This window comes from Phocoena sinus, chromosome 9 (genome assembly GCF_008692025.1).
Source record: "Phocoena sinus isolate mPhoSin1 chromosome 9, mPhoSin1.pri, whole genome shotgun sequence".
NCBI lineage: Eukaryota > Metazoa > Chordata > Mammalia > Artiodactyla > Phocoenidae > Phocoena > Phocoena sinus.
The window spans coordinates 26,725,834-26,797,922 of NC_045771.1; the positions used below are offsets into that span (position 1 = coordinate 26,725,834).

At 39.1% G+C, this 72,089-nt stretch overlaps 1 protein-coding gene across 1 annotated transcript; it reads left to right on the forward strand.

Annotated features, from left to right (window-relative positions):
* The first annotated feature begins 15,219 nt into the window (after positions 1 to 15,219).
* On the forward strand, positions 15,220 to 31,885 carry GPR37 (G protein-coupled receptor 37). The gene is made up of 2 exons (XM_032642186.1): positions 15,220 to 17,151; positions 30,552 to 31,885. Exons 1-2 carry the CDS (start codon positions 16,129 to 16,131, stop codon positions 31,368 to 31,370), a joined length of 1,842 nt encoding a protein of 613 aa, XP_032498077.1. The 5' UTR covers positions 15,220 to 16,128; the 3' UTR covers positions 31,371 to 31,885.
* Positions 31,886 to 72,089: the final 40,204 nt, after the last annotated feature.

The window sequence follows — 72,089 nt, forward strand, 5'->3', positions numbered from 1 at the left end:
CTAATAGATGTTCTGCTGGAGTACATGAGGGAGCAGACACGAGCACACTTATTAGCTACCAGCATGGTCCGCCAGTTGGAGCTGAAGTCTGCAGCGAAATTCCCTCTTGCTTGGGGGAGGTCCGTCTTTGGTTCTATTCAGGCCTTAAGCTGATTGGATGAGGCCCAACCAGTGCATGGAGGACAGTGCTTTACTCAAAGTTCACCAATTTACGTGGAAATCTCATCCAAAATCACCCACACAGAAACATCACATTTAACATATCCTCCAAATGACAAACTACATCTTTACACCTGAATTAAATAATGAAATATTTGAGATCAAATACATTTTGAAAATTTAAGAATTTAAGTACATATTACATGACTATGACGTGCCTGGCTCTTTGCTTGATACTGGCCTCACACAGATGAATGACATAGACAGATTTCCCATATTCACAGAACTTAGTTTGATGGTAAAATAAACATATTCATGAGATCATATGGTTTTTATATGCAACATGAAAAGAAACAATTGAAATTTTCTCCACTCAGTGTCACAGGTACACATTTATGAAACTGATTTCTTCTTTTATTCACAATGCTTATCCTATAACTGTTCCATCAGCTTCCCTGACCTTTTTTAACAGATATATCTGCAAAGACCACAGCTGTGTCATCAGGACCTCAACACTGTCGCTCGTTAATTTGGATGAGTTACTGTAATGCTCAGAGCCTCTGTGTCTTCATTTCTAAAGTGAGTATGAAAATTGCTGTGTTGTCACAATGGAATGGTAATGTGATTGACAGAGAGACACAAGGTTTTAGTGGCAAATGGAAAGGAAATTTACAGCAACGGGAAAAACAGAATAGTTACAGAAAGCAAGGGTTTACACAGTGAGGTTTCAGAGACCAGGATGGCTTCTCGTATTGCCCCACATTCCAATGAGATTATGCAGCTTTGGGTGTGCTGCCTGAGTGACGTGAGGATCCTGCTAGCTGGGAGAAACTTGCTTTGCCGTTTTCAAGAGTGTTTTAATACCCTATTACTGGTATCAGTCAGGCTGTCCTGGGGACTCTGGCTATATGCCTGCCTCCTGACTAGGTGCAAATAACTAGCACAAAACAAAATTAGCACCTTCCTGAGTGTTTACATGGAGGTGGGATGAAGCGAGGTTCTATTACCCATGATCAGGCTTCAGCAGGCCTGGGCTTCAAGCTCTAGGAGGGTCCCTACTGCAAACAACTAGCTCACAAAGATTCGATACAGAGACGTTTAAAGCACCCGGCCCATGATGGGCACCCAATCAATTAAAAACTAGAATTCCGTGACATGAATAATATTGGTCATATTACTATATTACTAAAACGACAAGAAAAGATAATATTCTATGAGCTGGGTTCTCTTTATTGCTAAAGTCACTCCTAACAGCAAGTTATTATTGTTATTTTCATCATTATTTGTTATTCGGTATATTATTATTTAATATACTACACTTAGAGTTTATTCGGATTTTTCATATTCCCAACCTCATACATTTTACTATATCCCAAGTTTCCTAAAAAAGCAATACTTCATCTGTGAATGTAACTAATACTGGTGGTTACATAATATTTTATTCATTATTTTTCTCAGGAACAACAGTGTGTATGCTTAAAGATGATTATTCAAATATTTAATTGGTTTTAGTCAGAATGAGCTTTCTCTTGATTTTCTTCATGTTAAGAATAGCAAACTATACTATTTTTGAATGCAAATCATATGCTTTAAAATGCCATTCAGTTGCCTTACATTACAAATGAAAACATGCAAAACTTGTGATTGTGTTTTTATATATACAATTTTAATACTTTTTTAAAAATAAATTTATTTTATTTATTTTCTTTTTTGGCTGCATGGGGTCTTCGTTGCTGTGTGCGGGCTCTCTCTAGTTGTGGTGAGCGGGGGCCACTCTTCTTTGCAGTGCACAGGCTTCTCATTGCGGTGGCTTCTCTTGTTGCAGAGCACAGGCTTCAGGTGCACAGGCTTCAGTAGTTGTGGCTTGCAGGTTCCAGAGCGCAGTCCAGTAGTTGTGGCACATGGGCCCAGCGGCTCCGTGGCATGTGGGATCCTCCCAGACCAGGGCTCAGAACCCGTGTCCTCTGCATTGGCAGGTGGACTCCCAACCACTGCGCCACCAGGGAAGCCCAATACTTTCTTTATATAGGATGCCATACTTATGTTTTCCACAATCTAGATATAAAACCACTTTACATTCAACTCCAATTATTCTTACAACATGAAGAAACTGTTAATAAGGACTGCTGTCTGTCAGTAAAATTAAGAAATGATTAAAGTATAGAGTATGAATGCAAACTTCATCATGCCACACCACTCAAATAGCATGACACCTCACGCAAACACATACCATCATGTACACACACACACACCTGAAATACTCCGTTGACTTTATATATGTGTCGAGATAGAGTCAAAACCCTTTACCATGCCTATGAGGTCTTTCATGATCTGGCTCCATCCCTGCTCTTTAGCTCCACTGCATTCTGCAATTCCTTGACACTCTCTGCTTTAGCCACAGTGACCTCCTTTCAGTCTCTCAACCGATCATACCCTCTCCTGCCACCATACCTTTAAGACATGGATGTTCTTCTACCTGGTGCATCCTCCCTTCCCCTGTTGAGTAGTTAACTTCTAAGAATTCTTCAGAACCTCTTTATAGAAGTTCTCTTTGACCTTCAGGATTTCATAGAGTCTAAGCATCACATAGCTCACCATCAAATTTGTCTCCACTGCAATTTCACATTTGCTTGTGCAAGCACTTTCTGTGCCAGCTTCCCCATCCCCATTAGACCCTGGGGTTTGTAGGGGAGAGTCCTTGTCAGTTTCTGCTCACCATTACATTCCCCCAGAGCCCAGCACTGTGCTTTGGAGAAGCTTGATAAATATTTGTAGAAAGGGTGAAAGGTGAATATGAGCCGTGTGTGAAAGCATGTAATGTTGGCCAAATTTCCAGCTGATATATTAGTGCAACTGAACATCAGAAGATATAATAGATGGTTTAATTTATCTGTTTGGAGTATTGAAATGTAAAGATTTCAGCGAATGAAGTGTGATTCGTTCCTGCCCCTGCTTTTGATTCCTTAGGGAATCATTTGCCGAGTGCCTTTGATGAAAATATTTGCATTTTGCTTAATTTTTGTTTGTTTTCTTGTTGTCCTCGGGGAGCGGAATGCCTGTCTGACTCCCCCTGACAGATCAGCTATGGCAGGTCTGCTGTTATAGAAAATTCCCCACCCCAAAGGCTGTAGATCTCCTGCAGGGAAGACTGAGCAAATGCTGTCATTAGCAGCCATGCAGTGCTGAATACATGCAGTGAGAAAATATGTCAGGCATTGTTTCAACAACGTACAGGTTTTAGCGGAAAACCATGAAGAATTTTCAGGATATTGATTACAGATGAAAACAACAATAACCTTTAACTTAAATCCTGAGAGTTCCTCTTGTCATTTTTATTTTCTTATTTTTCTTGTCAGTTAAAAAAAATTCATGCATTTGCCCCCATATTTTTTAGGGAAAGATGCTTTCATCAGAGAATATTTTAGCTCTACTATTTCACTTCACTTTTTACATAGTCTATTTCATATTTCTTGTTTTAAAATCATCAAAAGAAACCTTCCCTAAAGCTAGGACAATAGGCATATAGAGCTTCCTGAGATAAGATCTTTTTCTTTTTTTTTTTAAATGTACGTGTAAGCACACTGCGCTGTTTTGTGCGTAACTGTCAGTGAATATTTGTTGAATTAGTAAGCACTTAAAATAGTGACATAATCTGTACACTTCTCCTCTAATAAATCATTCTGAGAAACAGTAACATTTCATTTACTTTGGTCAAGACAGAAATGTCTTTTACTATTCAAAACTATCAACTAGAGTAATAATCCTTTGCTCTGTATGGGGCAACAAAGTTGGGTGAATGGACTGATTTGACCAAGAATGAATTCCCTTGAAAATAACAGTAATGAGAATAATAGTCAAGATTAAAAGCAGATTGTTGATGGGGTACTTCTGAGATAATTGTCTTCAAGATCTTTTCTTTCAGGTTGTTATACTTCAGGGTGTATCTATGCTTCATTGATAATTAAAGAAGGACTTGAAAGGAATTAAAACATTAGAGGTTCAAGTGTAAGACACAGTAAGAAAGGAGCCACAGAATGGTTACTGAATACACTGGCATCTAAATAAATAGTTATAATAGAAATTCTCTTATCTGATGAGTAGAACCTGTTGTTGGTTACATCACTGAAAAGCAGTGAATGTGAGGAAGCATTAAAAAGTGATTAATACATACCTTAAATATTGTATTTTAATCTAAAACATACAAATTTATTGTTTAGTCACCAATCTTTTGAGATGAGGCCAAGAATTTGAGTGGTGTCTTCTGATTGAAGGTCCTCATCTTCTTTTTTACACAAACCACACCCATAATGCATCATTCACATTTCCAGTTTGAGTTTCATCATAGTAGAAAAAGAAGTTAACCCTTGTAAAGCAATCTAAAAGTGTAAGCATTTTAAGTTTTTATCATAATATTTTACAGTTGTCTCACTCGCACTTAATTTAACAGCATTTTAATCAATTCTTTATAAAATATTCAAAGAAACATCCTTATTTCATAGAAACATCTCATCAATTTTTATATAATGTTAATTTATGTAATTACAGTGACAAGAACAACTGGCTTTCACAGGGAAAGAAACAAGCACAACTGATTTTGACTTTGGTAAGCAACATAGGTCAAGGAGCAAGAAGAGAACAGGGCTTCCCTGGTGGCGCAGTGGTTGAGAGTCCACTTGCCGATGCAGGGGACACGGGTTCATGCCCTGGTCTGGGAAGATCCCACATGCCGTGGAGCAGCTAGGCCCGTGAGCCATGGCCGCTGAGCCTGCGCATCCGGAGCCTGTGCTCCGCAACAGGGAGAAGCCACAACAGTGAGAGGCCCGCATACCAAAAAAAAAAGAAGAGAGCAGAAGAGCCCAGGTTACCTAGAGGATAGTCTATCAGCGATTGGACAGGTCATCTGCAGCCTGTGTTTTACAGGTGGAATGAAGAGCATTAGTGAATCCAACTTTGGTTAATTCTAATCAAACAATTTTCTTTTAAAAAATTACTTTTCCTTACTTTAAAGATAACATTAATTATAGAAATTTTTTAAAATATGAAAATAAAACCCACACAAAGACAATGCACCACTTGGAAAATCACTATAAATATTTTCCATCATTTCTTCCGTCATTCTAAATCCATAAAGTTCTTTTATGCGTGGATCACATACAATACATTAGGTTTTAAAAATAGTCCATGTTTTTAGCTAATAGTTCATGTATGAATATACCCTAAGATATAACAATATGTACTTATAATGAGCCTGTCATAACTCATAAATATTAGTAGTGATGTTGGACCTAAAATCAGAGTTTCTAGATTTCCTTCTCTTCCATAAACACCCTATACAAAAGAAAGATTTTTCATAAACAGTATAAAGGATGTGAATCACTAATATGAAAATTATATAAACATTTAAAACACATTACTTTTTTGAGTATTATATTCTTTAAACAGTGCCTTAGCCATTTACAAATGAAGATACATGGGTAACATTAGAGACACTCCCAAGATTACCCTGCTAGGTAATTAATGGTAGAGTCAGAATTAAAACCCAGATCTCTTCTCCATATTGTAATATCTATTGGTACCTGTGAAAAGTCTAGTCTTCATGATCTAGGTGAACAGTATGCTGTAATGGTCTGAGGGTATTTATTTTCCTAAATGTACTTTCCTCCAATAAAATGGCAGATTTCTAATACCTTTAACTATATTTTCCATTAATAATTAAAAATTATAGCAATTTTATAAACAGTTACAGAACAGCAATAAAATATCTTCAAAAAACAAAACTCTGAACTGCTTTTTCAAAACGGTACCTGAAATTAAAAGAATTTCAAACTTGTTAGAAGTAAAAGCACCCTGTGTTATTGGCTCCAAAGTCTGGTACGTAATTCTGAAACCCAGTTTTAGACTGCAGACAACTCCAAATTAAGAACTACCTCGGCTCAGCTCACTTCATCACGCACCTAGCACAGCGCCACATAAAATGGTGCATACTTGTTGGTTGACTGACTGCCTCCAGTCATTTTCTTTCTTTAATAGAATCTCCAAGTCTTTTTAAAATGTTGTATGTATTTTATTTCTCTTCATCTTGAGCCTGGAAAGAAGAAATGCTTTCTCCACACACCTTCCGTATTCGGTGCCAGAGTCAGGTAGAACTGTTGTCCTGAGCTAAGGACCTGGGACAATTAAATCGTGTGGTTGTATTTCCTGCAAAAGTGTGTGTAACTGGTGGTGAGACAAACAAGTGGCCCTTGTAAGAACTTCAATCTCTTCATTGATACTCAAGCAACTAAAACAACTCGGTCCAACAGTTACCGAGGACCTGCTGCAGGTCAAGGTGTGCTTTGAATTTACATACATTCCCTTTTCAATCATTACAGCAACCTTGCAAGTCAACGGAGTGATCACCCCTGACTTTTCCTGGTCAGAACCCCTTCTCATATCGGGAAATGCCCCCATAATTCTTCTGTGAACTCCCTTCTCTGCCTAACATAACTTGCAGGTGTCTGTGGAAGCTGTTCATTTCAGTTTTGTGCATGCTCTCTGACCACATCTGAGAGATCCAGGTATGATTATCCAACCATGTTGGGTTCTTTCCTCAGATATTGGAACTAGAAAAAGGAAGTTAATATCTTTCTCCCTCTAATGATTGAACTCTTTAATGTGTAAATGTGTAAGGTGTTGGCAGGTGTATTTTATCTATGTTTGAGGTGACAAAAGAGCTGGAATGCTGGAAGAAAGAAAAAATGGCAACCGGCAGACAGAAGCAGGGACAAAGGATGGATCAAGATTCAGATTAGTTCCCTGTGCCTCCATTCACTCCCATCCCGTCCTCAGGGCATTCTGTAAGCCCTCCTTGCAGGGATGTGCCCTTTGAAAATGTCTGGTTCTCAAGTCCATTCATAATACCTCCCTTTATTGCCTCTCTGACCTGTCTCTGCCCATTTCTACCTTCAACTCAATTCCCAGCCACACTGTACTACTGACAATATTTTAAGTCTATCACGTTGAGTTTTAGTTCTGCCCTAGTTTTCCCTGGATGTCCAACCCTCCCCTTCTCCCCTGCCTTCCCTACCTCTCCAACATTCATCTGCAGGTTTACAACTTTCTTCTTCAAGGGCATCAACTTTGACCCCTCCTCCAGTCAGAGTAAAACACCTTTTTATGTTTTCCTAAGCAACCCTCACTTTGCCTGTTTTAGAGCTAACTTTGTCATCGTATACTCTAATTAAATGCTAACGTACTTGACTGGATTCTCTGTTACAGTGTCAGCTCCTCGAAGATACAGATCATAACTGTTTTTGTTTTTCTCACCGCTATACATCTAGCACACATAGCACTGTTCCCGGCACAGAGCAGGTAAGCAAAAAGTATCTTTGAATAAATAAAAGATTAATATATATTTTAATATCACAGAGTAAAGAGATCTCTAAGTCAAATATTCCTAAGTATTGTGATTGAGCACTCTTTAAAAACTAAAATTGGTGTTAAGCTCTTTTTTTTTTTATGCGGTACGTGGGCCTCTCACTGTTGTGGCCTCTCCTGTTGCGGAGCACAGGCTCCGGACGCGCAGGCTCAGCGGCCATGGCTCACGGGCCCAGCCGCTCCGCGGCATGTGGGATCTTCCCGGACCGGGGCACGAACCCGCGTCCCCTGCATCAGCAGGCGGACTCTCAACCACTGCACCACCAGGGAAGCCCTTAAGCTCTTTTTTAAGAACTAAAATTCTCATACGCTTTTCCTAGCAACACTGAAACACTTGTTCTATACACTTCCTTCTTTTTCTCTTCTCCCCATCTTGGCTGGAGTCAGTCCCTCTGCTTACAACATGGTTTCTTCCTCCTACACTTCAGTAACTAACACCCACCCTCCTGCCCTATTACCTTCCATCTCCTTCAGGAAGCCTCTCCGAACCACTGACTGGTGGAACTTCCTCTTCACTCTCAAAGAACTTGGTTTTTAGTTCAAATTCGATTTCTACCGCAGTGCATGACATAGGGCAAGTAACTCACACACTTCGGTCTGTTTCCTTATTTCTAAAATGAAGGGGTTGAACTTGATTAATCATCTTTAATTTCTTTTTTAGCAGCCAAATTCTCTTAGTTTATACATGAAATTCCTTTATGAAGTCCAATCTATCCATTAATGGAAGTCTTGTCAGAGAGTGAATGTATCTTCTCTCCAGTGAGCTAAGAATCATCTTGGAATCATGGGAACTACCCCAGCCTACATTGCCTAAAAGAGGCCACCCTTGTGATCACCAGAGGGTGCCTCTCTCAGAAGGTAGACCACTGCAAGGGGCCTTGGTCATATTATCACTTAAACATCCTCTCTCTGATGCAAGAGGAGATAATCAGCTTCTTTCTTATCTGCAAGTGGAAATGAAAGCTTTCCCTTCTCCTAAAAGCGATGCTCAGGGAAGGAGATTGAGTTCATAAAGGAGTGAACATGAAGCCAGTCCTGAAAAAGCACTCTGTGGACCAGCTGGGGCCCTGGAAGTAGCTGTGCATGGGAACCAGAAAATGCAAACACTAAAGAACCAGTAGTCTCAAGTATCCAAATTTGATTACCTTGAGCCACATTTTAACATTTTGTTAACTTGACCATTCAAAATTTCTGTCATCAGACCAATTTGTTGTAGTAATAATACCCAGTCCCACTCTCTCCATACACTAGGTTAAAAATCAATATAAAGCAGATCTCCTTCTAAAACAAGTGAACACAAATCAGAAAGTTTATACTGGAAAAGACCATGGTTTCCACTTCGTTGACCAATCTTTGCGGTAGAGTTTTATGACTCTCACAAAGTAAACATTGTTTCGGCACCATGTATATTTCAAATACTAATCAAGAAAATAATGGCTAAAAGTGCCAAGACTCAAGGCTTAGATGAGTCCATTGGATCGATTTCTTTGCTGGAGCTAAAATTTAATAGCTTGCCAAGAGAGCCAATCAATGATGCATTCTTTTTTTTTTTTTTTTGTGGTAGGCGGGCCTCTCACTGCTGTGGCCTCTCCCATTGCAGAGCACAGGCTCCAGACGCGCAGGCTCAGCGGCCATGGCTCACGGGCCCAGCCACTCCATGGCATGTGGGATCTTCCCGGACTGGGTCATGAACCCGCGTCCCCTGCATCGGCAGGCGGACTCTCAACCACTGCGCCACCAGGGAAGCCCGATGCATTCTTTTTAAAAATAATTCTATCTCAGTGTTTCACTTTTCATATAGAAATGCATGCTCTTCCTCACTGGCTTTGTACAGAAAAATTACATTCTAGTGAATTTGCTAAAAATTCAAATTTACTAGTATTTTAAAATTTTAAAGAAAGACCATGCTTCTGTGGTTTAGCTTGACTGGCTTTTATACTCGAATATCATTCAGTATCAACATTACACAGAATATTGCTTGGTCAGAGATGGAGCAAAAGTAGAATAGGATGATTTGTTTAGGAGAGTCTTAGAAGGAGTCTTATTGATACAAAATACAGCTTGGATCCAAATAATGGAAGAAGGAAGTAAAATAAGTACCTTTATAATATCACATTTTCTTTGGGTAACTTGAAAAGTTCTACCTACTGTGGTTATTTACAGGATTTAAAACCAATGTGGGGCTTCCCTGGTGGTGCAGTGGTTGAGAGTCCGCCTGCCGACACAGGGGACACAGGTTCGTGCCCCGGTCCAGGAGGATCCCACATGCCGCGGAGCGGCTGGGCCCGTGAGCCATGGCCGCTGGGCCTGCGCGTCTGGAGCCTGTGCTCCGCAACGGGAGAGGCCACAACAGCAAGAGGCCCGCGTACCGCAAAACAACCACAACAACAACAAAAAAAGAAAAACTAATGTGATGTAACTGCTAGGGAAAATGTATTATTTGAGAAGTTTTGAGGGACAAAAGCCCGAGGTGGTCTGGTCTCCTGCTATATCATATTGACTCAGTGCCAACCAAGTACCTTTGCTTCTCAATGCATTTTCATCAAAAGATGGGGCTGCATTTCACAGAGAATTTACCTCTAAAGAGCTGAGAAAGGTTAGAATGTTTATGTATATGTCAGTGAATCTTCAATTTTACCCTGTTACATTCAATTTTTTTTTTTTTAATTTTATTTATTTTTGGCTGCATTGGGTCTTTGTTGCTGCGCGTGGGCTTTCTCTAGTTGCGGCGAGCGGGGGCTACTCTTCATTGTGGTGCGCGGGCTTCTCATTGCGGTGGCTTCTCTTGCTGCGGAGCACGGGCTCTAGGCGCGCAGGCTTCAGTAGTTGCAGCATGTGGGCTCAGTAGTTGTGGTGCACGAGCTTAGCTGCTCTGCGGCATGTGGGATCTTCCCAGACCAGGGATCGAACCCGTGTCCCCTTCATTGGCAGGAGGATTCTTAACCACTGCGCCACCAGGGAAGTCCTCAAATTTCTTTCCAATTAAAAAAAAGACTTGATTATGCAATATAGTGTAGTTTTCTAAACATTTTATGTATCCCAACAGCTACATTTTCTTCTGTCATAGTTAAAGAACTATTTTAATTATTGTTGATTCATTAAAAAATTTAAATACTTTAACATTGATATTTGATTTTTAAGATAGACATGATCATGTTGGTGTTTTATCCCAAACAATACCATATTTCCCATTAACTAATTCTAGTTGAGCTCTCATATGTGGCATGGGGAGGGGATGAAGCAGGTAGTCAGTAGAGGCTTCTAAACTAACAATTTGCAATTTACGGACAGAGAGAGTTTGCAACCACAAACTGTTTGTAAAAAGAGGTATTTTGAATCTCAGAACATACTAATCTGTTGGTTGCATGTTACAATTTCTTTTAGAAAGTGGTCCCTTTGAATTCTATGAAGCCAAACAAAAGGAAAGAAAAATTACTTGAAAAGTGAATTGGGTGCTGGGTAAAACTTCTTCCCTTGTTCAGTGATGTATCTTAGAACCTGAAATAGTAATTTCTCTTATTTTGTCATGCGCCTGATTTCAGCACACCAAACACTAAATGAAGTGTAATAGACTGTATAGAAATGCCAAGACAGGTAACAATTTACATGTTCTCTTTTGTATATAAAGTCAATATTATATATTATAAACCCTGTGGGACGCTGACACAGAAAAATCCATGTTCAAATCAGTTCTTGTACAGATAAATGACCTCTGATGTAAACTAGACAGTGATTAGCCAACATCTTTTCTGATCTATTTTCCTAAAACAGAAACTACAGAAATAGATAAATTGTGACTATTCCAATTTTTAAAATTATAGTTACATATGAGATAAGCTTTGAGAAAAGATTTGAAAGACTTGTTTTTCTTTTGCAGTGAATGCTTTCTAACTTTTCTTATATAATAAGCCCACTTTAGACTTTTATGTATAAAGCATGATCTCCTTCAAGGCTTTCATGTTCTTGATGGCATTTAAATGTTGCTAATAGTAACAAATAGTTGAACTACTAAAAACAGCAACACAAATATTGTACATTTGTAAAGTCTTTTCATATCTGTGTAATCATCATAACAACTTGGGTGGGCAGAGCTGAGAGGAGATATGGGTAGCCTTGTCTTACAGGTAAGAAAATTGTGTTTCCCAAAAGATAAATGATTGACATTGTCCCAGACTCCGACAGGGTGGCTGGAGGTGTCTGCAGTTTTATTCATGGTCACAATAAGTCTTAAGGAACCAGAGCATGGCACATCCAAGCTGGAAGGCATCATTGTTCAGGTTAAGGAGGGAGCTACTTATGAATAAGAAGGTATTGTTTCAGACAGGCACGGACAGCCCCTCCACCAGGATTTTCCTAAACCTCTCTCCAAGCTGGCTACCTCAGTGCTTCAGCTTACCACTTGGAGAATGATGCCCAACTCAAGCCAATTACATATTTTTCATTGTATTTTCTCCTGTCTCTCTAGATAGTCTTTTTTTTTTTTTTTTCCATTTCAAAATGTGTAAGGAAATAGAGAGTAAGAGAAGAGAGTAATGGATGGGGAAAGGTTGTCCTTTTAAAAGGACGGTCAGTGAAAGCCTTTCTAATAAGGCGATTTTTGAGTACTTACAAACATATATCCAGTAATCCCAAAGAAAATCCTGACAAATTGAATTCAACACCACCTGTTTTTAAAAAAAATACTGTAGCATACAATAAGGCTTATCCCTAGGAATGCTAGGCTAGCTTAACATTCAGAACATTTTTTAAATAATTTATGAAATTGAGATGTTTAAGGACATGGATCACCTCTTTTAGTCAGCACTGTACTGGAAGTACTTAACAATGAAATAAGACAAGGAAAACAAATGCTTGTTGTAAAGAAATAAATTTGGCGTTATTTGTAGATTAGTTAAGTCTACATATAAAATTTAAAGTTATTAACAAATTTGAGAGCTACCATATGTACCTTACCAGATATTAAGACTTATATAACTGCAGAAATAAAAATAGCATGATGTTGGTACAGGGATAGCCAAATAGACCAGTGTAACCAATGAATAGAACAGAAAACAGGAAAGCGTACGTAAACTTATGTGGGAGTTCAATAAAATAAGAGAACTGTCATTACAAATGGTAGGAATGGTTGGGCTAGTCAATAAATGGTGATGAAAAAAAATTGACAACCCATATAGGTAAAAATAAAATTATAGCTATTTCTTCATATTATATATAAAATATATTTCATATTAAAGACCTCAATATGAACACTAAATATTTAAAACTTTGAGAATAATTTTTAGGAAAATGTCATTATGACATCAGAGTAGGAAAGATTTAATAAGCAAAACTCAAGAAGCAAAAGTATAAAGGACAATAATGATAAGTATTTCTAAAAGTTTTACATTTCTGAACCAATAAGGACACCATCAACAAACTAAAAATCAAGCCACAAGTTGGAAGCAGACTGTGGTGCAGAAGTAGTGAGATCCAGTGTCTATCTAGGATGGGATCAGGAATGTCACAAAAGAAGAAACCCAACTTACCAATAAAAGGTGGAAAGATGCTCAGCCTCACTAATAATTATAGAACTACAAATTATAATAACAATGAAACGCTATTTTACCGAGACTGGCAAAAATGAATGACAATGATAATATCCAAACAAAACTTTGAGGGGATAGGAAGAAAAGGGGGGCTCTCATATCCTGCTCTTGGAGAAAGTAATTTGTTAATACCTTAAAAAGCTGATGGTGTTAATATCCTATGAACCTGAAATAGCATGCGTAAGTATAAACCCTAGAGGAGCTCTTGCATGTGGGCACAAGGAAACTTCTATGCTTGCTTTTAAGAGTAAAAAGAATGGAAACAACTCAAATGTTAACCAGTGTAGGAATGTAAAAATTAACTATAGCATATTCATAAAAAGGACAAACTAGAGACTTACATGTATCAATTAGGCTGAATCTCAGAATTATAAGTGTAAAAGGAAAAGAGCAAAATTCAGTGTCTTCACTATGCTATGCCGCCATTTGTGTGCCTCTTAAGAAGCACACAGAACCGTATAACTCATATATGATCTAGCATAAAAGTATAAAATATGTGGATGAAAAAATACACATCAACTTCAGAATATTAGTCACCTCAGGTGATAGAGAGATGGGAATAAGGTGAGAGAAATCTTCTACTTTAACTGTAATACTTTATTTAAAAAAAAATTCAGGAGGGGGTAACCTGGGTTAGTTGTGAACAAGAAAAAAAAAGTTGTCAACATAAAACTAGAGATATTGCCCCCCATCTCATTAATTTTAAGTCTCGGTTATACATGTGAGCTATTTTTTTGATCCTTTTTTTTACTCTAGATCACATTAATGTGTCACTAATTTCCACCTCTACCCAGAGAGAAATTCAAGTTCAACAAGGAAATAGCTTTTGCACCCTTCCCAGAAACTCCATTGTAATTGATAGGTGGCTTAAAGTGGCTTAAAAAACACAAATTCATTATCTTATCATTCTGGGGGTCAGAACTCTAAAAACGATCAGGCACGGCCTATTCCTTGCCTTTTCCAGTTTCTAGAGATCTCCAGCATTATTTTAGCTCAGGGTCTCACTTCACTCAGACCCTCCTACCTCCCTCTTGCACGGACCCTTGTGATTTCAATGGACCCACTTGGATAATCCATGATCTTCTCCCCACCTCAAGGGGATGAGAATCCCTTGAGAAATCACATCTGCAAAGTCCCTTTTGCCATGCAAAGTAACATTTTCACAGGTATTAAGAATTAGGATGTGGACATCTTTTGGAAGGCCATTATTCTACCTATCACAATAGGCATTATTTCTCATTGTGTTTTCTCCTGTCTCTCTACATGTTCCCTTTTTTCAAAATGTGTTTATTTCTTCCTCTATCACTTGCTCTCTCTTCATCAGTTTGTCTGATATTTGTCTGTCGTATTAGCTACACCCTGACAGCTGTGGCCTGAGTGTGGGGTTTTACAGTATAAAAGGCTGGAAAGGCCTGGTCAGCCAGGCTGGAAGTTCTGTTCATGTTAATTTCCCCCTACCTATCATTTCCTTCTACTTCATCAAACAAAACTACTTTCATTGTGGTCTGAGTGGTTCTAAAGTAACCCCTGGTAGGATGCCTCCTAACCCCGTGTTAAAGGGAAAGGGGTATCCTTCGCATCCCCACTCTGCGTCCCACTCCCAGAACTGCTCATTCTCTACGATGGAAGCCTCTGAGCTTCCTTTCTTTCCCGTCCTCAGTTCTTGGAAACACCTAAGGAGGCGAGCGCCTCAATTTACGACTCCCTCGAGGACCCAGGTCTGGAAGCGAACGCACGGATCTCCCCCACCCCGCCCCCCGCCCCTCGCCTCTTCCCACAACCCGGCTCTGGGACCCGTCAGGCTGGTTCAGACGTCTGGGGAATTAACATGTCCCGCCCATCCCTAGCCTCGAGCCGCGCAGGCTCCGCGCCTCCGCCCTCGTTCCCTTGCCGCTTGCAGCTCCTACGCGTGGAAGCCGCTACAAAGGGCTTGAATGAAACGTGTGTGGGTTTAGTGACCTCGTAAGCCGCCAGGGGATCCCGTCTCCCCACAAACCAGCGCGTCTCTCGCAGGAGGCTGAGCAGGGGGAGGAGGCCAGGAGCGGAGCGCTGGGTTTCGCGGGCGCGCGCTGCGGCTGGAGCGGCGGCGAGGGGCTTCCTGGCCATGCACCGCCTCGCCCGCGGCGGTTCCGGGCACCACTCTCTCCGCCTGGGCTGCGCCCGCTGTCGCCGCCACAAGCTCCTGCAGCCGCCGTCACTGTCCACCGAGGAGCAGAGCTAGCCCTCCCCACCACCGATTCCCTTCTCCGCGGAGACGCGCCGCCCAGCAGCCGCGCCGCCCCCTGGTCAACTTTGAGCAAGAGGAGAAACAACTTTGGCCGCGGCCGCGGGCTTCGCATCCCGCTTCTCCTCGTCCGCAGGAGCCTCGCGAGTCGCTGGGGTTAGGTGGGGCGAGAGTTACCCCGGCGCATGTGCGCGGCGTCTGGCTGTGGGCAGCCTGTCTCCAGCAAGCGGGAGCGGGAGTGTGGCTACTAGTCATCTGAAGGTGGGGAACTTGCTTTCCTTTCCCTTGAAGCGACCTCGTCTTGCTGCTGGATAAAGCTATATCGAAAGCATGTAAATAGGCAGAGCGACTGTTACCAGGAAGGCAGCCACCCCAAAGGCAGGGAGGAGCGTGGGGCTTCGTCCGGGCTTCTCCCAGTTGCAACATTAATCAACAGTCAGGCGTTGGTTGCAAGTTTTCAAGGTCAGCCACCGGCAGCAGCGATTCCCTCTCTGAATCTTGGGGATACGCAGCGCTCGGGTTGGACTTGGCTGAGAAATGCACAGGACACCAAACGAGGAAGGATTGTAGAGGGGAAGGGCTGTGACCCCAAGACCCATCCCCCAACCTCCCCCTAATCTCCCGTCCCCCGCTGCAGGGGCGGGGGTTAGTATGTGACATGTGTCTAACTCTCAGCGGCAACTTTGGCAGCAGGTGTCCGTCCTAAGCAGGAGCCGCCGTTGCCGGGTGCGCCCTCGCCCAGCCATGCGGGCCGCGGGCGCGCGTCTCGCCCGCACCTCGCGGCTGCTGCTTCTGCTACTGCTCAAGGTTTCCGCTTCTCTCGTCCTCGGGTCCGCCCCTGCGCCCGGGAACGAAAATTGTCTGGGGGAAAGCTGTTCACCTACACTGATCCAGCGTCGCAGCAGGGACAATTGGGTACCGGGGAATTCTGCAGGAGACCTGCCAACCCGTGCGCCCAGGGAGGAGGCTCAGGAGGCAGCGGTGCGCTTGGCGCCTTCATGGGACCCACCCGCGGCCCGCGGCGGTGACCCAGGCGCGGGCAGAGGGGCGGAGGCGTCGGCAGCGGAGCCCTCGGGACCTCCAGCCAGACCACCTGGCGCCTGGAGGTGGAAAGGTGCCCGGAGTCAGAAGCCCCCGGGTACTTTGGGGAGAGGGAACCCCACGGCTCTCCAACTCTTCCTTCACACGTCAGAGGAGAAGGAAAAGGGTCCCAGAGGCGCTGGCATTTCTGGGCGCAGTGAGGAGCAGAGTGTGAGGAAGGAACCCGGAGCCAGCGACCTTTATTATTGGCCAAGGAGAGCCGGGAAACTCCAGGGTTCCCACCACGACCCCCAACCCAAGACGGTCAATGGACCGTCGGGGCACGAAGGGCGGACGATTGCATCCCCTGGCAGGGCGCTGGCTCTGAACGGGTCCTCCCTTGAAGGAGTTCACGAACGCGGGGGTCCTCGGCGGGGGAACACCACGAACCCGCGCTTGCGACTGAAGAACCCTTTCTACCCACTGACCCAGGAGTCATACGGAGCCTATGCGGTCATGTGTTTGTCGGTGGTGATCTTCGGGACCGGCATCATAGGCAACCTGGCGGTGATGTGCATCGTGTGTCACAACTACTACATGCGGAGCATCTCCAACTCCCTCTTGGCCAACCTGGCCTTCTGGGACTTTCTCATCATCTTCTTCTGCCTTCCGCTCGTCATCTTTCATGAGCTGACCAAGAAGTGGCTGCTGGAGGACTTCTCCTGCAAGGTCGTGCCCTATGTAGAGGTAATGCCTTCCAGGGGGTCTCAAGCTACGGGCTTTATTCATTTCCGGGATTTATAGCATCAGACCGGCTGCTCCACGCACCTACTGCTGAAGCCCTTCACTTTTTCTCAGGGTCCCTCCCTCATTTCTCTTGCCAATCATTTACAGACATTGGCATTTGTATACTGGGCACAGGGGCGGACCTAAGCAGCTTTGTCCACTCACCTTCAAACTCATCTGCTCCTGGATTGGGAGATAATTAGCATCTCATAATGTATAGAATTGTTTAGATTTTATATTTCTCTCTCTGAACTATGGTTTTATACATATAGATTTCTGATTTGGAGACTATCAGAGATTCTAGAGCGAATAAGTAGCCAGTCCATGACTGTCATTATTGGAACCTAGCAAGAAAAAAAACCCTGCATCACTCACCTACTAGGTTTCTAGTGCTCCAGTATGATTTCTTCCCCAAGGGTATTATCACATTTCTTCTTAAATATCAGAATTGGAGTAATATATATTTTATTTAACAAAAGAAATCTGCTTTTCTTTGTTTGTCACTTGGCCTGGATATATTAGTAACCTCCCAAGTTAGTTTGTCTGGCTGTCTGCCATGCTATCCCACCTAAACTCGTATGTCATTTCTGTTTCTCTTTTTTTCCTTCTCAACTTTGTAACCATTTTATTTATTTTGTATGAATGAGCTGAAGCAAAAATAACACTTTGTACATCATGGCACAGAATTCATTTGACATTCCCAAAGTATATAGTATATATTTGTCGTTTGTTAGAGTATAAGGGATCGGCTATTTTTCCAAGACTAGAAAATTTCTTAAGAAGAAGGGGACACATAATAGGTTCCAAACTTTGGAAACGAAAATCTTTGAGTAAAATTTGACTGTTAACATCCTACAGCTAGTGTCCTTAACCGTTATTATGGTAGTTGGAATTTGCTCTTTAAATGGCATTTCTTTAAACACCAGCTCTTGGAAGGAGCCCATGTGCTTTGTTGCCAGTTGTGTTTTCAGCCAGCTGGCCCTTGATTTACTCCATTCAGACTGCCCATTTCATTTATGGAAGCAGAAGAAGGGAAACTGTAAATATTCCAGAGCCCCTGATCCTGTCTGGCACCAGGGCCAGTGACATTATGTTCAACATTGTTCCAGGGCCTAATGCTAGGGGATAAGTAAACAGAAAACCGCACCTACTTAGAAGGGCCAAGGCAAGAGACTGTAAATAAGACCCTCTGTTATCCTGGCAGAGATCAGATGCAGGATCATGCCATGCTTGCTAAATCAGCTGTTGCTACTTTACCAACATCTAGAATTTCTCTTGTTGCCAAGCTCCAAGTAGCTCCGAAACATCTAAATATTTGGTAGACAGCTCATTTTTGAATTGCAGAGAAGGAAGTGAAATTTTTGGAAGAGAATATGTGTCTACCAATTGCCTTTTCAAGGTCAATTTCAATTTAAGATTTCTCTGATTGTTTGAATAATGCAGAAGAAATTGACATATGCAAAAAAGAGACAAAAGTAAACTATAAAGTGAATAGGAGAGTTACCTCCAATAAGAGGGAAGCATATTGGCTTGTTTTAAATGCACTGGACAGGATGAAATCATTATACATTAAAGGGAAAAACAATAAAAAGGACAGAAAAAAGAAACTGGGGAAAGAAAAAAAATTACCAAAGTTCTTGAAAAAAAACTTTAAAAGAAAAGAATCCCATTCAAAGTCAGAAAAGAATATATAAACTTCGGTTAGTTTAGTGAGACCTATGAGTTTTGAGTGATGGTATTTATTATGTATGTGTTTTAATTTTCTTTCTCTAAATAAAGAGAAAGAAAATTAAAGAGAAATCCTCTAATACTGAGGATTTTAAAAAATGCATACTTTCATTTGTATTTCCTTTTTAAATTTAATTCTCAGCTCCTTAAGAAAAACAATTATTATTTTTTACTCTCTATTTCCCCCCTTCTTCATAGCCCTTTTCTATTTTTTAATTATTGGTACTAGGCTCTTTTTTCCCCTGGAAAAGCAAAGGCTTGGAGAAAAAGATTCACTCATTTTATTTTCTTGAAAAATTAAACTATAATGTACGTTTTTACTGTTAGAATAATGAATAAAAGCCTTAAGATTTAGTGTTTCTATATTCATACCTAATCCTAGTCTTCTGAAATAATTCTATAATATTTCATCATACTCTGTGAAAATGATGATCAGACAGTAGTATCAGCTCCATACTTCCTGATTATGAGGACAAGAAATACAATCCAGCTCTCAGAATAAAGCATTTCTGCTTCCAGGAGGCACTGCTGTTTTCACAGAAGTAAGAGGGATCTAATGCCTATTTCATGTTGGGTTTCTGAAAAAAAACAGATGCTAATGTGGAGATCTGCTTCAGGAAGTTTATTGGGGTGTGAGCTCAGGTTCAACACCTGTTAGGGAATGAAGGAAGCAGGACTGGGCAGAGAGGGACGTTGAACTGTGATGCAGATGCCACAAAGACCTCAGCTGACACCACAGGGAGCTCAGGGCTGGGGTGGTCCTAGAGGGAGGTCCTGAATGGAGGCAAGACGGCCAGCCTTTATAGCCCCTAACAGACCAGTCATTGGATGCAAGTTGCTCCCAGGAAGGGGGCATAACCTTGAGCTGGGTGGATCTCTTTGGTTAAGGGCAATTCCTAGAGAGGGATGCAGCTAAGAGCCATCAACCACCCATAGTCCCAGCAGCTGGGGGAGATCAGCATTTCATTCCTAAAGGACTTTGGGGAAGAAGCAATCTGGGTGGGGAACCACAGCAGCCACTACAGTGGCTTTTGAATTACCACGTTAAATTAGAACCAGATGGCATTCTAACCCAACCCCCTCATTTTAAAGATGACACATGACACTCAGAAAAGAGAAATGACCATCCTACGTATACATATTTAGTCAGTGGCAACCAGACCCTTATTCTCAACACTTGATGTTGATATTTGTTTAGTAGGCAAACATCTATGAGGCAAAACAGTGTCCAGTGAGTGTTTTCTTTTTCTTTCTGCTTCTTGGCATTTTTTTTTTTTTTTTTTTTTTTTGCGGTACGCGGGCCTCTCATTGTTGTGGCCTCTCCTGTTGCGGAGCACAGGCTCTGGACGCGCAGGCTCAGCGGCCATGGCTCACGGGCTCCTCCCGGACTGGGGCACGAACCTGTGTCCCCTGCATCAGCAGGCGGACTCTCAACCACTGCGCCACCAGGGAAGCCCTCCTTGGCATCTTTTAAAAAGATTTTTGTATCCAACAGACAGGAAAAATAATAAGCCCAGTTAACATCATTTGTTATATGATGACATTTGTAGCTCTTTATATTCTTAAATTTCATCGTTTCCCATAAATTCCATAGTTGGTAGCTCATTAAATTTTTTAAAATTGCAGTAATCTGAGACAATTGCATTTTTTCATGTGCCAAACATGGTTATTTTAATAATCAAATAAAGATACATAGGTTGTATTTTATGTTCTTAAAAATCACAAAGTGTTCTAGATTGGGGAGGACATTACAAATCTTTTTGAAAACTTTCTCCCTGATTTGCCCTCATTCCAAATCTTTTTCTTCTTGACCACAAGACTTCTGAAAATTATTTGACATTTTATCTCCTTTATTATCTAGATTTTGCCTTTTCTTTACTTTCTAATCTCTTATATTTATTTTATTTGTTGGGTAGTCTTCCTTTTCTTCCCACCACACACCTTCTTATTGATTTGTAATGTATGATTTACCATTTTTCTAGTAGTCTTTTTTGCCTTTTTCAATGTTTTTCTTTTTAAATTTTTCTTAGTTACTTAAAACTTTTAACCACAATTAATTTTTATTGATCTTTACAATTTTTCTCTCCCATCTTCTCCTTTGCCTTCTTTTCCTTCTCTCCCGCAGTTCTTTTTTCTACAGCTTGAGTATTAGTATAATCTTAAGGAGGAAGTAGAATTTGGGGGAGAGTTGGCTTTGTGTAGAAAAATAGGTGTTTCTTCAGCAGAAATTATATGTCTTTGCAATTCGCATTTAGCTCTTCTTTTTATTTCAATTTGTTGACCAAAACTTAAGGAGAACACCCAGCTTCCAGAGTCTATCTCTAGAAAGGGAGGTTTAGTATAATACTGCTATGAGTGGGAACATAGTAGGAACATTTGTAGTTGATAATTTCTCTCTTTCTGTTCCAGGATTATGATGTCTCTGTGGCCTAGTGATAAGTCCCTTAAAGCAGACGGAATGGTAGGAAAGGGGGATAGGAGAGGAGGAAATCTGGGTGGATGGTGGCCATTCTAACAGCCACATCATTTGGAACTGGTCTGTCAGAGGGAGTCACCAGAAAAAACTATACTCAAAGCAATAGTTGAATAGTTATATGTAGAGAGAGAGCGTGTAGATGTGGGTTGGATATGGAGGTCTGGGTGTAGATTGCAGTAGGAGAATGGCAGAGGGGTTCCCTACCCCACCATTCTCTTAGGGATCTAAAAAGTGGTTAAAGCCAAATAACTCAGGCATTGAATATGGCAACCAACTAGAACAGCTCTCTGCTAATTATTTGATGGACGCCAACCAGAGTCAGCGTATCACCTGATCCAGATCCACTGCTAACTATTTCCATTTGTATGTTAATTGGACGTTTTGAATAATATAGACAGCTCCTTAGTTTAAAGAACTCACACCTTCATGGCGAGTGGTAGAGAAGGAAGAAGGCTTCAAATAGTTCTAAGTTAACCCCAGATCTAACTGTAGTTTTATTTTCCTGGGATACAAGATTCCTGCATGAGGGTGGTGGGTGGATAAAGGGAATACATCTCACCAGGGCCTCTGGACCAGGGATGATTTGTGGAAGGTCTAGAACCTTTCGTGATGAAAAAAGCCAGATTCTCCAATGGCTTTAGAAATACTGGTTTTAAACTGAGTGAGCAAATGACTTTTTCATTGTCTTAGATTGTAGTTGGCACTGACAGATACGAAAAGAAGGATGATATTGCTCTATAGTTTTGTGAGTCTACACAGATTTCCCTAAAACTCCTAGATTCAAGTACTAGCACATTGATCACGGCAGACAGTAAATTTGCTTGAGGGGTGGATTAGCCATTGGGTACTCTGATAGACTTTTAAGTGGAAACACAGTTTTGTGAGCCACTTGAAAGTTACTAATAATACTATCAGGGAAAATAGACACACTGTGTGAGAATGGTGCTTAACAAATATTGTATGACTTCCTATTAATCCCTTTATAATAATTTTCACATTCCCATGCAAGTGACAGTATTTGGCTGATAACTCCAGCAGAAAAGAAAACAAGTATAAAGTGTGCTTCTATGTATAACTCCATTCATGAACAGCGTAGGGTGAAGTTTACTGAATTTGGGTTCCACATAAGAAGTAAAAACTTTAGGATATTCAAATGTGAAATTCAAATAATTTCCTTGACTATTGATTGTAATAAGAATGTCATCCTTTTTTAAAGCTTGCCAATGAAGTATAAACAGGAACGTGGATTTTTCTTTACTTGCCTTCTAGAGATATTAGTTGGCATTCAGCTTTTAAGGATTATACACGAAACAGCAGCACCCAATAATCGATTAAAGAACAGCTTGTATAATTCATTATTTTCTATAGTCCTTTTCCATAGATGTCATCATTCATTCATTTATTTACTATCCATTCATTCATTAAACACTTACTGGGCTTTTCTGCTATGCTAGATACTATGTTAGGAGGAAACAGGAGTGGAAGAAGAAGGGGAAGAGAGGAAAAAGTTTCCAAAGATGAGTAACATAGATATGATACTGCTATTATAGACAGGTGAAATCGTGTGCTACAGTGTAATGAATACTATAAAAGAGGCTTAAACAAGGTGTTATGGAAGTTCAGGCATGGCTCTGGAACGGGTCAGCTCACGTTTGTACTTAGTTATGACCAAAGATGGAGAAATTCAAGTGAAAACTATGTTCCCTCTCATTCTTTTTCAAGCATAGTCTGACGCTTAGTTTTCATAAATGCATACAGCCTAGAGCCATGGTGAAAAGTTACAACTATGAAAGTCTTTTAATTCTTGTTTTCTCAAATTTTCCTGGGATAGGAGGCCTATTAAGACAATTGGGCAGATGGGACAGTCCTAGAAATTTCATTTAGAATACAGAATTATGCTAAATATTAAATTATTATTTAGAATACACTGCCTGAGATAACCATTTCTGCTTTGGAATTAGTCGTCCTTATTAGCCATAAGGACTTTAAGTAGATCAAATTTTTTAAAGTTTATTTAAATGAATTGTTTAATTAGCAATGTAATAACAGTACATTAACGAGTCCTTTTCTTCTGAAAATCTCTAAAACGTACCTATTGTTTGATTTGACCTTAGAGAACATAAGAAGAAAGGCTGCCGAGGGAGATACTTTAGACCCTATTATAGAGTCGGGGAAAGGGAAGCATAAAGAATGGACCTTCCTGAGACATGGATTAATTTCTCAAGCCCACAGTCAAAGTGAGGACGTATCCTCAGTTCCTGAGGGCTGCCAGCGTATCTGGTTATATCAACAAAACATGTCTCAACAGTGAAAAAGAAGCAAATATTTCCACAAAAGCAAAACAGATCTGAGCTTAGGAGTGTACCCAGGGCTGAGGAAGTAAGAGTCTACCTTGCCCTTCACCCTTGTACTGCATGGGCCTTGAGAGAGTGATCCCACCTTTAATAGCTCTTCCTATGTGCTGCAACTAGGTTTAACAGTGTCCCATTGGAAGCACAGGGATCTGAGTCTGGGATGTGGCCCATGTGGGGAGAGGGTGGGCAGACTGCTATGCAGTGAGCTTTGTCTCTGGCACTGCATTTCTGTGCCCATCCTCCAGGGATCCTCTGTCTTTTTTTTTTTTAACCACAAATTGACCTGCCAAGGTCCCATAATTAACTCAACCTTGTTGCCAAGGATACTTAACTCTTAAGTATCCTTATGAGAATGGTATTCTTTGTGCCAGAAGAGATGATCTCACCTAAAATTTCAAGGTTGAGTGGAGAATGGAACTGCTACAACCTCAAATATGGGCCCTTTCTATTTGCAAAGTAGGTACAGATACTTTCCACAAAACCTCCAGAAGAACCGGATATCATCACAATTCCAGACTTATTCCTGAGACAGAATACTTTCAGTTTGTGAATTTATGATGGTTTTCAATGTGCTCTGTCAGCACACTTGAATGGTTGATAGCATGAATGATGCCAAGGTCACTGATTTGATCCTAGCCTAGAATGAGTCATTTCAATTAGGTGTATGACTGTACTCAGGGCTGCCATTATTTTATTCCCTTCACGTCACTGACTGCCTTCAGGGAACTCTCCTCCTACCTTCTGTCTTCTCCTTGGTTCAGATTTCTCTTATATAGGAAAAGCATCTGTTAACTAATTCACAGTAAGAGGTGAAATTTAGAGATACATGCCTTTTAAAAAAAAAGGGTACTTCCGTAACCTACTACCAACAATGGAATTTTGGTTAAGAACAGAGGAATTTTGTCTTAAAATGTGGTTTCTCATAATTACCCAAGCACAAATGGATGAGGCCAACTCTGATTTTGTCTTTAGTTTAGGTTCACCATCATGCAAATCAATTTCATTAGTCACAAGAAAAAAATAGGTGAAAATTTGTTACTGTTCTTTGGAAACTTGTCAGAACCCTTAGGTGAAAAACAGAAATTCCAGTTCATTTTAAGATTGATTAGAAACATCATAATAATATCAAGGGTTGAAATGTGGACTTTGAGCTTGTGGGAAATATTACATTTTGAAATGAATTTCTAATTATTGAGAATAAATATGGAATATATAAATGCTTTAAGACCTGTTGATTCCAATAGATGGCTCCCATTTTAGTACACATGATGTTAACCTTGCTTCATTTGCATTTTTACACTAATGAGCGTTGGCATATTTGTAATTAAATTGTAACATTTTAGATAAGTTGTAGTCAAATGATTTTTTTTTTTTAACTGCAAAGGAATGTACTTCTATAGAAGTCAGAAGTTGTAATTGGTAGGAATGTCAAGGTGGGACTATAAAGGTAAAGAAAGATTTATAGGGTCAAGACAAATTTTAGGATGATATAGTAGCTTTTAAATAGTCTCCATTGTTTTTTAAATAAGTAAGAGCATGTTATCAAGTTTTAAAAAAAGGGAAGAAAGTTGAAAATGAGGCAATAATGACAGTTGATATCTTCACTGGAAATCACATATGATGAAATAGCCTGGATATAATAGAAATAGATACTTATGATATGTGACTGTGTCAGATTAAATCTCAGTGATACTGATAAAGGTAAGGAACCTTCTTTTTGACGATGGAAGAGTGGCCATGAAGGGCTCTGTTTCATTTCAGAGATGTGTATGTCCTTGTGAGGGTTGAGACAGATCTCTCCTACTCACTCTATATTTTGGTCTGGAAACACTAATGCAAGTGTGATGATTTGCATGTGCTCTGAAATGAAGACCTTTTGATAAAGGCCATCTCATTCACAGCAGTCTGATAAACAGTGGCTCTGAGAAACATGTTGTCTCCACTGTTGCTCAAAGAAGTGTCTCTGGTGGGGAAGTTGCCCTGAAGTGTTTCAAGGATAAGGATTATGGAAAATGCAAGAGGAAGCCAGGGCACACAAGCTCAAGCCATTTAGAGTTTCAAAGGAAACTCTACCCTGTGCTCCTCGTGCTTTTTTCCTGACTGATTGTTAGGTCTCTAACCATGGACTTATAATAGGTTATCATTCATGGCTCAAATGAATGGGTTTTGTTAACAATAACGCCCTTGTTTCGAGAGTTACTTGTATACAAAGGACAGCACATAAATAGATGCACTTAAACATCTTTTTGAGGTAAAATATAAGTTAGGCTAGAGTAAGTTGTCATGACTTTGGTTAGAAATTTTCCTGTTTTATAAAAATCGGTGTATTCCAGCTGCTTCATTGTACTTAAGCATGTAGATTTGATTTCATATGAAAGAATTTTTGCTTGGAAGGACATTGGTCTTTTCTTTCCCCATCAGTGTTATCACCGATGTATATCAGAGGGTTTAGCAAAAGACACTGTTCATTTGGTATGAGTTGTACCTTCATAGCTTAACCTCATTCATAAAGGTTTCATATTTGTCTGTCTGCAGTAAGCTTCTGAGAAATGGAGCAATAGCTACAACAGGAGTTCCACAGATGACTGTTTTTCTTTCTTATTTTTTCGGCCGCGCCATGCGGCATGCGGGATCTTAGTTTCCTGACTAGGGATCGAACCCATCCCCCCTGCATTGGGAGCGTGGAGTCTTAACCACTGGACTGCCAGGGAAGTCCCGACTGTTTCTCATAAAGTATCCACGTGCTCTTTTTTCACCTCATTTTGAATGAACTTAATATAGTACTAGGTAAAGATGGTGGCCAGGATTTCCTCAAGGCTGGATGTTTGTATTGAGTTAGCACCTTGAGCAGTGGGGAGAACATTTTGACACTGGAGCTGCCCCTTTCCCACGTGAGTGTCTCCACTTGCCCTGTGCCTGCCCAGTGCCTTGAAGCAACGCTGCAGGTGACCACAGGTGACCACAGCTGCCCACAGCCTCACCACTCTGGATGTTGACTGGACAGGGGCTGAAGTAGCTTTACTGTTGTTATTCCAGGAAACAAAGAAGAGCAGAACATTGGAAGAAAAGATTTGTTTTAGATTTTGTTTATTTTGTTTATTTCGATTCTCTAGTGTCTGTATTTTGATGCCAATCCCCTCAAAATTCTCAGTACCTTATTTTCCCAACTAGTTAAAGATTTCTGCTTCCAGCTTTCCTCTGATCTTGATTCTCACAAGTAATAGTCTTGTCTATTCAAAGTGTTTACAGTTGTGCTTTTGTTGATGTTAATTATTCCTTCCATTGCAGTTTAATTAATAACAGATTGCATCTCACTCATTCCATCTCTCAGAATATTGCTTCAAAGAACTACCCATCTAAGCTAATGCTTAACTGCTTTACTCCCAAGAGCATACTTCCTAGTGGTATTGAATTTTAGCAATCAGATATGGTCATTAAATGCAGAAGATCCAGCCTTCATGATACAGTTTTATAATTGTGTATAATTGCACCATGCATCTTGGTAGAATTTCTAATGAGCTGTATGTAAACAAGTACATTTAAAAATTGTGATAGAAATCTTTTCATGTTACCCCAGCATTTAGCATTCTAATTACATGGATAGATTCCATATCTGAGTAGGCAGAAATTAGCCCACCACCCATTGTCCAGATGATTTTTATCAGTTAATTTCTGAGGCATGCAGTTAAGCCTTTACAAAGGTTTACGGTCTCCTGTAAATAATTTGGGAAAGTACTGAGCTGGGACCATGTACCCTTTCTGCTCTTTCACATCATAAAATCAAGTGTATAAGTGAATTTACAGAAAAATATCTGGAGTAATAACACTGCAGGCAGTGGCGGCAGGAGGGAGTAGCTATGTGGGACTGGCATTTGGGCTGTAGTTGCTGTTGGCAACTGCGTAGTAAGTGCTATCTGCATTTGGGGCAGTGTTTGCCTCAGCGGTTCCTTTAACAACTCTCTCTGTAGCTCTTGTGACCTTCCTGGACGGTTCGCCCCGTTTCAGCTGAATCCTAATTGCAGAGGATCCTATCAGAGAGAAGTACAATTTGAAAATAGGAAGCTGGACACAGGAGCTTCCTGAAATTGTGTATGACAAGTGGGAAGGCTCCCTCAATCTACGATTCGTCAGATATGTTTGAGGTCCTCAGTACTAAAGCTCTTGGGAGTATGGCTGAAGAACTGAGCATCTTCAAATAAGATACAGTATAGAAGGATTCCTGAGCGAAAAATTGAGGCACATCTTACTCTTTGTTTGTTTTTTTTTGTTTTTTTTGCGGTACACAGGCCACTCACTGTTGTGGCCTCTCCCATTGCAGAGCACAGGCTCCGGACGTGCAGGCTCAGCGGCCATGGCTCACGGGCCCAGCCGCTCTGCAGCATGTGGGATCTGCCCGGACCGGGGCACGCACCTGCGTCCCCTGCATCGGCAGGCGGACTCTCAACCACTGCGCCACCAGGGAAGCCCCATCTTACTCTTGCTTAAAATTTTTCCTGTTGTTTTTTTCTTAAATCTTGTGAGATGAATTATACAGAAGCTAGAAACCCCCCCCCCTTTTTCTTTTGCTTTTTGAAGCAGTGAACATCTTTTAATTAAGAGTGGATGTGCAGCACCATTTATGATATCTAAGGAGTGGTAATCTAACACACCTGTTGTAGTACCTGTCTACCCACTTTCATTTGTTCTTTGCTATTACCTCTCATGAAATGCTTTGTAACAGACTTGGAGATAGGTATGCAAATGCTAGCTCCTGTGATAATTGGTCCAGATTTTAAATCTCTAGATTTAAAATTAAAGAGGTTAATCGGGGAGAAGACACTATCTCCTGTGTGTTGTGCATTCTTTGTAAGGAATGATAGAAAATTACCAAGCACATAGATGTTCTGAGCCTCTAAGAGATTGCTTCTCTTCAGAGTCTCGTATTTTCAAAATCACCAAGCTGTCCTTTTAACAGAAATGTTATTCATAATTTAAAAAGAATGCACAGCATAAGCCTTTGTAGCTTTGTATTTGTGGACTGACTCAGGATACAGAGTGACAAGGAAACATGCACAAGATTTGCCTCAGTGAAGACAGTGCAGAAAGCCTTGCTGAGGATTTGTGTACATTTGATGGCACGAGAATTTTTTTGGTTTTGTTTTACAGTCTTATAGAGAGATGAATCAAAACATTTGAAAAGCTAATATATAAATTAAAACTTTCAAAAATCTGTAAAATAAAATACAGCCATTTCCCAGTAATACTGTTTGATGCAGACCTTTAGAAAATGGCACATCCTTGTCAGATTTCCATTCAAACTATGACATTCAAAAAATTACTGACATTAAAATAAAATCTGATTTTAAGACAGTTGCACAGTGTGGACTTCAATTTTAGAATTATTCTGAGTCTCTGGCATAGATGCAAAGTATATTTCCATCAAGTCAAACAACTCACTAAGTTGAAAGTTAATTTTAAAAAGGTGAATGTAGAGATGACTCATTTTTCATGGCAGGCATATTAGATTGGTGTTTCTTATACCAGTGTTTATGGAAAACTTCATGAATTTTGTAGTACAAGAGCTGTGGTTATAAGTTCAACCATGACCTCTTGATTTGCCCTGATCTACACTTTGTTGGTCATGTTTTGCTTCATGTTTGCTTTTCAAGCAGTTAACCCCTCATTATATCTCATTTTCAGACCGTCCCCCCCAAGTTATGAGAATAGTCAGGACGTGGATGCGGTGTCCTTATTTCGCACATGAGAACTAGTAGACACTGACTAACGTGTAGTGTGTAAGAAGAGAGATTATTTGACATTGGAACTCTTATAGAATCCACAAGGCAAGTTGTCATGGCTCTGGGGAGAGTGACAGCTTGAATGTAGTAAATAAACAACTAATGTTTTGAGTACTAAAATTGTTAGGACAAATGGTTTTCCTTTTGTCAACATGATCCCTTCGAGTTCTAAAAATGTAGATATTAATGTATAATATATATATGTATGTGTGTATATATTTCTTTGCCCCTTTGCCAAGGCATGACTTCTGCCTGTGCTTCTTAAACATTCCCACTTAGCGGGCAGGAGAGAATGAATGCAGGTATTTGGGGGTATACCCCAAAGCATCCATCCACCTAGGGAATTTTCTTTTAGTCTCCTGGTTTATCTTAACCCTCATGAACATTTCACATCCTATCCATTGTCCTTGTTTAAATATATAAAGACTATTTATTAAACATTAAATTATTTTAATTTCCCCCCAAACAGTGGGGTAAATCTGATGCTCCCAGATGATTACTGTGTTTATCTTGTGACTTGACAACCACCTTGCCCCACTAAGTTGACTATGACTGAGCTCATCTTCATGGCTCCTTCCAGCTTTAATATTTTTTGTCTCCATGACCCTGACCCACTGTATTTCTTCTTCTTTTTGTTCTTCTAGTTTTATTTGTTGTCCTTACAATGATTCAGCTGAAGTCACCAACCCAGTTACTCATGCCTCATTCCAGGAAATCGTTTTCTTTTTCTTTTTTTTTTTCCGTACTTTTTGCCCATCTGTATTTTTTCCGGTACGTGGGCCTCTCACTGTCTTGGCCTCTCCCGCTGCGGAGCACAGGCTCCGGACGCGCAGGTTCAGCGGCCATGGCTCACGGGCCCAGCCGCTCCGCGGCATGTGGGATCTTTCCGGACCAGGGCACGAACCCGTGTCCCCTGCATCGGCAGGCGGACTCCCAACCACTGCGCCACCAGGGAAGCCCTATTGCCTAATGTTTTGATCTTTCAGAGATGACCCAGGAAAAATATATTCTGTGTTCCTCCCGCAGGCTGCTTCTCTCGGAGTTACTACGTTCACCTTATGTGCTCTGTGTATAGACCGCTTCCGTGCGGCCACCAACGTCCAGATGTACTACGAAATGATAGAAAACTGTTCTTCCACAACCGCCAAACTTGCTGTTATATGGGTGGGTGCCCTCCTGTTGGCACTGCCGGAAGTGGTGCTCCGCCAGCTGAGCAAGGAGGACCCGGGCTTCAGCGGGCGCGCCCCCGCGGAACGCTGCGTCATCAAGATCTCCCCAGATCTCCCCGACACCATCTATGTTTTAGCCCTCACCTACGACAGCGCCAGACTCTGGTGGTACTTCGGCTGTTACTTCTGTTTGCCCACACTTTTCACCATCACCTGCTCTTTAGTGACTGCAAGGAAAATCCGCAAAGCCGAGAAAGCCTGTACCCGGGGGAATAAGCGGCAGATTCAGCTAGAAAGCCAGATGAACTGTACAGTCGTGGCTTTGACCATTTTATATGGATTTTGCATTATTCCTGAAAATATCTGCAACATTGTTACTGCTTACATGGCTACAGGGGTTTCCCAGCAGACAATGGACCTTCTTAATATCATCAGCCAGTTCCTTTTGTTCTTTAAGTCCTGTGTGACCCCTGTCCTACTTTTCTGTCTCTGCAAACCCTTCAGTCGGGCCTTTATGGAATGCTGCTGCTGCTGTTGTGACGACTGCGTCCAGAAGTCTTCCACGGTGACCAGTGATGACAATGACAACGAATACACCACAGAACTGGAGCTCTCACCTTTCAGTACCATACGCCGGGAGATGTCCACGTTCGCGTCCGTTGGAACTCATTGCTGAAGCACAGCCTTTGGTTTGCTTAGGTTTCTTTCTTTGTTTCATTTTCATATCCTGTGAAAGTTTTTACTTCATATTTTTCCTTAGTGGGAAAACATGCAGAAAAGGAGAGAAATATTAACTGCTGTAGAACTGATTTTGCAAATTAATATTTGTGCTTTGAAAAAAAAAAGTTTATATTTAGTTATTTAAGAAGTGTGAGGAGGCCAGTAGTTTTAGATCATTTTATCTGGTACGGTGCTAATATTTTATTTGAAAAAAGTGACTGCACCCTAATTAATTGCTAACTTTCTTTTGTTCTTTTAAAAATATAATCACTGTATATTGATTACAGCCATGTGATTTGGTAAGCTATTTCATGTTTGAGTTGTGATTGAAAGTATATTGTATATGGTATCGTGAGGTGAGTTGTAGTTAAGCATTCACAAAGTAGCACCAAATAAATTACACTTTATTCTTTAACGTCATTGTCAACCTACTTTTAACCAAGATTCAATAAATCTTTTAATTGCCTTAAATACACAATTACTGATTCTATGCACAATTTAAGATCAGCCTTATTGTTTTATAATTCTATTTTCCTTTAAGGTGGGCAATCACTATGATATAAAGACATTTTCCTAACAGTACTATTTTATATGCACGATTCATAAAACTAACTGTATGTTTAAAAAATTGTATTTTTAATATTCAGCTAGAGATGTAAAATTACTTCCAAATATTTATAAAATATGAATAAATAGACAGCAGAGTAGGAAGAAACTATCTTTTTTTAACGACATTCACCTCTGAACTAGCATGTAGAGCTACAGGTTTTCCCATGAAGAATTATGAAGAGAACCAAGGACTAAAAAGCAACCCACTTGTCATCTGATTTCATCTAAACACTGACCTTTGAAGCACCATGAATTCTGTGTGAAGCACTTTGAATTCTAATTTTTCTCCTTTTAAAAAATGAACTTGATTAAATCTGTGTGACTTAATTTCTCTAAGAAATTACAGTAGTGGAATAATAAAATATTTATGCATCTTGATTAGAACACTTGAATATTCAAATACTACCTTTAAGTTGATATTCCATAAACTCCCGACAAAAATCTAACCCTCTCTATTTGAATTCTATGGACCCCTTAAGGAGTTCAAGTTAAAGCAGTTGTGTAGGATGCCTTCCACGTGGGACACATGCCTAATCGGATGGCAGAGGCAGTGACCTGAGTGACACAGTGTGGTTGTAATGTTGCTGTCTTCAGGAAAATCATATAGGGGAACCCAAATTTTCTGGCTGGAAACTGCCCTATGTGTTTTCTGCCTGTCAATTTCTGTACTATTCAGCTTAACTGGTACTTTCTTTCTTCCAGACTATATATAACATGATGTTCTTTAAATCGTTAAACTTTAGTAACTAGAAAAATTAAAGGTACTTAATTCAGACCACTGGTCTTCTGCATGAAACCCAGATTAACTAAAAGACAGTGTCCAGAATACCTCCTTTTTCCCAGTCCAGTACTCTTCAAAGGGATTTTTTCCCCTACTGTCTGTATTCTAAGGGGTTTGAGGAAGAATAAAAACAAGGCACCATTGTCCTCTTACAGGTCCCTGTAATAGGTCTTTGGAAAACAACTGAGGATGCCTAAACTAGCTTTTGGCTGCCAAGCAGATCCGCAGTTATAATTCCACAGTGTCTCTCATGACATTTAGTCAACTTTATAGATCAAGAAACTGATTGAGCATATGGCGTAGAAAAGGTCCTGTGTTACGATCTGCAGTAAATAAAGGTAATAGAGCTTAGTGTCGGACTTTACAAAAGCAGACAGGGGTGGGATGAGAAGAAAGGAATAAGACACATATGTAAACAATTATGATGTAAGCTGGGACCGGTTGGGAAGGTGTAAAGTTCTGTGATAATTCAGGGAGAGCACCTCCGATGGGAGGAAGTCATGAAAGGTTTTATGGGATACCGGGAGGGACAGACCTGCAGAAGGAGTCGATGAAAGGCAGTGCGAGAAGTGGACACTTCAGGAGGAGAGAGATTACTAAGCAGAGGAATAGAAGAAGGCGTCCTGGGGTGTGACTGAAGAATAAATAAGTAAATAGTCCAGTTTGGTTCCTATGCTATGTGTGAATAGAAGCCTCATGAAGAATACTGATGAAAATATGTGAGACCATATGATAAAAAGGTATGGCTTTATGTCTTTGGCATTCCAGATGCTCTGTGTTCACATGAGAAGCCCTGCCCTCCCTGTCCCCCATACTCTCATACAATGTGTTCATTAGCAGTGGGGCATAGCAGCTTCCGCTCCCCACATTCGTACCTGGTCCTGAACTGAAAAATGTTTTGTAGGGAGCTTGATTCCTCTGAGAAATATTTAAAATACTTCTATCAAGAAATTTTCTTCTCTGACCCTTCCCTGTCATTTAAAAAATTAGATGGACTTTTCCTGATCGTCAAGGATTCTCCAAGATAACAGGTTGAGGTTTCTTCCTGATGATTTGAATTCATCTTGCATTTCTAAATACTCTTCAATTACCTTCCGTTGGTTTGGCTTTCTCTGTTCTCTTTCTAGGCAGCATATTCCCAGTATATCCAATTATGGTAACCCTTCTCATAAAGAAAGAGGAAGAGAAAACATTAAAAGTTTCTACAATTTCACTATCATGTTTTATGAGCGTTCTCTCCTTCTTTCTGGAGAGTAGAAAAATATATGCTATATTTTCTTTGCTCTGGTCTTTTAGTGAAAGCAATTGAGGAGTATTTACTGAACCCCAGTTCTGCTTTGCTACTTAGATTGTTAGTTTTTGAATTCAAAGCATACAGCATAGTGCCTACAATAGATCGGAATTACATTACTTCAGAGCTCAAAGCGATCTCAAAGTTTTCCAGTATTAATTACCCAGCTCTTTTTTTGTATGTACAAAACTGATTTTCTGAGAAGTTAACTGAGTTACCCTAGGTCACATAATTTGACCCTGGTTGAATACTGACTTATCATGAAAATTCTAAGAATAGAAGATCTCCTTTTAGGGATTATATATAATAATTCTTTTCTACTTAATCAGTTGGCGCACAGCAGTCTGTGAAATACTATCTTGATTAAGATAACATATAGTAAGTGTTCAATAAGTACTTGCTCAATGAAAGGATAAACAAATCTTTAAATGAAAGAACACTCAGAAAACACAGTTTAGCAAAAATACAGATGGAAAACCAGGACTATGAGTTAAGAAGGAGTGACCAAAGGAAAAGTAAGAAAATATAGTTTTTTGGTAACTGTGTTCAGACCATAAAATTAGCGGGCCGGCACTAATCAAATTATGTAATTATCTATGGCCATATACACAGTATATGTATGTTCTGGACAAATTATAAAAACTGGATGCTATAATTCGCTTTTCAAATCTCTCTATCCCAAATTTATTAAGTCCAGGTATTCTAAAAGCCACGTTAGTCCTTTGCACATTTTATTCTTTCAATCATTCACCCCATTCATTCAGTTAAATGCCTATTGCCGGCTTTGTGCAGTGGCGGCATTGTAGCGAACGAGGTTTATCTGAGGTACAGTTATTGCTAATTGAAAACACCTACATGCCAAACACTGCTAAATCCTAGGGACAGAATAGTGTGTGATTTAAATACAATTCAGTCCCTTTTGGAGTTTACGTTATGTGCAGTGCCTACACATAAGATTATTGCCTACTCATAGATTATTCCCTATATCAAGTATTTAGTGAAAATGTGAGTGGTGCTGAGAAAGAAAAGTTCGGGAAGAAAAGTGCTCTGAGAGTTTCTTATAGGGGATCCTGACCTAGGGGTAGTGTCAGAGAAAATTCCCTTGGGAGAGAGCTCAGGTAGAGGAAGGGAGTGTATTAACGCTCTGTGTGGACGGAGACAGAGCAGGTCCAGGAAGCAAGAAGGACCAAGAAGTCTGGCACGCAAAAAGCAAAGGCAAGCATAGACCAGAGTTGGTAGGAAACAAATTGCAGTTCATCTACAAGGGGTTTCGGTTATATATAGGTAGAGTAACTTCACTTCATCAATGTTAGACCACGCTTCTGTGGTTCATGGGAGACTACTTATCGTTATTAGTAAACTGACTTCCTTTTATATTTTAATATAACAGCCTCACAATTGTTTGATTTTTTTATTATATCTCACTGAACTGTGTTTCCACACTTTCACCCCAAATATTGCAATATGAAGTAGGATAATAATTCATTAACTGAAGAGACTGTATTGTTATATAAGTAGAAGATAATTATTTACTATCAAGTTATGAGACCTTTGATTCCTAGAACTCTGGCGCTAAATCAATTGTCCATTGCATTTACAAATTTGTAGAGGATTAGCAATCTTTTGCTTCCAGTGCTCAGAAGTTAAAGATTGATTTAAAAAATAGTTATAGTAATCAATCTCAAAGTGATCATTCTCTTGAACTAGTAATACTTTAATCAGTTGCGTGGCCGTTAAATGAAACGTTTTCATTTCCTGTTAGTCCAACTGTTGTCAATTCCACAAACTGAATTCAATATTTTTCTTCAATTTTTAAGAGATATAAATAATTCATATGCAATACATTCTGTGAAATCCATAGAAACCTTCTGAGTTGAATGCCTTGCTATACAGACAGGGATGTGACTGGTTTGTTTTACTCTCTCTCTACATACACACCAAATTTAACTATAACCATAGACATTTTTAAATTTCCTAATTAATATTTATTTTCCTGAGTTTTAAGAGAAAAAAATCTTTTGTAATTTTATTCCTTTTATTTGTATTGATAATGTATTTAGAAACTTAGGTCTACCAGATTTTTTTTCCCTAATCAAATAAAGTATGATGAACTTGCTAAAATTTGAAAGTTTGCTACAGACAGAATTTGGAAGTTTAAGGGAACAGTGTCTCTGAGGAGAAAAAGAAAGAGAGAGAGAAAAAGAGTGAAAGAGAGAGTGAGAGAAAGAGAGAAGAGAGGAGAGGACATTTGGGGTGTCTAGAAGAAATTGTGATGGTGTGAGGGAAGCTTTCAAAAGAGTTCATAAAAATGATATAATCATATTTTTCTTATACCCTTTTCTCTCACTAATGACTTTTGTTCCTGAATTGTTTTTAACTCTGTTTACCAAGAAGAGTGGGCTCTGATCACCACTGCCTTCAAGGCAATGGAACAATGACCTATATCTGGAAGCATTTTGGTAATGGGGAAGTTATGTTGGGAGGTATGGCTATGCGTTTTTGTCATTCTAAAAACACGTCCATGTTTTTGTTTAAGAACATGTTTTAAACATGTAGACACCTTTAAAAGCTCTTCAGCTTGCTTCTGTCACATTGACATTTCGAGTTTCAGGATTTTAAGAACAGTTTATAAAGACAAATATGTTCTTTTGTGCATTATCAGTATATGAGGAGGGACATCAAGAATCACACTTAAGTCCCTGGAAGTCACGTGTGCCATGTTTTCTTTCATTTTGAAAATATGCTCTTGTACCGTATAGTTATGCTATTGTGGACAGGGTTTTGTTCTATTAAGTTTTATTCCTGCTTTCGCTACTCCTAGAAAGAAGACCTTTTTTGGTTTGTTTCTCTGTTTGGCTTAGCCTTAGTGACTTGGTGTTGGGGTAGCATTCTGTCCTGAGTTACTCTGATTTGAATTCCAAATTGATTGCACAAACCCCACATCAACAGGTTGGCATTATTCTATGGGTATAATACAGTGATTGTTGGAGAAGTGTGGCTTGCAAGTCCACCCAGGGTGTCAGAGAGTAAATGGACCTTTTGTTGGCTTTGGGGGTTGGATTATTTTTCTTTGTCTTGCTGATTTTGAGATTGTTGGACAGAAATTTAACTTTTTCTTTATTTTCATTTTGGCAAGAGATTAAAAAATCTCAATAGTGTTTCTTTACAAGGCTTCATTGACTTCCATAAAACTTTGTTTCTGAATTAACTTTTATCTCCTGAAAACCTTTGGGCAGGACAAGCCGGGCATTTACATGGCATTTGCAACAATTAGAAAGTTCACTGGTTGGGACTGATCTTTGGTCACCGAGTTTAAAAAGATGGGATGCTGTAATGCCCACTGATTGTGTGATTGTTTCAACCTCACTCATAAAGGATTTTAGCTGAAGAGTCTTTGTCTAGGGCAGGCCTGTGAGATCCAGCTGCAGTAGTCCGGGAATGAATGCCTTTGTGTCAATGGTCAGCTCCCTCTGATATTTGATCAGCCCGTATTTGCATGGCAACCTATTTCTACATCAGCAAAGTATGCATATAATGCTGGGCTTTGTAATCTGGTTGAGAAAATGCATGGGTGTTCAGAGGTTTCCCCTATACTGTTACCGTTGGGTGATTAAATCTAGTAGAAAGAAGTGTTATGTGAATAATGAAGAACACAGAATGATCAGATGAAGTTGAGTTAGGACCGTGACTTTGTTTCCAGTGCTGTGACTTCCTGTGGCCAAGATGAGCTATCTGACTCGGCCACTTCGATTTTTCAAATTAACTAGAAAGTTTAGAGAATCTTTATTTCATTTCCTCCAGACCCAAGGGCTATGTCATCAGGCTCCAGCCACTGAAAAAGGAGAGACAGTAAATTTTATGTTAGCATCTTTTGGAGAGTAGAGAAACTCATACAAAGCCAGCTACACACACACACACACACACACACACACACACACACACACACACACACTGCTATACAATGATACAGAAATGGAAAGTTAAGCTGGTCATACCGTTTCCTGATCTAGCTGTGGTAAATGCACTTAAACCTCCAGCGTCTTTCTGTTTTAAGTGATAATCTCAGAAAGTCTCCAGCAATCCTTACATCCTAAGAGACTAGGAGCAATGTTTCCCTACAGAAATACAATTGGCATTTACGACAAGACAGTTCTTTGCTATGTGTGACTTTCCTAATATTGCCGCATGTTTAGTATACCTGACCCCCCAGGACCTAGATACCAGTAATATCTTCAAGTAGTTGTCCTAGAGAAAGCTCCTTTCTTGTCATCCCCATCCCCCATATTTCCAAGTGTCCCAGGGAAGCTATGGAGTGGTGCCAGATCAAACAGATTGCGAACCTCCGTAATGTATTATTATTACTGAAATATTCTGGAAAATACAGAGGCATGGCCACTATCTAGAGTCTACCATGTTTCATGAAAATTAGAACATAAAAAGAAACATTCAATCCTAAAATTACAGAATACATACAGATAACTCCCGACTTTAAAAATATTATCCCAAGAGGGTTTTTATATTTTTAATTAGTTATTTGTAACTTTATACACACTTTTCCATAGAAACTGTTAGGCTATATCTCCAAAATTTATTTAACAAATCGTAGACTTTTTTTTGAGTGTCATCCGGTAAGAGATCCTACAGAGATGAATTTGCCAAAGTCTAAAGTGTGTTTCATGTCCTTGAACTATTTCAGTGTAATCCAGGGACAATGTGACTTGGGTTGACAAACTCACTGATTGAGATGTGATAGAATATCAATTAGTTTGTGTATCATGAGGTGTATACAACGTGCTCCATGGTGCTGTGTCCTGCTATCAAAGACCTGAGGCTTTACATTAGTAACCACCACGCGGGTGTCTGGTGAGTGAAGGGAAATGACAGGTCTGGGTGGCTAGTCCCTCTAGGTCATGGCAATGCCTGGGCAAAGTCCGTTCATGACTGAAACGCCCATGTCTCTTGGATTATTTCCTTTGGAAAGTGATAGAGAAGCTGCAGGAATTTACTTCTGTGTTCACTTCACTCGTTAAATCGAATGCTGTTTCTAGGCAAGTTTACTGTTCCTGCAATGTCTAAGAAATAATCTGTTACTTCCTATTTAGGGTTGACATTAATTTTATCTTCAGAAGGAGAAAGGTCTTCCTTATACCTCAGGGTTGCTCTGGAAGAAACTCAGAGCCATCTTATATACAGCAGATACTCATGATAGAGATAACAGCATCAATAACAGCAAATATTTATAGTACTCACTGTATTCCAGAAGTGGAAATAAACATAAAGTGTTAGAAAACAGGTCTTTGTTTTTTTTTTTAATTAATTAATTTTATTTATTTTTCGCTGCATTGGGTCTTCGTTGCTGCACGCGGGCTTTCTCTAGTTGCGGCAAACGGGGGCTACTCTTGGTTGTGGTGCGCGGGCTTCTCATTGCGGTGGCTTCTCTTGTTGTGGAGCACGGGCTCTAGTGCATAAGACCTTCAGTAGTTGTGGCTCACGGGCTGTAGAGCGCAGGCTCAGTAGTTGTGGAGCACGGGCTTAGTGGCTCCGTGGCATGTGGAAACTTCCCGGATTAGGGATTGAACCCATGTCCCCTGCATTGGCAGGCATCCATTCTTAACCACTGAGCCACCAGGGAAGTCCAGGATTATTACTAACATCAGAGATCACTGGTTTTCAAATGCTTTTAATCAAGTAAGAGAATAGAAATTGTAATCATATATTTAAAAGAGTAAAGTAGAAGTGCAGGTATTTTAAAAATCTTTAATAATGAAGTGTGTAATCATCTCCAACATATTTCAGAAACACACTAGTAAAATGTTGCAAAAAAATACTCATTAGTTTCTGTAGTTTTTGTTTCCTCACACAAATTATCTCTTCATCTATGATCCCTAATAATTTTCTGTTGACTGTGATGTTAAACTTAATTTTAAACTATTTTTACTACTTATAATATAATATTGACTTTTTTCCAAGCTGGCTGAGGAAGATTTTTAAAAATTATCAAAAGTTCTACTGGTAGGAGTCTTACCATGTGATTCAAACAAAATTTTCAAAAGATTGAAGTCATATAATGCTTAGAGGTAAACTAGGTTTTAACACTTAATATTTTAAAATTCATGCTTTTTCCCTCGTAAGAATAAGTTAAAGATACGATGGTTTAAAAATAAATATTATGAAAATAATGACTGCAAAGGCAGGCATTTAAGCCTTGAATCAGTTGTCCAGGAGGATACATTTTTTTTTAATGTTCTCTTAGAATACTATGTCTACTTTTAATTAAATGTCTGAGAAAATTTTTGTATTGTTTTGATTTATCAACAAGAAAGTAAACCTTGCTACAGTAGTCAATATCAATTACATAGAAGAGAATAAACACCAAACCTCTCAAACTGAGTAAAAATATTTTTTTCATTGGAATTCAATGTTTTGCTTTAAAAAAAAAATAGAGGTGCAGCAGGGCAACCTCAATATAGAATTTTTATTAAGTTTGGGTAAATTTAAAATCAAATCAAAATTGTATAAAAGAGTTCCATTTTGTCCTAATTCTCTAGAAATACTCTTGTTAGGGAGTCAAAAGGAGACTTCTTTATTGGATGCCCTAAAATTTCGCTTCTTGAGTAATCTCTCCCCAAAAAGCTCCTGGCCCTTCAGAACCCCATGTGGGGCTCATAGAGGCAATGAGCTTCAATGTGTAGTTTCCAATTCTTCATTCATTTTATAGCATTCCTGTTACTTCTTCAGGCAACTGCAATGGAGGGTGTCAGGATCCATTTATGTTTGAAATGGGTACAGAAAAGGAAAAGGAAAAGAATTGCAAATCTGAGCAACTTGATGCTTCTGAAGCCTTACTATCAGGGCTCACTGTAATGTTGATATTTCTTTCTCTGTATTCTTTTAACATGGCTTGTCTCTGTGCCATGATGTCTGTAGCTTCAGTTGGAAGACGCAAAGGGTGGGGGGCAGAAGTGACCTGGAGGATCACTCATTCACACATCTGGTGGTTGATGCTGGCTGTTGGCAAAGACATCAGCTAGGGCTATGGGCTGAACACCTACTTGTGACCTCTTTATGTGACCTGGGCTTCTCACAGTGGGGAGGCTGGGTTCTGAGGGTCAGTACCCCGAGTAGAGCCAGATGGAAGCTACATCTTTTTTATAATCTAGCCTCAGAAATCATATAGTGTTACTTTATGGGTTGGAGCAGTCACAAGCCTGCCCAGATTCAAGGATTGGGGAAATAGACTCCACCTCCTGATGGGGAGTGGCAGTTTTGGACCAGAATATGGGTTTTGGGAGTATATGGGACCACAAATATTAATATTACTCTGGTCATTTTGGAAAATACAATCTTTCACATCCTGTAGAAAGGCAGCTCTAATCACTAAATCACTGTCACAGAAAGTCTAAATCTGCTTTGAAGCAGCCCATTCATTTGCTCTAACCTTACTCTCTGTACATGAATAGTATAAACAGTGTATTACATGACAGCTCTTTATACACTTAAATTGTGTCACTGAATCCTTCTTTTCTTCATTTAAATACCCTCATTTTCTTTTAAAATCCCTATGGATACACTCTGACTTATCAGTGTACTTAAAATGTGATATCCCAAAGTGAACACAATATCCCAATGTTTCAGGCCAGGTTTTAGAAAAGAATAAAATAAATTGTGAGCCTTCTTATTCACGTATTATACCTTAGATGGTGTAGCCTAAAGTAACTACCTTTTTAAAGTAAATCACACTATTATCTTAAACTGGGTACGTTGCTAACTAAATCTGATATTTTATTCTGTTGTGAAAGTTCCAGTTTGAGTAACTTCTTTTCTATTTTATTATTTTTCCTCTTCTCCTTTCTTCCTCCCTCCCTCCCTCCCTCCCTCCCTCCCTCCCTCCCTCCCTCCCTCTCCTTCCTTCCTTCCTTCCTTTCCTCTTTATTTATTGTTCCCTGAGTTTAGAATGTGAACAAGCATTATTTTCTCCTCCAAATGTTCTTCATAATCAAATTTAGGACAAAATTTATGCTAATTTAGCCTATCAATTTCTTTATGAAATTATAACACTGCCCTACTCGCAATAAGCCATTCTCTCAGGTCATATACTTACTGGCTCAGTTCTTTATCCATGGAAGATATAAAAATCCATGGCCATGAAAATTAGAAATGAGAAAAAAATTTTTCTGTCACTCGAGGAGGAAAATATATAGTGAAAACTGAGTAGTGAACACTAGCTTAAATCCTTTCAAAAAGCCTGCCGTGATTATATAGTTGTGAGTACTCTGTGTTGTGTGAAAAGCTTGCTAGGACTTGACCCTATTTAGATGAATCTTCGAATAATGAACATAATGATAAGAACATGAATGAAAATGACTACAACTAACACTACAGTCATTTAAAAATACTTATCATTTGTGTATTGTATAAATGATTTTTTACAACAATCATGAAAGGTGAGCATTATAGTATTACTATCCCCATTTTACAACTAACAAAACTGAGCTTCAGAGAAAATGAAATAACTTCTTCGGGATTAAAACAGCTAGTAAGTGGCTCAATTTGGGATTCAACTATTGACAGTTCTAATCCCGTATTGTGTGCCTTTCTAACTATGGAATGGATTTGCCCTTCTGAAGAACGCAGTTGATTTTTTCAAGTCAGTTATCTCATAATAACACAAGGAGTTAACAGCAATGGAAAGATTCTCCAGCTAATTTAAGTGACAAATTTATTGAAAGGATAAGGGTGCTTATATCTGAAAATACAGGAACCATGGTCGTTCTGGGATCCACATTAGGAACTAATGGTCTCTTCTGGGAAGCACCGCGGAGATGAATCTGACCAAACTCTTTTCTACACTGGCATCACTCTGCTAATATTCAAATCTCAACAGAGCTTTGCTGGCCCTGGTTGGGTCATATGCCCACCCTGTGGCTTATGGGAGAGGATGTGATTGCAACCCCCCAAGACTGCCATAATAGGGTTTGGAAAGTGGTGGGAGATTCTCTCAAGGGAAGCAGGGACAAAGAGAAGGCAGAAGGACCCTGGACAGCTAAAAACAACAGATGTTCTCTGTGTTACCTTTCAGGTTTGCTGGGGAAATTAAATTAGATAAGACATATGAGATGGCTGTGACAATAGTGCTCAAAAAGTTGTTATTATTATAATCATCACTTAAGTAAAACCCAGCAGTCAGTGCCTGACACATCAAACATACAGTTCAAGAAAAATCAATAACATGAATCAGGTTTTCTGTATGGGAGAAAGATTTACCCCATAGGAGGCCGATGCACGTACTCCTGCACGTTCAGGGTTGTCAGGTAGTAAGCCAACCAGCTAAGCACTTCAAGTGCAGAAACACCAAAAATTGTCTCTCTTGTTCCTTCCCAAACCAGTGCCTAGACTAGGACAAGCTCCACCAATGGGGAGGCTAGCCTAGGTAGGCAGTGACTATAGGTTTAGAGCCAGAGTTCCTTTGGAGACACCCAAGCAAGACAGTAGCTGGTTCACTGGATGATGCTCAAAGGCATGTAAGGGTCCAATTGGGAGGCTTAATCTCATATACCTACAAGTGCTAGAAAAGTGGTGCATGGTTACGGAGCCAATAAGAAGGATGGGTTGGCAGCAATTTGGGAAGGATGTGCTTGATCCAAGGGGGCACCTGATACTCTGTTCCAGCCAATGCAGTGAGGAGGAGAAATGCAGGCTTAGGGTGGTCAGACCGCTTGATTTTTGAAGAACTAGAAATCCTGATTTTTAGGTGAAGCTAGTTTGCAGTGAATTCAAAAAGTTAAAAAAAATACTTTGTAATCTAACACTGTACAGGCCAAATAAAACCCATTTGTTGATTCAATCGTCCCATGGTGGTCTGTTTGCCATTTCTGTTCCAAGCAAGGTTATCAGCCCATAACCTCACTGTCGGTAAATAAGTTCTCTTTGATCACAGTTGTGCACTCCACGGGTCGCTGCATTTTCTACATTATTTTCCCCCTCATGCTGCCATTCATTGCTATTCATATTAGCGTGAATTTAATTATAGAGGGGACGTGTCAGGGAGAAGGTGAGAGGAGCAATGGGGAGAATTTTTCTCAGGCAACGACTCACACTGCTGTACCTATTCCTCAGGCTTAGACCATGAAGCTAAACTACCTCCAGAAACTCAGGCTGAAGAGGGTGGCCACACGTGGTTCTTGGAAAAAGGGGGAAAACACAATTCTCCCCCCACCCCCCAAATCTCTTCAACTACTCCTTCCACAAAATACTTGTGGAGTTGAGAATTGGGGTAAGAGACACTTTTTGTTTTGTTTTGTTTTGTTTTGTTTTGTTTGTGGTACGCGGACCTCTCATTGTTGTGGCCTCTCCCGTTGCGGAGCGCAGGCTCCGGACGCGCAGGCTCAGTGGCCATGGCTCGCGGGCCCAGCCACTCCGCGGCATGTGGGATCTTCCCGGACCGGGGCACGAATCCGTGTCCCCTGCATCGGCAGGCGGACTCTCAACCACTGCACCACCAGGGAAGCCCTAAGACACACATTTTTATGTTCAGGTTTTTCTTCTGTGACACTTCCTTCCTTCTTTGTTGAGCTTCTCTCTGTGAAGCTATTCTGGACTACTTCTGCTTTTTGAATGAGATCTCTGCTGGATTTTTATACAGTGATAAACACCAAGGGTGTCTAGAAGGGTCAAAGAAAGTTAGATATTTTTTTCAGCAGAGCTTTACCTTATACTGTAATGCTCCACAGCACCTAGCTTAGTACTGTTCATGGAATAAATGCTTCTTGACTAATTTATAAGAGGAGTGACCTCACATAAAGCAGAAATATGGGACCATGTCAATAGGGTACCTTGAAAATTCCTCAAGATATCCACCTATAAATCTCTTGTCCTATCAGTTTACTAAGGTACTTAAAATTTACATCATTAGTCACTCTTTTGGACTTTCTTCTGAAGACACAATGTAATTATTACCAAGAGAAGTGTGCTTTATTCTGTTAGCTACCATTATTTTAAACAATGAAATAATTGTGAAATCATGTGTAAAATTAAAAAATAGAGGGCTTCCCTGGTGGCGCAGTAGCTGAGAGTCCGCCTGCCGATGCAGGGGACACGGGTTCGTGCCCCGGTCAGGGAAGATCCCACATGCCACGGAGCGGCTGGGCCCGTGAGCCATGGCCGCTGAACCTGCGCGTCCAGAGCCTGTGCTCCGCAGCGGGAGAGGCCACAACAGTGAGAGGCCCGCGTACCGCAAAAAAAAAAAAAAAGATACCAAAGACCCATTCAAGACAATGGCTGCTTAAGGAGCGAGAAAGAACTGGGACTGGGACTCTAAAGGGTGGGCGATGCTCCCTACAAGACAAGAGGCTGTCTGGAGGGAAATTATGTCCATGAACGTTTGTCTTCTCTTGAAAGTTTGTCAAGATTTTTGGTCTTGGCATAGTTTCCAGTGGATCTCAAAGCTTCAGAAAATTTATCAAGGTTCAGGTTACATCTCCAGTTATTTCCAGGAGGACAATCTGCAGTCTGTGGAACAGAGGAGAATGAAAGAGCAATAAAATATATAGCATGGTCTAGCTTGTAATCAGTGTATGATTGAAACTGTTGAGGTTTATAGCCTCTCTCAATGATGTCACCTTCGGTAAACTCCACATATAAAAGAGAGAAGGGTCAAAAAAAAAAAAAAAAAAAGAAGGGTCAAGTGTACTTCCCAACTTTAACTGGTTTTCTTGAGTGTTCTTAACTTAATAAAGTATCTAAACAACATTTTGAGAAATCTGAGTAGGAGGTGCACTGCAGCCACGTACTCAAATACCCTTGCCACATTCCGATGGAAGCTGATTGCTTAAATAGTTTAATAGTAATTATAAAGGTTATCAGCAAATCTGTCACATCTCGTTATGAAGTATGAAGCATGCTTTGTTTCTTCAGTTCTAAAACTACCCCTTAGAGGTTTCTTAGTAACCTTAGAGACTCAGTGACCATTTTCTGCTGTTAGACTTCTGTCCTCTCCCTATGTAAGCGCTCAATTCTCACCCTGGGTTTATTCAGTCTTCAGACAAATCAAATGAATAATTGATCAAAATCCTCAGGTTTTATAATGTAAAAATACACACTCAGTTAAAGAGTTAAATAAAATAAATGGATGTGTATTTTTTAAGCAAACCTCTTTTAGATATTTCAGAGCTACACTGCTGGGTTTCACTGATGCTGCATGCACGTGTAAGATACAGATCCCATTCCAAATAATAGTGGAGCTCTGCTCTACACCTGGAGGCTTGCTCACAGAGATGGAGGTCACAAGGAGATTGTTGGAACATCTTGACAGAATTTGCCAGTATCATTAATTTTACAAATGCAAGGTAACCCGGAATAATACAGGTATCAAATATGTGCACTAAGAGTGTATATCAGTGGAGCATAATTGCTGGGCCAGAACATGTCCAACCTGATGGTATGACTATGGGCAAATGCTCTACCAGTGAGGAAGTAAACTTTAGGATCCCAGGATCACAGACTACATACACACAACTGAATAGATTATTCTATAGTGCAATTTGTATTTCTTTAAAGACAAATGTTAAATTATCAGTTATTAATTTGTCTATATAAACTGATAAACTAAGGTGATTAATTGCAACTATCATTAAATAATACCTTTTAATCAATAATTCTACTCGGAGGAAGTAAAAAAATTATCAATGCACTCATACTGTACCTATAAGTTTATAGAAACACTTAATCACAGCCATAGAATGATGTAGCCACAGATGATGAGTCATGAAATTGTCAATTTCATAGATGAAAGCAGTGAAATATTGGCAGTTTCATATAGCTCAGTCTAGGAGTTGAAAAAGCCAAAATTTTGAAAGATTAAATAACTTGTACAAGCTCATATGGATTGTAGTGGCAGAGCCAGCTTTAATCTAAAGGCTGTCCTTATGCACCTTCTCTTGGCCACTTGACTTTCAGTGTTCAGTTCTGTCCAGTGTCTCAATGACAGCTCCAGTGACCCGGCAGTTATACCGTGGTCAAAACCACTTGAACACAGAAGCACTTCCACCTTCTGGTGGGACACAGGGACACACTACAATCTATTTCATGCCTGAACCATTCCAGTCGGCATCAATCAATTTTCCTCCCTTTCAATAAGGTCTTGTCCTGGCTCGCACATCCCGAGTGAGCATTAAAGCAGTCTAGAGGAGAACTTATCCCACTTTCTTTAGAAACCAACTGACCTGTATATTCAGAAGTATATACAGGAAAAAACTAACCAAGTCCATTAAAAGACAAAGTTCATACATACCTCTTTTATAAGCCAATAAAATTGATTTTAATTAGTGGGCTAGATGTGCTCACTGAGACTCTGTACTATTGTATGATACATATATCTCCCCCTCCACACATGCTATTTGAAGCAGGAAACAAAGATAGGTTTCGGTATTATCATAATTCATTTCCTTATTTTACTGTGTGCTTGAATCCATTTGCCATAGCTGCCTTCCTTGTTTGCTTCTTGCCCCAGTAATTCAAAATGTATCGCATTAAAAGAAATTAATTTGAGACTGAAATTTAAAAGATAAAATTGTTTTGTTTTCCTTCTAGGAGATGCAGGTATACATGCGTGTATTTTTTTTCTTTCTCTTCCTTTTCTTTTCAACAGTCTGCTGTATATGTGGCATTTTAGTGATATTTTATTTTGAACTAATAAACAAAGACCAAATTTGGCAGGGGCTAGGGTTTACCCAGTGGAGAGATGTTAGATCATGTCAGTCATGATTTCATTTTCTGAAAAACAATTTTACAGATCTATTTCTGTTCTGCAGTGGCTACTATCATCTTTTTCTTTCCTTTACCTCACTAAGATTTTTATCTTTTGGTATTTGTAAGGAACCAAAAATAAATATGTTTCCATTTTTAAAAAGTCCATTTAAACTATAACATCAGGGAAAAATGGGCTTTTGAATATCCTACAGAGATATAACATTTATTTTAGTTTCTTTTTTTTTTTTTACATCTAGCCCTACAGAACTAGTATTGTGAGAAATTGTTTTTTAAAAAAGAATATTAAACCCAGAGCATAAATAAGGTATGTATTTTATTTCATGATTGTGGAGAGCATCAGATAAATTGTCAGATGGAATGCCGATTTAATTAATATAGTCCCAAAATATGCTGTAATGATAGCTGATAATATGGAATTATATGGTTGTGAGTTAAACTGGAAATAATGACTAAAGCAAGATTTGGCAAACTATGGCCCATGGGTCAAAATCAGCCTGCTGCTTGTTTTTGTAAAGAGACATAGTTATTGGTTTGTGTATCGTCTATGGAAGCTTTCCTGCTACAAAAGAATTGAGGAGTCACAACAGAGATCATATGACCCACAAAGAAAATATTTACTATCTTGCCCACTTTTCCTCTTGACCCTAGATCTACAGCAAAAGTATTTCAAAAGAAGTCCTATGAAATGAATTCAAGGCAGAAGACACAGATGCAGTCCTATTTTACATCTGAATTAAAAGGTAGGGAAGAAATTTTCCTAGGGTCATAGGCTAAATTGGCATTCCTTTGAAGGACTTGCAATTCAAAGAAAATCTGGTAAGTACAGGTGGGTGAGTATATGACATGATGCAGTCAGTAGAGCATTGATTGCTTTTTAACTAACCTTACCGGACACACGACTTTTAGTAAATAGTTGCACTGAGCGCTATACTTTACTAAAAAATATTAAACTAATAAAAAATTGTAAACTTTGGTGATAAAGTTGCAAATTGCCTTATTCTAACATAGAGCTCCCTGTCAACATAATTGTTCCCTAGTTTTGATGCCAAAGAATTAAGGCATTTCTTTTGTTTCTTCCAAGTCTTCAGGAAAGGTGGAGCTTGTATTAGTCAGCATAGACTAGGTTATGGTGCAGCAATAAACAACTTCCAGATGTCGGTGGCCTTAAAACAAAGGTTTAAATCTTGTTCAAAGTGTACTGTACATCTAGTGAGCGCTCTCTACCCCCAGGCTCCTGTCCTCCATGTAATGGCTCAGCTTTGCATCTCCATGTCAGTACATGCTTCCATAATTGCAGTAGCCAGGAAGAGAGTTCTGAAAAGTCTCCAAAGGCAACTAAATGCATCTGCCCAGAGGAGACACACATCACCTGTACTCACGTTCTATTTTCAAAAAAAAGTCATACGGCTGTTTCTAACCTTAAGGAGGCAAGGAAGTGTAATTACCCTGTGTATCCAGAATGAAGATAGGAAATTTTGAGAGGTAACACGAGAGTGGTTTTCCATATCTACCCTCAACCTCCTCTCACTGACTCCCAGGAGTATTTGTGGAATATCATATACTTAGCTTTTCATGAATAGGGGAGAATAAGTGGGAAAATGTTGGTATTCAAAGTATACGCAGGTAGGCAAGAGCATAGCTTGATAGTATTGTTGCAAAGATTAAACTAGATTTCTGTTATGTATTTAATTCTCTGTCCCACTAGTCTGCTTCCCTTAGCTACCAATGTTTGGCAGAAAACAAAGGCCCTTTTCTGACTAGGTTCCCAGTGCAACAACTAACCTGAAATAACACTATTATTTCTGCACCTACAAGCTCAGCTTCAGTGAAAAGCAAAACAAAACAAAACGGAACTAGGTACTCCTCACCTAGTTTACATGAAGAGCCTTCCCAATCAGTTTTTTCCCTGTCCTTCAACCCAGGGTCAAACTCCAGAAGCCATTCCTCTAGCAGCTGCTTCTTGGTTGACTCAGTTCGTCCTTATCCTCTGTATGTAGGAACAAACATCAACGTTCTTGTTCCAGCTGCTTTGTTCCAATTCACATTTTTCCCTCTGATTTTCTCATTGGTTCTAATACATTTTCGTCTCTGTTTCTCTTATGGATCAGCAGCTATGATATAGACTGAATATTTACATCCATGTGTTGGAATCTAATCCCCAGCGTGATGGTGTTTGAAGGTGGGAGGTTTCAAGAGCTAGTTAGGTCATGAACATGAAGTTCTCATGGATGGAATTAGTGCCCTTATAAGAAGAGGCCAAAGAGCTAGCTCACTCATCTTTCTACCGTGTGAGGATACGAGAAGTCAGCCATCTGCAATGCAGGTGAGCACTCTCATAGGAACCGGACCATGCTGCCACCGGGATCTCAGACTTACAACCTCCAGAACTGTGAGAAATGAACCTTTGTTGTTTAAGCCGCCCAGTCTCTGATAATTTGTTCTGGCAGCCAGAACTGACTAAGGTTGCTTCACCACAGATGTATAACATCATATAATATTCATGAGATAATGTCAGTCTCCTCACACACAACTGGAGAAAAGCTATTCATGATGGTCATTTTATTTACTATATCAATTTTAGTAAGATTTTGTTAGAACAACAGGTGATTTTATTTTTGCAGTTTTTTCGACAGTGCAGATGGAAATGATGGGTGGTGCGCCGTGTGTTCCAAGCTTTGCAAACCACTCTATGCCTGCCCCCACCCATGCAAACATGTTTGTAGTGTTCACCAAGTTTCCCTTTCCCCAAATCTCTTATGTTTTCCTCTAATGTGGAGAATTTTTGTTTGATTCTCTTAGTGTGCACACATTGTAAAATTGTCCTCAGTTTCTTTCACATTAAATTTCTTTCTCTAAAAATGGCAAATGAAAATGCTTACTTTAAACAAAATTAGTCATTGCCATGTATGGACTAAAGATTAATTCTAGAAATTTCACAGTATACGTAATTCCCCGTGCTTTAAGTTGAGATTGAGATCCCTCAAAAAGAAGATATTTGAGTTCTATTGGTCAGTGGGGTCCTCAACTATTAATAAATCTTACTATACTTGGTTTCTCACTTTAGGGATCAGACATCAGATAGAGCCTAAAGTAATTTTATCTCTGTTCTGCTGTTTAGTTTTCAGCACTTCAGTATTGACTGAGGTCCCTCATTAATCTTATATATCCCTTCCCCAGTATCCAATTTGGAAAGGACTAAACCATCTGAAACTAAAAATAGCTATCAATTGATTAATATCCTGCAGGTGTCTGAAGGGTCAGTAAGTAGAGACCAGCTTCAGAACGGTGTCCAGAATTCATGTCTTTGTCTTGCCATAAGAGCAGATCAATGACCATCACCAGAGGGCAATTGAGCGTAGGCCTGACAGTTTTCTATTAACACTGGGTGTTATAGATGATGCCCTCTCCCATCCAAATATTCATGTGATTCACAGTTGGCATCTTGCTGAAGATTAATGGCCCAATGTGAAATGATGGGTTTGTGATGGATTTCACTTATGACTGTTTTTTGACTATTTCACTTAACATTCTTCTCTAGCTGGAAATTCACCAGCTGGAGTCACTGAACTCATTCAATGCAACATTTTAAATTTGTACACATTTACCGCCATATCTTTTTAAAACTTTCTTTCCTCTAAAACTGTGAATCAAAGAAATAAAACTGTTTTGTTTTGTTTTTTCTCATCTAGCCTATGGAAATTGTTCTTTTGCAGGTGTAAATTGCTGGGTGACAGTTTCAAGTTTAGATTCATTCTAGGGTATGCTTTATAATTCAACAAATTCATCTAACATACTAGGCACAGGCTAGCCATAAAGCCCCATTCTTCTTTTTTTTAACATCTTTATTGGAGTATAATTACTTTACAATGATGTGTTAATTTCTGCTTTATAACAAAGTGTATCAGCTATACAGATACGTATATCCCCATTTCTCCTCCCTCTTGCGTCTTCGTCCCACCCTCCCTATCCCACCCCTCTAGGTGGACACAAAGCACCGAGCTGATCTCCCTGTGCCATGCGGCTGCTTCCCACGAGCTATCTATTTTACATTTGGTAGTGTATATATGTCCATGCCACTCTCTCACTTCGTCCCAGTAAAGCCCCATTCTTAACTGTTTAAAGGACTATAAAAGAAAGCGAGACAATAACTGGAAAAAGATAAACATTTTCGAAATTGTGATTGAGTGTTCAATAAAAATAAAAACAGAAGTTTAAAATCAAATCAAACAGTTGTAGCAAAACTTGAAGATTTTAGCTCTGGCCTACTGTCTTTAATAATCTTTGTATTATGATGTTGTTGACTGATTTCAATATAACCGGACATGATATTCTGGACTCTAATTTCCTTGACTATCTATCAATAATGTCCTTCAAACAACCTCAGTCACCTACTCCCATACTTACACCTGGATATTGAGGTTTCTCTCTCTCTCTCTCTCTCTCTCTCTCTCTCTCTCTCTCTCTCTCTCTCTCGTAGGTAACTACTTCTTACCCTAGCCTCTTTCTTCACATGGCCAACTCTGTTTCCACTACCCTCACTCTCCAATGAAAATCTTGATTCCTATGTCATGAGTTAACATGAAGACGATTTTCCAGAACTACACGACTCCTTCTGTTCATCTACAGCATCACAGCCTACATCCTTTGTCTTCCCATCATCACTATGGATCCACTGTCTTGGCTCCTAATTGAACAGCTGTTTTTGTCGAGCAGTAGCTCCCATCCTCTCTCATCTAGTCAGTTGCTTTTGCCATCATGTCCTCTCTCTCCCATCAGTTTCCCCTCTTTGCTATATCATTCCCATAAATATAAAAAATGTTATTTCTCCTTGTTAAAACAAACAACCTTCTCTTGACCTCAATTCCTCTCCATCTACTGTGGTTTTTTTGTTTTGTTTTGTTTTGTTTGCCGTTCGCGGGCCTCTCACTGTTGTGGCCTCTCCCGTTGCGGCCATGGCTCACGGGCCCAGCCGCTCCGCGGCATGTGGGATCTTCCCGGACTGGGGCACGAACCCGTGTCCCCTGCATCGGCAGGCGGACTCTCAACCACTGCGCCACCAGGGAAGCCCTCTACTGTGTTTTTAAAGCAAAAATTTTCAGAAGCGTTTTCTATAATGTGTCTAATTCATTTCCTCCCCAGTTCTCTTAAACCCACTATACATAGGCGTTTGTTCCTTCCATGCACTAAAAATTTTCTTGTTATGGTCACCAATAACCTCCCCATCCACTCAGTGAGCAAATCCCGTTGGATCCAGCCTCACAGTGTATCTGAAATCTCATGACTTTATATCACTTCTATTGCTATCACCCTGGTCAGGTCACCTGGATTACTGCAATAGCCTCCTAACATGTCTCCCTGCTTCAACCTCCCATCACAGCCCCTCCCTACAACACCTATTTTCAATACAACAAAGTGATTTTTTGAAAAAGTAAGACGAAGCTAATCACGGATTAAAATGTTCCAGTGCTTCCTGTCTTCTTCAAAGTAAAAGCCAGTGTCCATATAATGGCCTGTGGGATTGGATGCCCCTCCTTAACCTTTTGATCTTTTTCTCCTACTAATCTCTCCCTTGTTCATTTTACACCAGCCTCCCTGATGTTCCTTGAACATTCCAGAACACTTCTGCCTCTGAGGTTTTGCCCTTGTTCTCTTACTTTCTGCCTGGAATGTGTTCCCCTATGTAGTCCACCAGGCTCGCTAGCTCACTTTCTTCAGGTCTTTGATCAAATATCTCCTTCTCATTAAAGGCTTCCCTGACCATCGTGTAAATTTGCCCGCACCCCCTGCCACTCTCCCTACCTCCCTCTCCTGCTTAACTTTCTCAACTTTTATCATGATCTGGAATACTGCATATTTTCCCTTATTAGCTTTTGGACTCACTCTCTACCACTGCAGTGTTAGCTCAATAAGGGCAGGAATTTCAGTCATTTTCCTTTGTTGCTGTAGCTCCAGCAGGACAGTGGCTGGCACATGGTAGGCCTTTAATAAAATGCCTTAAATCATAAATGAATGGTACTTCATACTATGCTTGGCTGGAAGTACGTGACAGGTGTGGCAAAACTACTAGGGCATTTCTTTAAAAGTGTTTCCCTCTACACTCCCACAGGAAACTCTATTACAAAACTGATCTCAATCCTTTATCTGTCTTCCTAGGACATGTTTTGGTTTCTTGAGGGCATATATGGTGATTTTAATTTTCATATTTTTATCACCTGGGAAAAGGTTATATGCAATAAATGTTGAATGAATAAATATGTGAAAGAACAAAGAATACTTTGATGGACGGCAAAGACCCAGCTATTCTGGGTCTGTCCTGTAAGCCAAAACCCTGCCTGAAGATTGAGGCTCTAAACATCCTTGTCAATAGGGTCATGACGATGATGGTACCTGAAATTACTCTCTGACCGTAAAGAACATTCTATGCTTCTCTGAAACTAGTTCAGAAATGAACATTGTGGATAGGAGTCAGATAACGCCAAATGAATTAGATTTTAAAACAAGTAGAAACAGAGTTGGCTTTCAAGGTTACCTTTAGTTTCCTCACTTAGTCACAAACTGCCAATGGCTGCTTTCCTAACATCATAATCATCATCACTGTCATTTACACAAACCAATCAGAACCCTTTCAATTTCCTTAGCAAACATTGAGCATTTACTACACATTTGGCATGATAAGAGGCAGAGGCAATACATCACAGCAATGAAGAAAAATTAGACATGGTCCTGGCCTTTTGGACCTTACAAGTGATTACAAATTGCTACTATGATACAGAATGGGGCATTTTTTTAATCTTAAAAAAAAAAAAAACAGCTTTGTTGAGACATAATTCCCATGCTATGAAGTTGACCGTTTTGAAGTATACATTTCAGTGTTTTTTAGTATAGTCTCAGAGTTATGCAACCATTTCCAGAATTTGAGACTATTTTTGACAACCCCAAAACACTCCAGCACCTAGTCACTCAGTCCTTACTCCCCTTATCCCCAGGCAACCACTAATCCTCTTTGTGCTTCTATGGATTTGTCTACTCTAGACGTTTCATATAAATGGAACCATACTATATGTTGCCTTTGTGACTGGCTTTTCTCATTTAGTATGATGTTTTCAAGGTTAATTTATATTGTAGCATGTATCGGTACTTTATTCCTTCTTATTGCTGAATAATATTCCATTGTATGGATATACTGCACTTCGTTTAACCATTCATCAGTTGATACACATTTGGGTTGTTAACAATTTTTGGCTGTTGTGAATAATGCTGCTGTGAGCACTCAGGTACCGGTTTTTGTGTGGACGTATAGTTTCCATTTCTCTTGTGTTTATACCTAGGAGTGGAATTGCTAGATCGTATGATAACTCTAAGTTTAGCGTTTTGAAAAACTGCCAAACTGTTTTCCAGAGTGGCTGCACCGTATTCAATCCCACCAACGGTATATAAGGGTTCCAGCTTCTCTACATCCTCGCTGTCACTTGTTATTGTCTGTTTCATATTTTAACCTTCCCAGTTGGTATGCAGTGGGGTCTAATTGTGGTTTTGCTTTGCATTTCCCTGGTGACTAATAGTATTGAGCATCTCTTCATTTGCTTATTGGCCATTAAGAATAGTATATTCTGAGAATATTTATTTTCAGGGAAGACCTTTCTGAGGACAAGTTATTTTAATAAATATGAAATGTAAGTAAGATTTAGCTGGAATGAGGATGACAGAAAGAACTCCTCATGCTGGGAGCACAGCTGTTACAAAGATCCTGAGGTTCAAAGGCACTTGGTTTTTGGAGGGACTGAAGGAAGGTTAGTGTGGCTAGCCAGTAGTGAGTGAGGTAGAAGGTGGCTGTGAAAGGTTTCGAGAGATCAGCAAGAACTAAAGCATACAAACACTTCAGAGGACATAATTCAGCAAATTAATTTCATTCACAGGGTATAGGGAAGAGAGCAGATTTATAAGCAGAGAAGTTAAAACTCTGATTTATGTTAAAAATAGCTGATGCTACATAGCACCTAGCATATTCTAGGCACCATTCTAAGCGCTTAATGTTTATATATATTTACTACATCCATAACCTTATAATGTAGTATATTATTTTCCTATTGCTGCTGTAACAAATTACTAAATTGATACAGCCACTATGGAGAACAGTGTGTGGAGGTTCCTTAAAAAACTAAAAATAGAACTACCACGTGATGCAGCAATCCCACTGCTGGGCATATACCCTGAGAAAACCGTAATTCAAAGAGTCATGTACCACAATGTTCATTGCAGCTCCATTTACAATAGCCAGGACATGGGAGCAACCTAAGTATCCACCGACAGATGAATGGGTAAAGAAGATGTGGCACATATATACAATGAAATATTACTCGGCCATAAAAAGAAACAAAACTGAGTTATTTGTAGTGAGGTGGATGGACCTGGAGTCTGTCATACAGAGTGAAGTAAGTCAGAAAGAGAAAGACAAATACCGTATGCTAACACATATATATGGAATTAAAAAAAAAAAAAAGGTTCTGAAGAACCTAGTGGCAGGACAGGAATAAAGACACAGACGTAAAGAATGGACTTGAGGACACGGGGAGGAGGAAGGGTAAACTGGGACGAAGTGAGAGAGTGGCATGGACTTATATATACTACCAAATGTAAAATAGATAGCTAGTGGGAAGCAGCCGCATAGCACAGGGAGATCAGCTCGGTGCTATGTGACCAACTAGAGGGGTGGGATAGGGAGGTTGGGAGGGAGACACAAGAGGGAGGGGATATGGGGATATATGTATATGTATAGCTGATTCACTTTGTCATACAGCAGAAACTAACACACCATTGTAAAGCAATTATACTCCAATAAAGATGATAAAAAAAAACACAGCTTATTATCTTACAGTTTTGGAGGTCAGAATCAGTTTCACTAGGCTAAAATCAAGATGTCAACAGGGCTGTGTATCTTCTAGAAGCCCTAGGGGAGAATCCATTTCCTTGCCTTTTTTCTGTTTCTGGAGGCTTGACTTTTTTTCCTGTCTCATAAGCCACATTTCTAGGCTCATGAACCTGCATCACTCTGACCTCTGCTTCCATCTTCCCATCTTCTAGAGAGACATTATTCTGCTATCAAGGTATGTGCCATTATTTTCTGCATAGTACCTTGTTCACAGTCACATAGAGAGTGACAACACCAGGATTTAAACTAGAGGTCTGATTCCAGAATGCACATCTTTACCCCTTAAGCTGGGTTATGTCTCATAGTTACTAGATTTTCATAAATCGGTAACTATTTCCTTTCCAATGCTGATGCCCTATTGAACTCTGCATCAGAATATGGTTAATATGACTGATGTGATTCTTCTGTGTTCTTGTGGGTGATGTTCAATATATCTGGTTCCTTTGAAAGTTGTGTGGTTTTTTTCTGGTTTTTATAAATGCTCTCCTACCTGTTAACATTGGCGTCTTTCTTTTACCTTTCCAAAAAGCTGGCTATTCCATGGAAAAATCTAAATGTTAGATTTCTGCCTGTTAATACAGGAAAGAAAACTTGACATTTGTGAGAGTCAGCTGTTCTGAATATCCTGGTATATTTATCAGTTTTCACAAAAGATGTATAGTGAGGAGACGTCCAGGATAATTCTGTCATCTTCGGCCACTTGAACTTTCTAAGGCTAAATGTTGATGAATCATCTCTGCCTCAGAGGGTTTTGCTGTTTAGAGGATTTACTGGAGGAAAAAGTATGTGAAATGATTTTATAAAAAGAAGAGGTACACATATTAAGTACCTAAATGGAGAGATTTAGGTACTTTTCTGTTAAACCCTGAATATATTAAATAATAGCAGTTTTAAAGTCTGAATTTTCTTTAAGCTTAGTCAGTTATCCCATAAATTGAATAGAAAATGTAGCCTATGATGTAAACTTTAATATATGAATTTATATGCTCTTCATTAATTGCTATTGGTGGAACAATTACTTTGTCTTTTGGGGAAAAAAACTGCCACAAGCTTTCCTCATCTGTAATTTAGCCCTTCTCATTTATTATAACTGTGTTCAAAATGAATACAGCTTTGTATCGTTTGGGGGAAGCAGGTATTGGAACCAACAAATATGCCCGTCATTAATACATGATGTCTTACATCATACTGGAACAAAGCTTTGCTTTTTGAATTGTTGACTAGAACTCTCCTAAGTTGCACATATATTAAGATGTGTTCTGAAAGTAAGAATGTTCTGTGAAATGAAACATATATCTTTACTACTGAAAGTGTTGATCATACTGTTAAAATAAGTCTTTGTAAAGGAAAAATGTACCCTTAATAATAGCAAAGGTTTACATGTACATATTCACATCTGACTCTTGAAAGTACGTAAAATGATTTAAAATCTGACTGAGATCTTGGTGAAAAAGAGAATAATAGAAGCTCGTCTTAACTGTTGTATCTCTATCTCTTTAATTACAGTTTCGTTGTAAGCACTGAAGGCCATACTAAGATGACAAGCCAGCTCGTGCCATCTTATATGGTCCATTTCTAAGACAAAGCAGGGGACGGGGGTGGAATTTGAGGGGTTTCCTGCAAATGTGGTTCTCTCTTCTTCATCTTTCCTCTGCCTCATCTCATGCTTGAGTGGAGCACAGTTCAGAGGTTTCTGATGTTGCAGCACAAGCCAGGACTACCAGTGTGGAAAACTGGGTTTCAGAATTAGCTCTGCCTTAAATATGACCTTGGACCAGTCATCTAGCCTTTGGGGGAACTAATTCACTAAATTACAGCCTGGAAGAACTGGACTGGGTGATTTTGAATGTCTCTTCCTGCACAAAGTGTCCACACTATAAATAAATATACAGTGACATAATTTTCCAGGAATAGATTATGTAACACACACTGATACGGGGTCGACATGGTCCAGGGATGGCCAGCACAGAGTCATTCCTCCTTCTTATTCTTAGGCTTGGGAAGTCTCTGTCCAGACGCTGAAGTCTTGACTCTCCCCAGCTGAAGTCGCATGTTTTCTTGGTTTTCTTTGAACTATGTTTTCTCAGATCCTCTTTGTTTTACCTCCAAACCAGATTTAAGCTCTTCCCCTAAACTCTCCTGGTCACCGAAGAAACCAGTTTTCGTCCCCTTGGTTTTTTAATTTCTCCAGGGTAGAGAAAGTAGAATAAGTAAGTTGTTAAATCCCCACACTTCCTACACGTACACCTATGCGGGCCCCATGGGATTAGAAACCCCCAGTGTTTTCTGTTTCACTGGCTCTCACTTTTGGCTTCCTCTTGTTCACTCTTCCTCTTTTTTTTTTTTCCCCCTGCATTTTTATGACCATGTGTGGGTCATTTCTCTCTTGTCTCTCTCTTGCTATTCATTTTCTGTATTGGCCAGTTAACCAAGTGTCTTACCCTTTACAAATCAGCACATTCGAGCCGTTTCTTTCCTAGAGAAGACATATTTGTGTAACGACTACTAGCAAATTTAAGGGCATAAAAAGGGTCTTTCCGCACTCGTTCCTACATCTCAGTGACCAAATAAATATTTTATGGGTTTCGCTGTTAAGATGATTACAGCTTGGAAGTGAGAGGATGAATGGTCAAGTTATTTGTATTTCTTTAATTCTAATTAAACATATCATCTGAAATAGCAAGAGTGATAAGCTTTTTCATGTACAGTATGAGAAAAATTTGAACTCAGTTGATGATACCATGTGTTGTAAAGTTTAGGTACTTTCAAAGGTCTCTAATGTATCTATTTCTGCTATGTTAATGTAACGTCAATTCTGTTCCAATGATAATCCATAATTCATAAATATAAAATTTAAACTAAAATATTTCTCTTCGATGAAAACCTGTCTTGGCTACTTAAGAGGTATATTCCAGACAAAGCCTAGCTACTCAGCGTGGTCCTTGAACTAGCAACATGTGCATCACCCAGGAGCTTGTTAGAAATGCAAAGTTAAAGGCTAATAAATCAGCTTCTGCATTTTAAAAACATCCCCAAACAATTCTTATGCACACTAAAGTTTGAGAAACACTGCTGTAAAAAGGATTAATATGAAAAAAGACTAGAATAAAATATCCATATAGGGCTTCGCTGGTGGCGCAGTGGTTGAGAGTCCGCCTGCCGATGCAGGGGACACGGGTTCGTGCCCCGGTCTGGGAAGATCCCACGTGCCGCGGAGCGGCTGGGCCCGTGAGCCATGGCCACTGAGCCTGCGCGTCTGGAGCCTGTGCTCTGCAACGGGAGAGGCCGCAACAGTGAGAGGCCCGCGTACCTAAAAAAAAAAAAAAAAAAAAAAAAAAATCCATATAGGTGTGAAAATATAAATACATGTTTTTGATTGGTTAATTTCCAAAACTTACAGGGAAATTAGATTTATGTTTACATGTAAAAATCGCTCAGTTTTATAAAAACCACAGTATTTTCATTACAGATACTCCCATCTGTATCCAGGGAAAACTGAAATTCAGAGGTAGTGCTATTTACAGGTTTTCATTTGACCAAAATATATGATACAAATTTCAAACAAAACATTAAAGGTCCTCATGCTTGGGAGGTGATATATAAGGAGATTTATTTTTCTATGTGTTGATAAAATAATATAAGTAAGGTAAGTAATATTGTCTACGGAACATCCCGCAGTTTAAAAGCAAGTTGCCTTTATCCTAACTTCATTTGTTTCTCTTTATTGTGACCCCCACTTGCATTAAGGGAATTTTCACGAAGGCTTAATCACACTGTTCTTTGTCTCCCACCTAATTATAATCATACTACACTGCGCAGTAGATGGCTAATTGTTTCAAAATAGAGTTCTGAAGCAAAAGCCTCAGGTGCATAGTCAAATGAGGTGTTAATTGGATGGCAGAGGCATTAACTTGGGAGTAAGAAAATCAAGGGGATGGTGGTTTCAGTCTCAGCTAAAAGGCCAAAGGGTCACTTTATGAATTTACTAGTCCATTTTAATGGTATACATTTACATCCTTTTGCAATCACAAGACCTGAAATTCAGGTGGGCTCTGGGAGAAATCAAATTGTGGTCAAATGCTGTGATAAGAAGTAGAAATATAACTCGTCCCTTTTGTATGGTATTTTTCTGTTTACTTGTGCAGAGTAGAGACCCAGTTTTATACTCACAACTACTGGATTCCCCTTGCTGACACCCCCTGCCTACCTGCCTTTTCCATTCAGACCAGTCCCGGTTGGGGGTGTTTGCTGCCCTTTCTCTCATCTTCAGCACCTCTCCCCCAACCTGCATATGTATCTGTGTATCCACCAATAGCCATAACCACTTCCTTATCCCAAAATGGGTGCTTCTTTTTGTCTATTTCCTAACTTCACCACTTAGCGCTTGTCCTGAGACATTTACCATTTACTCCCACCCCCTACTTAAGACACAAGAGAGGGGTGAATTTTAGGAATGGCAAAGGGAAAGTGAGCCAGAAATAGAGGGCAGGAAGAATCCAGAATGGTGTCCTGGACATCACAGTAACCTCTCTCCTCATCCCCTTATATCTATCTCTAGCCAGTTCGTTCATACAGTTACTCTATCTTGTATGTGCCGATACTACAGATAAAATCAGTGTTTTCAATCATGGCTGTGAATCACCCTGATTATAGTCACCCGGGAGATTGTTAAAAATGCAGATTCCTGGGTCTCACTTCAGTCATACAGAATCAGAATCATGGGAGAGGGCTTTCAGAAACTTATCTATACACAAAACCTTCAGGTGGTTAATTTAATCAATGAACCACTAGTTACATCCTGGAAGAGACAGGACACTAGGCTCATTCAATCCATTGTCACAGATTGCTAAAGCAATTCCCTGCCAATCATCCTTTCCTGTCTCTAGAAAAACCAGCAAGTAAACCAACAAAATCCTCACTTGTTTCAGTGTGTTTTTAAAAATGTAGAATTTTTAGTATGGGAAAGATAGGTGAAAATTATATTGGTCTTATTTTCTTTTAACTCTCCATTAATGCTCAAAGTGGGGTCTCTTTAAGGACTCTTCAGCAATTAAATAGAAATATAACCGACCCACTTAGCAGCTACACTCTGTAAGGGACCAATTTAACTGAAAGGTAACACAAAGGTAGGTTAATGTCTGTGTCATCATCCTTTCATAATATGTATTTCATTCACACAAACATATATAGGATATGATTATTCTAAAAAGAAAAGCTTCCTGCATTGATACGCCATGATATATGCTAAACATGGCTGCATAGAAACCATAAACATCAATAAGGCCATAGTAGAGCATGAATAGTTGAAAGAAAATGAGAAAGATGATGAATTGGAGTTCCATCTGAGGAAGCAGTTGTGGAGTCAATCACTATTACCTTTAGGGGCTAATTAGCAAGGTCCATAGGGTGCCGTTGATGCGGTGTGTGCCCCAGGATACTGAAAATATAATAATGTTTTCTAATTTAAAAGGCAAGTTAGATACTTAACATAGGATTTCTTTTTGGCTGATCAGAAGCATTATTTTGCTAATTAAACTGTCGATTGTTAAAACACCATTAATAAGTACTAAAACTTATTTACATGAACATATAAATTGACATCTTCTAGAATATTAGATTATAGCAAACTGTTATTTTTATTCCCTGAGTACTCAAGAATTTGCAGCAAATGACAGGGAGAGTATAAATAATGCATTAAAACGTGTTCATTTCTTGTGGAAGTTTTGGTGTGTGTAACATTAAAACATCATTTTTAACAAGATCAGTAAAATGTTACTATTTTCTAGAAAAAGGAAGATGTTATAATATGGTCAAGTAAGATAAAAATAATTTTTCACTGATATTATGAGGATTCAAAGATCCTGTCAGTGATTATTAACTGCTAGTTAAATGCCTTTTGCAAATTGACTTCAAAATTTTAGCTGCCAGCCTGAATCATGTTCTTTTGAACCTTGGAATGAGAAGTCATAGTGGTTTCCTGACATAATTAGAAAACCTTTTATATCAATCTATGTATCATTCTTTCAGGGTAGATTTGGTCAACTTAAGGGAAACATTTCATTTATTAGTTATTTCCTTTCTGAAATAATTGCAAAAGTATATGTTTTAGCCAAATTTATCTAGGTGTATTCAAAGCAAACACTAGTTTGAGGCAATTATATTACCTATGACCAAAAGCCCCATGGGACTCTGAACACCCACATAGTTTTGTACTTATATCAAGTATATTTACTAGCCAAACTGCTTATATAATCAGTATTCACATGATATCTCCTTCTGAAGCAAAAGTTTTCAAATGTATATTTTTACCCCCTATATCTTTATGCTCTATGGGTCGATTATCTACTCTGAATTTAGTACAATGAGTTGATGTGAGCTTCATTTTATAATTGTGCAAAAAGTGTTGAGGTAGAAATGCTCCCTGTACAGCTTCAAGTCAGTAGCTTTGAAATAACTCCTAACTTGTGCTCCATAACTTGGTCCCAAGTTTTATTCTTTTTCTATTCTTTGTCTAGAGTTTTTTAAGATAGATGGGGATAAGAAATTAGTTTGTGGATGACTAAACAATAGATATCAAAGTTTGGAATTAGGAGATTAAATAAAGCCTAAGTGGCCACAGCGATTTTCACCAGATGATTATTCCCTGACATAATTTTTATATGTTCATGTACGATGTCATCTCACGTTTTCAGCAGAATCAATTCACAGCAGCGCAATCTCTGCGACATCAAATATTATTGAGGATATGAAGCAACTAGAACTCATATATGCTGCTACTGGGAGTGTAAAGTGGTACTGCCACTTCGGACAACAGCTTCATAGAGTTAAACATATCGTACCCAGCAATTCTACTCCACGTACAAACATTTACTTAACCTACAAGAAAATATGTCCAAAAAATTGTGCAAGAATGTTAAGAGAGCTTTTTTTTTAACAATAAAACCAGAAAACAGCCCAAATTTTCATCAACAAACAAGCTGAGGTATATCTATATGATAGACCACTACTCGGCAATAAAAAGAAACAAGCAAATAGACAAACAAATTGAGATATAATCATGCAACAGAATACTATACAGCAATGGAAAGAACAGGAGACTACGACACGATGGATTGCACAGAGGTTCTGTTGAGTTACAGAAGCCAGAAACAAAATAGCACATACTATAGCATTCAATTTACATGAAGATTACAAACATGCAAGACTAATCTATGGTGTTAGAAATTAGAATAGTAATTGCCTCTGGTGGGGGGCGGTGGTATGGAAATAATAAGCAATGGATACAAAGGAACTTTCTGGGGGTAATGGAAATATTCTTTATCTTGATTGGGCAGGTGGTGGCCCAGGTGTACACATTTTTCAATACTCATTTAACTGCATACTTAATATCCGTGTATTTCACTGTATGTAAATTATAATGCAATACAAAGACCTACATCCATGTATAAATAAATAAATGGATGGATGAATGAATGAATGGATAAAATATATAGCCTCTGGATTCAGAAAGTCTAGATTTGAATCTTGGCTTTACAGCTTCTGGCTGTGTGACCTCACACAAATTATTTTATTTATTTGTGCTTAAACTTATTTTGGTACAATAGCGTTTTGTGAGGATGAAGTAAGTTAAGACATCTAAAGAGCATTGTACAGTGCTAGGAATATGGTAATGCTTCAATAATTCTTATTATGACATTTTCCTCTTTGTGATATGAAGACATCAATTGGATTGTAACTCAACATCAATGCTGTGTTTCATATATACTGTTTCTTTCTGGGAAGCAAGATAATTTATAGGCCAGCTACCAAGGTGTGCCTTCTTGTTATACAAGCAATTATTTATATTATAAAAGTGAAGGTACTAAATGATCACTTGCCATTTTACTGTGTTTGGCAATTATCTAGATCTGTCCACTATTAACTGTTATAATCTTAGCTGTCAGGTAGAAAACCAATACATAAAGTTTAACTGAGACCATTGAAAAATTTGGTCTCACCTATTTGTATGTCTTTACATTGAATTCCAAAATTCTCGGTTTAAATGTGGAGCCCTAGGAATAAAAGTCTTAGACACTTTCATATAGTAGGCAGAGAGAAAGCTACTACTTTTCGTAATTGAAATAATAGAATTAGTAGGAGTGAATATAACTCCCAGTTCATTCAATCCACCGAGTAGAGCTTCCTTTAAAAACACCAGGAAAAAGAAAAAACTTTAATAATTTAAACAATCCTTCCTTAGGATTTATCTGTTCACTGAAAAGGTCTTGAATTTCCTATTAGGAGAGAAAGTACTGAAGGCATTACGGACGCCTGAGCCTGTCTGAGTTTAATGTCTTCTATTTAGCGCTGCATATGTGAGCAATAAGGAAGTCATCCTGTCATCTCCCAGGACAGCTATAGTCACAATGAATGACTGGGGAAAAATTGGTCTCTCCCACTGAGGTCATTCATTATCGCCCATGATTTCTTCCTTCTAAGGCCACTAGAAAAGTCATTCCTCACATTGCTGGCCCCTTAGGAGAGTGGTTAGAAAAGCAACAGACTTACCTGGTAGTGTTCACATTTACTGAGTCATAAGACTTAAGTGTTCTTCCTTTATGCAATCTCATCAGACTCCTTGTTTGAGGCCTTTTTTATTAATATAAGCGCATCAAGTTTTCTCCTATTCTGCTCAAAGAGTTAGGTTATCCATCTTCCCTTTAAGAAAAGGTTTAGATTCTTGGAGGTCTGAAATTCTTGTGTCCATTTATACAAAATCTACTAATGAAGCTCTGATTTTAATCCCTGTTTGGGTTAGTTATGTGATCATACAGATTGGAATCTGTAAAAGGGGAACAGTAAAGTGGTTGATTCACCATTACTTAAAAGCAATCTAGGGGAAAAAAAAAAAAAAAGCAATCTAGGGTACAGAAAGTTAATGAGCAGTTATGCCGTGTCCATTTATATTAGACACTATGCTAAGCACTACACATCCTTTATCTGGTTAATTTCATTTTCTACATACTTATTACTTTAAACAAGAACAGTAAAGTCATTTTTCTTAAATACAAAGACTAGTTGGACTTCCATACCTCCTACCTCTAGTAAACATTTTCCTGGTCTTATGAAGGAGGCCAGTCACCCTAGACCTATAAACTTTTAACCTGTTGTGTACTTAGTCCTACAGGCTATGATTTAACTGCAAATTCAGTGGCAGTTCTTAAAGTCTTGATAGCTCTCTATTAAGTCTTGGACTGGAGTGAACAACTCATTTTGTGCATATAGAAAAAGTTTTCTGAAAGGGGGCTATAGCTATGACTGGCTGTGGGAACACAATGTCAGCCTTCACAACACTTCATTAAATACCTGTATCCAAATGATACCAGACTCCAACAAGATTATATTAGTCCAAATTACCTTCCTTTACAGCTCTCAGAAATGTTGGGATTTTCCTATAAATATTTCTGACATCTCATTGGCAGACTCCTCATTGGATGCAAACTGAGGTGTCGGAGTGGATAATTAATCCTTCTTGCCTTTTGACTGTCGGTAAGTTATTCAAAAGGCTTTTGCTAGGTCAAAGTTTCATAAAGGGGCATTAAGGAAGAAATCACTAAGCACTAGGAAAATGGGGGGAAAACATGCCATATTTTGAGTAGGCTTTTAAGACCTCTGTTTGAAAACTGCAGGGAAGTTTACTGCAACATCTCTGTATGATTATTCAAAAACAAAATACGAATCCTCTTATGTCTCTGCAGGGAGCCTCTTATAATAATGGCCTTGTAGTTAAAAAGGATATGAAAGCAAGACTTCCCTCCGATGGCATCCATATAGCTAAAATTGTAATTTGTACAATATGGTTAAAGAAAACATTTTTCCCCTGGAAATAAAGGTTAAAAATCTTCAATTTGGTAGTTTAATATTCCCTCTTATTTTCCTGTGTTCATTAATGTTTTGGGAATCATGAGAGAAATAGTCCTTTTTAATTCAATTTCGGCCTGTCTACAAGATGTTGCTTATAAAGATAATAATGACAACAATAATAAGTTCTATCAATTTAATCATAGTAGTTGGCTATAGATTATGATTAGAAAGTTTTACCCTTGTTCTCATAACAACCTCCAAAGGTTAAACATGGTTTCTTTGTTTGGTCTATTTTGAGGCAATTCTCTCATGATTTACATGGGTGAAGGAATACAGGTTTTCTTCCAGGCTCCAAGGAACCCTTACTGTAGCTGCTTCATTTGCATTGTAGCTAAGGCAGGACTTGTGAAGCAGGAAAGAAAGGGCACCATGTGATACCCGGACTGAGGCGTGAGTACCAGTGTTGATGGAACTGACCAACAGCAGAGGCTGACTGTAGAAGCACAGCCTTGAGAGTCAGGCCTCCATGTGTGTTCAGTTCTTGCTTCCAGTCAGACAGGTGGAGCAAAATAATGGCTGGTACTCAAGAGTCAGCTAGCACACCACTGTCCTTAAGATGTGTCTATAGGTTGTTGGCTCCAGGTCCAAATCTGCAAAAATAAAGCAGATCTCCAATGTCCTCAGCCACCAAGCTAGAGTTGGTGTAGGAGTTTAGGGAAGAGAGAATTAGGATTCAGACTGGGAACTATGACTGAATGTAAGGTTGGCAGCAAGTAAAACTGGTCTGATTAATTATAATTATGTTAATTATAACCATGATTGGACCTGAGACAGTGACAATTAGTCTGTTTTGTTTGGTAATTATACTCTGTGATGTATATATTTTTAGAAAAAGGGTAGAAAGGGCATATCTCATGGCTATCTCTTGCTTCAGACAGGGCTGCCATGGGTCATGGGATGATTCTGAGCCTTCCAGTGAGAGCCTTTCCTAACATCTGTTTCCTACATAATAGATGCTGGAAAAGAGGAAGGTACAAGGAAAGAGGCGAGAGGTAGGGCACAGAACTTTCAAAAGTCCACAATGGGACTCTACCCCTGGAATGACAATGCTTACTCTCTGAGGACTTAAGATACCACCGTCTTGAGTGTCTCTTAAATTTTTCTTTAGTGTTATATTAGCTGTTGGCTACATTTTAGATATTCTCTGCTTGAACTGGGAGTAAGCTGTGGTTCAAAGAAACAGAAAGATTATGTTAGGTAAGATTTGAAGACTAGATTCTTTTCTCTTGTAAAATCTGTGTTGTAGCCTATACAGCAAGATGGAGAGAGTAGGAAAAGTAACCTAAGTGGAGAACGTGGATGCCCTTTTCTGCAAGCATGGATCTTGTAACTTTGCCAAAGGCAGAGAGAAGTGTAGGAATATGGACACATTTCAATTGCAATGAATAACTGCTAATTTAAAAAATCACATATCATAATACTATGTCCTCAGCTATTTTCAAGTTGGATGAGCAGAGCTCTGAGGGAGTGAAGTGCAAGACCACAAAATGCAAATGCGCTCCTGAAATTAAAACCTAGTTTTATGTTTTTTTACCTGTCTTTAAGGCATAATTTGCTACCCAAGTAAACAATTAATATATTTACGTGACACGTAACCTGAGGATGATATAGGAATTTACTAGTTTTTCTTTCCCTTTTCAGATGGCTATTAATTGTGTAACTCTGAAATGTTTTATATAGTAATAGTTGGGACAATGGCACAATTAATTGAATGATAAAGGTTATCTCATTGAAATTCAGTACTCTGTCTTGTAGAGAGAAAAGGAGACATATTTGGCTCCAGTGGAAAGTGCCACAAGCTGTACTACTTGGACATAAAAACAAAGAAAAACACTGAAAGGAAGTCTGTGCCGTGTATGGTATTCAGGATCACAGGGGGTCAGCTTACACTGAATGCCCTTGGGCCAAAGACTTTCATGTTTGTACATGATAAACTCATCTTGAATGTTCGACAACAAAAAGGAAGTGACAACAACATTAATTATAAATACATGAAATCAAATACACCAACATGAAATACTGCCAGATTTTTTTTTTCTTTGACGCCACCTCTTTGAAGAAACGTATGTTCAAATGCTCAACATATCCACTCCAATGGCAATTTTGGAAAAGAAAAAATGTAATGTAGTTCTATTTTCATCAGAGTTTGAGTGCACATAACTTCTGGCTTCTTGAGATTGACACTGATAGGAATTGGTTTCCTTTTTAAGATTCATAGGTACGGTTTTTCTGATGATTCTCTAGAGATATTTCTATCATCATAAATTGTGGCTTTTTCATCATTTACCTCAAGTGACTTTCAGTAGAACAATATTTTCAGATACCTACTAGATATCAGGTATGGTTTAGCCTCAAGCCTAAATATAATAAGAGTGAAACAGTAACAATAATAATATAATATATAATAATACTATGTATATAACTATATATTCAAATATGTAAGATATCTCAATCACTATATAATATGACAATAATAATAGCTATTATAAATTTTGAGCCTTAGTGCATACCAGGGATCTTAAGTGTTTTTTCAAAATATAATCCCCTTTTATCCTCAAAATAATCTTATAGGTGTGGGATTTATTCTTCCCAATTTTACAAATAAGGAAATGGTGAGGGTAAATAACTTGCCTAAGACCTTACAATTAGTAAAAGACAGAGCATTATATACCCCAACACCAACACTGAATCAAGTTTACTTACCTACCCAAGCAACCTAATCCATTAAGAATGGCACACGACAGGGTCATCAAACGCAAATGTACCTTTAGCACTGCCTGCCAATCCTACAACATTTCTGTGTTCAATTCACTCGGCCAACTCTTTGCTCTCAAACCTCTTGCCCTCCCTCCTACCCTTTTACTCTAAGCAGATGAAATTGCCTCTTACTTCAAAGAGAAATTAATCAGAGAGGAACTCCTTGAATCCTATCCTTTCACCTCCATGACTCACCACATCAGCATATTCTCTTTTCTTTCTTCTCTTTATGGGAGAAAAGGCACCCCTCCTCCTATGGCAGCAGACCCAAAGACTTCTCCTCCTTCACCTCCTAGGACCACCATCACAAATCCTTTCTCTCTCTTATATATTAAGTTGTGAAATGGGGATAATGAAGGGTCATCGTGAGCATCAAGTTAGACTATATACGGAAAAGTGTCTGACACATAACTAACATTGGCTGAACGATAAAGAAGATGAGGCAGATGACCCTACTCTCCAGCCATACTTTTCTTCATTGGAAGCTACAATCTCTACATCACTTCCTCCTTAAGGATAAAACATTGGCAAAGGGATTAACAGTAGAAAAAGATTTTTTTAAGTACAACAAAATATCTGTGCAAGTTTTGGGAATAGCTGTGGCAGGAGGGTGTTTAGTGACTTGAGAAACAGGTTGAATATTCTTTCATTGCAAAAAATACTATCGTATAAAGTGTCTGTTGCAGACAATAAGCCTGAGTGGGTATTTTGTGAGAAAATCCTATGATGCCAAGGAATTATAAAAAGATTTTCAGACTCCTTAATGTTTTTTTTCCTATAAATTTGCTCCTCTATATTCTCAAGATTTCCTGGCCCATGAATTCATGTGCTAGTTTTAGCATTTCAAGAGGAAACTGTAAAATTTCTATTATGGGCATCTCTTTGGGGCCACGTGATTTTAATAAGGAATAAAATAAGTTTAGTGTGGAGACAACTGTCTGGAAATTTTTTCTCTCTCTGTTATTTTAAGTAACTTATTTTCAATAAGTAGTAATGAACCAAATTCACTTTTATAAAAGAACTTTAACCTTTTAAGTGATATTATTTGAAAGTTTATTTTTTGCTCCCTTTCCCAAACTGCAGGCTAGCTTGTGTTTTCTTATCTCCACAATTTTTCCATTTGGTTTCTTTTTATAAAAAAGATGATTTTATCTGTTGATGTGCCTACAATATTGGCACAATTCACCACAAGGAGATTTAATAAAAATTTTTTTGTTATCACTTAAGTGAAACCTCAGGTCATCAAGGAGACCAGAATCAGAGTTTAAAAGAGTGTGTCTGTTTGGCTGGAGAATGTTGTACCCGAAAAGCACATGAAATCACCTAGTTCAATCTTTTAATATTAATAATGTGTGGACTGATGATGGAGAAGATGGATTGTCATCTGTACTAGTAACCCCGGTGCCTACATACAGAGTGTGCTGTAATACCCAGGCCTCTAGGCTCCATTCCACGCTGCCTCGCATTCAAGCAGGGTGAGTTCTAGAAACGTAGGAAACATAAACTATATTTCCTCATTCAAGCAGAAATTCTGTAAAGCCAACATGCTACAAACATATTTATGAACATTTCCTAATTATTTCATAGTTAAGCAGAATTTATCTTTGACACTAAAAACTCACTTAATATACATTAATTTGCTTTTCTACTCTAATTATAGTAGTGGCAGTTTAACCCTTTTTGTTGCATGAAGGTGACTGCTTCTGATTCATCTTCTTAAACGTGAATGATAGTGTATAATGAAAAAGCATTATTGTATCAGGTAAACAAATGCTGACCTAAAAGACCTGTATGCAACTAACTTCCCTGCAACTAAGCTGGCCAACTTTAGCTTTCTGCCTCTCAGTTTATAACTAAAATGGAGATGGTATATGTTTTGCTTTCTTTGCAGGATTTCTGAATGTCAAAGGAGATGACCTATGTGAAGATGTTCTTTAAATTATAAAATATTTTACAGTTTCATGGTGATATTGGGAGGGAGACTTATGCAAGGTATAGCGGCAAGTAGGGTTGTGTCCAGGGGAGGATACCTGTTCAGTTTTCTAGAGACTTCGGGGTCAGTACATAGGTAAATTCACGATGATAGAGGGTTTAGTTCTCAGTCTTTGCCTAGGGAGAAACTCTGATTGGTTTGAACTCAGATGAACTGACTGAACTCAAAACCTACGGATCTATAAACCAGGAAGAAAATTCCTAAATTTTAATGACCAGAATCCTCATGCTTCCTCTCCAGCACATCAGCTTCCTGATGTCAGGCAGGATACAGGCATGGGAACTTTGCAAAGAGAAAATGACTTTCTTCACGTATAAAATACTTTAGAGTGTGGTTGGTTTTTTTTTCTACCCTTTTGCTACTTGTTTTTATTATTCACTTTCTCTCTATATACACACATACATATGTATATAAAAATTTTTCTAAACCATTTGAGAGTAGGTTACATACATCATGACCTTTTATTCCTTAATACTTAGTGTATATTTTCTAAGAAAAACTATATTCTCTGACATAATCTTTGGTACAGTATCAAATTCGAGAAATTTAACATTGATACAATAGTTTACTATTCATACTCTAATTTTGTCAATTGTTCCAATAGTAAGCTTTTAAATATATTTTTTTCCTTCAGTCAAAGATCAC

Coding starts and splice junctions, on each gene's coding strand:
- GPR37 (XM_032642186.1), top strand. CDS start 16,129: ATGCGGGCCGCGGGCGCGCGTCTCGCCCGCACCTCGCGGCTGCTGCTT. Junction 17,152..30,551: donor AGGTCGTGCCCTATGTAGAG/GTAATGCCTTCC, acceptor TTCCTCCCGCAG/GCTGCTTCTCTCGGAGTTAC.